The following is a 72,089-nucleotide window of genomic DNA, read 5'->3' on the forward strand; positions in this document are numbered from 1 at the left end:
ACGCTCATAGCGACGCTCATAGCGACGCCATCTGGGGTAAAAAAAATAACCGAGCGCGCCCAAAAACTCAGATCTCAGATCTGAGTTTTTCGGCGCCCTCAAGCAAAGAGCAGGTAACGCTCTCCCTCACTCTCTCTCTCTCTCTCTCTCTCTTTTTCTTTTACACACACACACACACACACACGCACGAGGAGAGGAAGGAGAGACAGGTATGCTCCTTCCCTCTCCTCTTTCTCATGTTCCCTTCCTTTCTTTCTCTCTCCCTCGCTCTCTCTCTCACACACACACACATACACACACACATATAGTGTTTTTGAGAGAGAGAGAGAGAGAGAGAGAGAGAGAGAGAGAGAGAGAGAGTGCAAAAACGCACACACATACATAAACAAAGAATGCACACACACATTGAGAGAGAAAAAGAGAGAGAGAGCATGCATAAACAAAAAACGCACGCATTGAGAGAGGAAAAGAGAGAGAGAACATGCATAAACAAAAAACGCACACATTGAGAGAGGAAAAGAGAAAGAAAACATGCATACGATCCAAAAAAACGCACACACATTGAAAGAGAAAGAAAGAGAAACTAAGGGAGCGTCGTAGGAAACTAATTAAAATTAAAAGACCTAAAGATCTAGCCGACGAGGAGTTGAACTGAAGACCTATTATTCAAGAGAGAAATGGCATAATCAATCTATCATACTTGGCATGGGTGATAGAAAGGTTATACCATTTATCTCTTTTTATTGGCACACACATCCACACACGCGCACACACACAGGAAGAAGAGAGTTATAACGTCGTAGGAAACTATTTTAAAAGACGTTAAAGATTAGGTTATATGTAGACTTACATTAAATTAGATTTAGGTTTATTTTTAACTAGATTTACATTTATTTAAGCTAGATTTAGATTTATGTTATATTAGATTAGATGCGGGTCTCCATAGACTGCGATGCCTGCATGAAGCGGGTGAAGAAAGCCCTCAATGGAATATAGGGTATTGCTGCCTTCTCTCATAGTGGGCTCCGTCGATCCAAAAGTACTGGTGAAATGTCTTCAGAAGATAGGGAAGAAGGTGGATCTTCAGGGCGGCAAGAGTCACTACATCCCCGACACAATGACCATCTAAACAACCTCTAGTCATTAGACTTACGTTAAATTAGATTTAGCTTTATTTTTAGTTAGATTTACGTTTATTTAGATTTACGCTTATTTACGTTAGATCGAGTCCACGCAAAAATTACTTACGGTTTAGGGTTTAGAGTTAGACGAACAGTGAAAAGATCTACTGTGAAAAGATGTTAAGATGAAGTGAAGTGCTACAGCTAGAGAAGAGGCAAAGGGATTTTGTCCACTACATGCAGTATCATGTAGACGTGGGTGTTTAGATTTCTTGTACCCACAAATATAGGTATTGACCAATAAAGACGAGATTATAACCCGGTGGTTCTGATCTCCGTGCACCTCTAGACCGAGGTGTGCGGGGATTGGACATGACTAGAGAATGTGAGGTAAAGAGAGAGAGAGAGAGAGAGAGAGAGAGAGAGAGAGAGAGAGATAAGACGAAGAATGCCAATAGAATATTAAATTTGTTGTCTAGGTTATAAGTTTTTTATCCTCATTATGAGTAGCGACGAAGATGTGGGACCGTCCAACCGAAACACCTATCTCTCAACGAGGGTCTTATGTCCTTGTAATCAATGCAAGCATGCTGTGCGACGGACAAGACGTGTTTCTTTGCAGCACGTTCGTGAATTTGGCGAGTTCGATCCATCTATTATAGATCGAGTTGTTGCCAATTATAACTCGTCGGACTCTGACGCTGGCCAACAAGCAGCAATCTTGCAACCCAATAGACGTATTCGCAGGCGCTTTGGTCAAGCAGCATATGTGAGGCCACAAGATGTAGCCTCTGACAGCTCGGGGGATGATCATGCAGAGCACATTCCCAACGAGGCAATGTTTGAGCCCGAGATTGATGAAATGATCGAGACGATCATGGATTCAGAAAGGCTTATCTATGATGATATGAAAAGTGAAGCCGATACATCATTGTATAATGGAGCACGTATGTCTAGATTGAAAGCACTCCTGGTTCTTCTCAACATGCAGGCAAAGTTTGGATGGAGTGACACTAGCGTCACAGCGCTTTTCAGGTGATCTATTACAATTAGTTTACTTTAATAGAACTCATGGTGTATAATGATCTGATAGATTTTTACACGACTGTATCATATTTTTATGTTGTGTAGATTGCTGAAAGAGCACATTCTACCAGCTGACAATGTGATGCCAGATTCCCGAGATGAAGCAAGAAAGATTTTGCGAAACTTGGGGATGGATTACAATTCTATCCACGCTTGTCCTAATGACTGCATTCTTTTCAGAGGGGAATACACAGACATGGAGAAGTGTCCGAAATGTGATTCCGAAAGATATCGAGTAGATCTCCACGGGACAAAAATTCCACAAAAGGTTTTGCGACATTTTCCTTTGCTTCCTCGCATCAAGCATTTCTTCGAATGTAAGTCCATGGCCGCCCTAGCATCATGGCATGAGGAGAATAAATCTTCGGATGGTGTGCTACGAATTCCTGCAGATTGCGCAGCCTGGAAACATATAGATGGAACATGGTCGGATTTTGCCAGGGAAGCTCGAAATTTGCGCTTAGGCCTGGCTATGGATGGCGTAAATCCATTTGGTCAAAGATCAACATCTTACAGTGTATGGCCCGTTGTCATCGTCAACTACAACATTCCCCCGTGGTTGACTACGAAGAAGGAGCACCTATGGCTAAGCTTGATTGTGCCAGGGCGATATAAAGTGGGGAATATGGATGTGTATCTTCGTCCACTATTGGAAGAGCTACAACAATTGTGGATTGGCATAGAGGTGGTGGATATGAGCCGACACACAGGACGACGGAATGCTTTGATCAGAGGTATTCTAATGTGGACCATGCATGACTATCCCGGGCTAACAGAATGCTCAGGTGATCTATTGACACTCCTCTCTCAGACACTGTAAATCTGGTTTTTCCCCATAGTTGATCTATTATCATGTGTATACATGCAGGGCTTCAAACAAGCGGATACAGAGCATGTGTCACATGTGGACCTAGACTGAATGCACGTAGGGCACCCTCACTGAAGAAGCAAATCTACGAAGGTCATCAAGCGTATCTTCCGGAGAATCATGTGTTACGCGACGGCTTTTTGGGAAGAGAGCCACCAAGGATGTCTGCACAAGCATGGTTAGAGCAGAAGGAGATGTGCGATGACGGATTGCCTCCAGGGATGAAGAGACTATCTCTATGGTACGAGTTACCATACTGGCCTCGACTCGTGATCAATCACTTGCTCGATCCAATGCACATATTCAAGAATGTGGGTAATCTACTATGGGACCATTTGACCGGCAAGAAAGATACTTTGGGAGCCAGAGTTGACCTTAGAAATGTGGATCGTATGGAGCAATATTGGCCGCAAACAGCGTCTGATGGATCGATAAAACTTCCTAAAGCACCATGGATTTTCACAGGAGCCCAAGAACGCAAAGTAAAAGAGGCCATTCGATCTTTGCGGACCCCCACTGGCGTAATGCACTCGCTCCGAACGTGTTTTACTAAAGAAGGAAAGCTTACCGGTTTGAAGTCACACGATTGGCATAAAATGTGTCAGGTACGTTCATAGTGGACTTTAATATCATTGCATAAAATGTGGACTTTAATATCATTGCTGCACATACTTTACAGTTTATTTTACCGGTTGCCATTGAGGGATGTTTGTCTCTCGACATCCGTAACACAATCTACAAACTTGCAAAGCTGGTGCAATGGATCTCACAAAAGGAGATCGACGTAGACTCCATACCATTCGCCAAACTAAATGCTGCGGAGCTTGTGTGCATGTTTGAGAAACATTTTCCTACTACAATGCTAACCATTCAGGTGCATCTTCTTATTCACATAGTTGATGAGGTGGAAATAGCTGGCACAGTTCATTCCAGATGGATGTTCTTCTTAGAGCGTTTCATGAAAACGCTTAAGGGATATGTGCGTCAAAAGGCACGTCCGGAGGGTAGCATGGCAGAAGGTTGGTTGGTATCAGAGTCCCTAGTGTACATTGGAGAGTGGCTAGACGGATTTGATAAATCCCGGGACACGCTATGGCGAACCATAGATGATGAGCGCATATCTGGGATTGTCATGTGCAATCTCGGTGTTGAGAAGAAGATGACGGAAGATCTAGAGGCTAAAATCAACCGATTTTGCATGCTTCACAATCCAGTGATGCAAAAGTGGATTTCACAATATGAGGATGCAAAGCAAGAGCGACAAAGGGCACGAATCGAGTGGAGACGGGGAAGACGACCACCGATGCACTATCCAGCGGTTCTGGAGAGCCTACCAACCTTCATGAGCTTAAGATGGTTGCACAACCAATTGAAAAGCGCACAACAATGCGGTGACGAAGTGACTGAAGAAGAGTGGGAGTACTCTCGGGGTTGCGCGACCAAGGTAAGTTTGCAATGTACGACTAGCAAGTGACTTTATTTATAAACGTTTGAACGGCCACTCATAATCTTTGTTCGTTGTAGTATAAGTCATACACAGCAGCATGGTGTAAAGGTCGACATTTTAGGGTGGAACGAATCGACAAAAAGCGTTTTACTCAAGATTGTGGAATCATGGCAAAATTTGAACAGTCTAGTCGACGACGTTCCTCTGATGCAGATCCCGTGGTGGCGGAACTCACTTACTTCGGCACGCTGCAAGAGATTTTGAGGATCGATTACAGAGGATTTTTTGTCGACTTGTTCGACGTGCAATGGTTCAAGATAATCATGGAGGGTCGAAACGCTACTGTGCGTAGAGGAGAGTCTGGTTTTCTTGAGGTGGATTCTACTAAGAAATGGACTGACCTAAGAGACACTTTCGTACTACCCGAGCATTGTGAACAAGTAAGTATATATATAAATAGTTAACATCCCCCTTTTACAAGTTATGTGCTTGAAAGCTCTCATGTAAGTTATGTGGCTTTGGCAGGTAGTATTTCATCCTACAAAGTCTACATCAAACTGGTGGTACGTCATAGAGTTAGCCCCTCGTAGTGCAAGGACGTATGAAGGCTACCATGTGCCAATCACAACGACATCAATGGAGGAGATCAGAGAAGATGCTCAATCAGAAGCCGCTGCGGTGGTGCCAGACGAGCATCAAGATGCTACTGCTCTATATGGGGTGCATGCAGAGGAGCTACAAAATGAAACAGAGGATATGTGTTTAAACGGAGAGCTCTATATAGATATAGGAAGTTATGCTGAGTTATGCGAGGATGAGAGAGAGATCTCTTAAAGCCACAAATATTGTATTTGAACAATTTTGCTCCGTGCTGTAAAAGCTCTAGCTCTCTAAGTAGCTTCCATGGTGTGTAACGCTCTTTTCTACTCGCGCTCACATCTTTTGATTGAAAATTCTGAGTTTTCGACTTGCCTCTTCTACCACTCGATTCATTGCGTCATTGTATTTATATGCGTCATTACGTCATTGTATTTAATGGTCTTTGCGTCATTGTCTACTCTATTCATTCAATATTAAGTTTAAATATTCGTGTGTTTAATGCAGGTATGGATGATGAGGAGTTTCTTTCTTCTTTGTCACCGCAGCAGAGACAGTGGTACGTGGAGCGTCATCGCTCTGGCGCATCATCGCGCGTTCCTACACCATCCGCATCTCCCTCTCTTTCGGAGCATTCGGCGCGCTCCGAAGCTTCGGCGTCGACGAGACGAGCGTCACACTCTTCTAGACACCGGCGCTCTAGTGGTGGCGGTGGCGGTTGTTGTGGGGATTCCGCCACCGATGCCTCCACACCGCCTCGTGTTCGACGAGGCTCTTTACCCTCCCCTTCTTTGCCCGCCCCCACACCAGCCACAGCATCGCCGTCTACGCCAGGTTTTGCACGGCTGACTGTTCCTAGAAGCTACACACCTCTACCTACTCCGCCAGGAGCCACCCCACTCGACACTCCTCGCTTCGGGGCCCAGACGCCGGTGGAGACACCTGACGTCCGTACCCCCATCGACACGCCGCTAGAGACCCCTGCCGGGACACCCAGGTTCACGCGTCACCGGCCAGAGGGCTTGCCTTACTCCGTCGACATCAGCGGCGGCATCATCATGGATGATGACGGCAAGAAGGTGATCTCGCGCATGCGTGGTCTTTGCTCTCAGCTGTTTAGACACTATATACTAAACAAATGGAGTGAAGTACCAAGTGATTTAAAAAACAGAGTCATCAGCATACTTCATGATGAGTTTCCCGTTCCAACACGGGATCAGCGCTTCAATGAAGACCTGATGAAGATTCGAATGCGCGAATACTGCAAACACAAGCGTTCCGAAGTGCAAAAAGCAATCAAGAATGGGTGGAATAGGCCAGATTGGCTGGCCAAAGAAGATTGGAAGAATGCGAAGAAAGCAGCGCGCGAGAATCCCGACAAGTGGAAGCAACAAAAGGATGCAGCCAGAGCGCGAGTAGAGGCAGGGAGCTCGCACCACTTGGGGAGCGGTGGATGGGCATCATTTGAGGCCGATTTTGTAAGTCTTTTCACATTGCTCTTTATGCATGTTCGATAGTTTAGGGTTTATGAGTTTTTTAGTTCTAACATAATGAAATCTTTGTATGTTTTGACAGTGGTCGATGACAGGACGTGATCCCACACCGTACGAGCGCGAGTACGCAGGCAGGAAGGGCTTAAACGCCCTGATGGACATTCTCAGTTCTCGCAGCGGCATGGTTAGTATTAGGGTTTACTCTTTTTTATTTTTTGTATTGTTTTATAAATGTCGTTATATGTTTATACTTACTGAAAACTGTCTTATTGTCTTTTTTTGCAGAATCCGACAGATACGCCGCTTGGACGCGATGAGACGTCTGATTAGACGACGTCAGTTTAGCCGTATCTAGATAGCATTAGTTTAGGGTTTCTCATAGCTTATGTATCATGAGACGGATTTTATACGTCTTTTTGAACCATGTATATTATTACATTTGTCACCGCAATTCCTTTTGCCAATCAATTCTTTATGCCTACGATGTTGTACAATTGTCATTATTACATTTGCCAATCAATTCAGTTTGTCTATGATGTGTACAATTGTCAATTTTGTAAACAATGCGTCTTGTGGGTGACTATTTTGGGTCTATTATTTACCTTTGCACTTTTTTTAAAAAGTGAATCAAGTACAATATGGTTGATGGGTGGCAGGCATTCAATGTCCTGCCACCAAAAAAATATTCTCTCAGGCGTCGCTATATGCGTCGCTATTTATGGCTCTGTAACGTCGCTATATGCGTCGCTATACTCTTCTGTGAGAGCGTCGCTATAAGCGTCGCTATAGGCGTCGCTATAAGCGTCGCTATATAGCGACGTCTATAGCGACGCCTATAGCGACGCCTATAGCGACGCTCTCGTAGCGACGCTTTTAGCGACGCTTATAGCGACGCCGGGGGTTATAAAAACCCAGTGTATTTCCGTCGCTAAGAGCGTCACAAGAACACATAACCTCTTGTAGTGGTGTGTATTCATTTTTTAGCATTGAAAAATCTATAAATAAGTACGTGCAAGAGGGAAATACTCACTCTTGCATGCGGGAGATTGCACCCAGCATCTGTGTGTTTCTTCTCTCCTCTCCTCTCTTCTCTCTTGTCATGCTGGCGTAGCACTCCGCTCTAGGCAAGGACTTCATTCACGTCTTCACGTGAAGTGTGAAGTGGTAATAACTCATGTTATTAACACTCCATGAGAGTGTTAATAGCATCAAATTCACAAGAACTTGCTAGATCTGGCTGTTCTTGTTAGCCCCCGGCGGTCCTTTGGTCTAGCCCGACGAGCGAGTTTTCATACCCGACGGGCTCGGCTATATCCTCCTCTTGCCCCCCATTTTTGGAGGTGGCTATATAAACAATGTCTCATACTTGTATCCATCTATTTTGGCACACTTGTTGGATTATTTGAGGTCTTGGTTTTCATTCAGGTAGCTTTGATTCCTATATTTTTTAACATCACGAATAGTTACAAAACTGACTTTCCCTTGGGTATCTATCCGCTTGGAAACAGGTTTGGTTAGGGACCATCCTTGTGGAGGGTATAGGTGGTGCAAGTGCTTGGGGCTCATTTCTATGGTTGGAATGGAACGCTCCTTATCACTACACCTACCTAGTGTTTGTTACATATAGTTATCTCCCTTGGGTGTCCATCCGCCTGGAAACAGGTTTGGGTAGGGAGTATCCTTGTGAGGGTTATAGGTGGTGAAAGTGCTTGGGGCTCATTTCTATGTCTATAATGGAATGCTCCTTATCACTACACATACGTATTGTTTGTTACGTATAGTTACCTCCCTTGGGTGTCTATCCATCTGGAAACAGTTTTGGGTAGGGAGCATCCTTGCGGAAGGTATAGGTGCTGCAAGTGCTTGGGGCTCATTCCTATGGTTGGAATGGAGCACTCCTTATCACTACACCTATGTATTGTTTGTCACGTTTAGTTACCTTTGCATGGGTGTCTATCCGTCTTGAAACAAGTTTGGATAGGGAGCATCCTAGTGAATGGTTAGATGGTGCAAGTGTGTGGGGCTCATTTCTATGGTTGGAATGGAGTGCTCTTAATCACTACATCAGCATACTTGTCTGCCCATTTCTATTGCTGAAATCAAATTTTCACTTCTTTTTGCTTTATGTTTATATGTATATTATTTTACTTTATTATACAATTGCTCAATTAAATATTTTTTTTAAAAACCTAATATTTTTACGATTGTATGAATGTATAGGTGGATCGTAAACTTGTCATGGATGCCAATGCTTGCTCTCAAAACATCAATGCAGCTACTTCTAGCCACCCATCGACTGGTGGTGAAGTATCAAACAATGGAGCTTCTAGTAAAGGGAAGCGCAAGGCCGTCGGTGGTAAGGTGCTAGGGCCTGAGTGGAAATTTGCTGAGAATGTAATATCATTTATAGATTGGCATTGCTAATTATGCGGCAAAGAAAAATCAGGAGGTGCACCTCGTATTAGGGAACACTTCCTTGGATCACGGAATGGAACAACTAATAGGCGTAATGGAGCCAGATGTAATGGTGTAGGTCATGAGAGTGCTACGAAACGCTTGAGGGAGTTGTTAGGAAGTGTAGCCAATGCAAAGAAACCTAAGTCATTATGCTTCAGAGCACCAAGGTAGTGCTACCTCAACACAAGGCGGACAAAAATAGTGGTGCACCCTCCATTCCGACCAACACACACACACACACACACACACACAAAGAGCTAGCACTCAACATGGATCGCCCGAGTACCAATTTGAAATGCATAGAATAAGACAAGTAAGTCTAGAGAAAATCTTTCGATCAACTGCTCTTGAAGAGGCACAATCTGCTGTTGCATATTAAGCTATCTATTTTACAAGTGGTTCTATGTTGATGGTCACACGAGAGTCATGGAAGCATGCATGGAAGAAGATCAGTGAGTATGGGGCTGGTTTTTTCCCTCCATCATATCATCAAATGCAGACATCATTCTTAGATAAATGCTTTGTAGACACCCAAAAAGAGGTTGATAGATTGATCTTGGAATCCCTCCATCATATCATCAAATGCAGACATCATTCTTAGATAAATGCTTTGTAGACACCCAAAAAGAGGTTGATAGATTGATCTTGGAATCAATTGATCAAATAGGATGCACTATAGTCAGTGATGGATGGTCAAATGTCCAATGCAAGCCGTTGATTAATGTGATGATATTCAATCCTCGAGGGGAGTGCTTTATTAAACCAGTTGACAGCTTGGGTGAATAAAGTCAGGGAGCTATATAGCCCATATGATCACAGAAGCAATTCATACAGTTGGCGTCCAAAACATAGTACAGGTGATAATGGACAACGCCTAAAATTGCAGAGCAGAGGGTCTTCTCTTGGAAGAGCACTTTCTCAGCTTGTACATGTTTGGTTGCAATGCACATAGCTTGAATCTTGTGTTGCAAGATTGGTATAAAAAAGACAACATTGATTGGTTCAAAATCATTATATGGATAATGCAAGGAAAGTGGTGAAGTTTATTTTGAAGAGACAACATGTGCTAGACATGTATCGACAACGTATGTCCACAATATTGAAGTTTCCATGTGAAACCAAATTTTTCATCAACTTCTACACTTCGGAGAGTCTTTTGCAATATAAAATGTTGTTTTGGAGACATTTTTTGTGCAAGATTCTATGAGTGGGGAAGTAGAGCAGCCAGTATGAGTAAAAACAAAGGTTCAATCCATGAAAGTACTTATTGATGATATACACTTTTGGTCTGATGTTGGGGACACATACTTGGTGATGAGGCCTATGATGTTATCTTTGTGTCAGTTTGATCTTAAGTTACCCAGTATAGAGAAGGTGCACATGGGTTGGTATAATGTTCAAAGAGCTTGAACTCTCCTTCAGAGCCAAAAAAAAAATTGATCAAACCCTGGAGAGCACCTTTTAATAAGGCTAAAAGGGATATTTTAAATAAGTATGTACATGCTCAATGGGTTAGTGCAGATAGCCCACTACATTTAGATGAGGAGGTGATTGAAGACTTGTATGATGTGGTGAGTAATTTCTACAGTAATCTAGATGATCAAACCCAAGTAGTCACCGACCTGACAAAGTAGAGGGTAAAGGATGGCCTTTTCAATTCGGAGTTTTTGCAAAACCTTGCATCGAAACAACCAGCATGGAGATGGGTGGCTCATGAATGGTGCTTTGGTGCCTACATTGCGTCAATTGGCCGTTAGGGTTCTTGCACAATGTGCTGCCAATTCAAGTTCCGAGAGAAACTAGAGTACGTACAAATATGTACACTTGATAATTTGTAATTGGCTTCTCAGTGACCAAGCCAAGAAATTGGTTTACCTATATTGCAATCACATGCTACTTAGCAATATTCAATCAGAAAGGTATGAAGAAGATAGACCACGGTGGACTATGTATATGAATGAAGATCACCAGGAGCAAGGGGAAGAGGTGACAGTCAAAAAACTTGAGTTCTATGAGCTTGGTGGATGTACTTTGCTTGAATTGAATGCAAACCTTGAGGTGGATGATTTTCCTCGTACTTGGCAACAAAGGGCATTGTGGAGCAACGATGTAAACACAGATAGCATTGTAGGTTAACACTTCATTGGGGTGTAGAACAATTGAATGTAATGCAAACCCTTTTTTGTGGCTTGTGGCTAGTGGACCAAGTGACATACCACAACTTTTATTTTATTGTCATTTAACACGGTAGTCTGAGCATTGTCATATAGAATTTAAAAAGTATCATAAATTTTGTTTGCAACTCCAATAGAAAAATTTATACACTTTGAATTAATAACATTACTTTATGCACCAAAGAAAACTATGAAGCCTTCACAGATCAATTTACCAACATTCAAAAAGTCACAACAAGTTTAACAAGGCTTCAATGTTCATTGCAAGGGATATACAAGGATCATAAGAGTCACTGCAATCCACTCCAGGCTAAGATGTTTACAATTTACAAAGATAAATTCAAATTATCCAAAATAGAGTCTCTCTCCCTTGTAGTTGCTGCCAATAAGTGTTGATAAGATTTCTCCATTTTGAACATGGAATACATAAGCTCATCAATTGGAGCCTTGCAAATGTGGCACGCTTTTTTATTTACCATGTTTTGCATGAGACATGGAAAATGACACATGTGGCCACAATCTATTCTATAGTGTCCACTCCAACTATGGAAAAGTGTCCGCAAACTGGGCAAGGGCCCACTTCATCCCAAGTGTGAGGTGGAGGTGGCCGTAATGTGTTAGGATGTTTGATCATTGTCATGATTGATTGTTGTTGAACCTGTTCCTCCATTTCACGGAGTTCACGCCTGAGCAGCTTGATATCTCTTTGTAACTCTTTGCTATTGGTTGAGTCCCCTTCCCCTGTACTCTGTGTGGAGGTACAAAGCTGTGTTTGCAATTCCTCCACAATGTCATGTGTTTGCATAGCGGATCCAACCAATGCATATCTTAGCTCCTCTCGTGATATTGTGATTGTCTCACTTCGGATATCCACTATGCTCTTATTGGGGGCTCTGCTGCTAAAATCCACTAGCTCATTTTGAAAAAATTGGATGTATAGAATCTTTGCAAACCATAAGGGACAATCTGTGTGTTCTAGTGCACTCCCTGTGCATGCAAGGTATATAACTTCGTCTGTTAAGAAATAAGACATAGCTAAATAGATATTTGAGTAGATTACTTAATGGAGAGAGATACATTTCACACACAAGAGATTATAGAGTAGAGAGAGAGAGTACACACGATATACGTGGCTCACCCAATGTGGGCTACGTCCACGGGAAAGCAGCCACTCAATGGCTTTAGCACTTCAAAAGAACTAGTAGTTTACAAAGGGATTAAACCCTTAATAGAGCTCCCGCCTTGCTTCACTCTCACCACCTCACACTCACCTTGTTGCATCAACTTCACACTATGAAATGTGTGTAGAAATGGCCTCCTTTTATAGGCCAAAAGGGCTACCCTCTCTTATGAGAGACAGCCATGTGTAGCCGCCCTTGTGCGAATAAGTCCAAATCGGACCCTCCAATCCGCCCATGTGTGGCCGCCCTTGAGAAGACAAGTCCGCTTTTGAATTCGTCCACCGGCCACCGGCCATTGACTTCCAACCACTGGCCATCGGCCATTGACTACCGGCCAACCGACCGGTTGTTTTCCGACCACTTTCCGGCCGCCGGCCGGCCATAATATTCCGGCGAAAAAAAAAGTCTCGGGGCCTCCGCCCCCGAGGCCTCTAAAGTTGCCCCTGATTCTTGTCCGTGAAAATTTTGGTTTCCGGTGAGTGATTTTTCTTCACGCACGATGGCTTCTCCTCATAATGGGGGCCTTACAAATGTGCGCTTTTACCACAAAAAATTACAAGGGTAAATCAGGCTCCATACTTAACATCGGCATGTGGGCGTATGTTTGGCACAATACACTTATCGAGCTTCCATCTTCCCTTACGGATAGAGAAGTCAGACACATTTGGCCATGCTTCCTTGACCATGTCTGTGGTGACGTCCTTGTTGATGTCTTTCCATTGCTTGCCATTTTTCGACACCCACTCACTGGTCCTTGCGGCAACTCTTGCCTCGTTATTTGGGTCAGTTGCATTTGCAAGTGTGCGCAAGCAATCGTATGCCTTTTTTAGATTTCTCACGCTCGTCCATACCTATCACAAGCACATTTACACTATCTCAATGTGGGATAGAAGTTAAGTTTGCATCACAATCTACAGATACAATTGCAAATCGACTAGTACAACTTTGTTTAAGTTATCACAACACACCACATTCTTTATTTATCACTTTGCACCATGAGTCCAACATTCCCAAAATACTTTATTTGAGATTAATACAGTGTCCAAATTTCAACTAAAACTATAACAACACACCACATTCCACAATGATCACTTTGCAATAGAAAATATACAATACACCACATTATATATTAATAGCTTTGCTCCATCATTATAAAAAGACCACTTTTGAAGACAGATTCACAAATTCAACAAAAAATATCATGACACACCACATTATGTATTAACCAATTTTCCCCATGACTTCATCATTATAAAATGGTAAAATTTAACTCAATGATCCATGAATATACAAAAAGTTCATTTACATATGTCAGATAATTTGAAAGAGACCACTGTTTACAAACGTGACCAAAGTAAACTAAAATCTAGGCATCATCTCACTAAGCGGATGCAAACACATCTCCGAGTTGAGCTCCACATATCTAAATTCTCACTCATATTCTACAATGTCTTTCTCTCCCTAGCATTAGTCTGATAATCTAACAGGACATAAAAGTGTCCTTTTAGGGTTTTGGGAAAATTTTCCAAAACCATAGTAGATCCACTCATTTTGAAAAATCCTTTCATGAGCTTATAGTACAAGGACTATTACATATGGCCAAAATGAGAAACTTGTAAATTTCTCATAACTTGGTCACAACAAGCCTCCAAAGTTGATGGACCAATGCATTTTGCCCAAAACAGTCATTTCTTACGGCTGATTGCATATAAATAAGAGTGGGGATTTTTGTAGGACATGAGATAAAATGCTCCATTAACTTCAATGGGTTGGTGATCAAAACATATGGTTTCTTTTTCCTCACTATTTTTTTGGGGCAAAAAAAAGGTACAAAAAGTTGCATTTTTGCCATTCTGCGGACCTATCATCAAAGTTTCTATAGTTACGCTCAATACTGATACTTTATACATGTTTTCTTAGTTTCCTTTGGGCCATTGGATTCAAAAGAAGCCATGGAGCATGTCAAAAAAGTAATGGATCTCTTACGAAGTGGAACCTTGGGGACAATGATGAAGTGCTAAATAATGCGAACATGAAAAAACTGGGTTTAGCATTATGACCTCTAGAATCCCAAAGAAACTAATAAATATCTAGCCAAATTTTTAGTTTATGATTAGATTTGGTTACTACTTACAAAATACACACAATTGGCCTAAGAAACTAGCAATATTGAGAAAGTTATACTTGCTACACTAAAATGTCTTGTATTCTTCAGCAATCAAAAAACTCAACCATCATCATATTCTATGCTATATAGCATATTAGGTCCTGCAAAACTCAAGGAAGATTATCTTTACGTTATACATGCCACTCACAGAATCAAAATTGCATTTGGATATTAAGAAAGCCACCAAAAAAATCATAAAAGTGCTAATTTTGGCCAAAAAACAGGATTATGCAATTCTTGTAAGTTGGTCATACTTTCAATTTTAACACGTAGTTCTCCCTAGAAGCATCAAAACATGTTGAGAAATATGAATTATTATCCTTTTGCAATCTAAACCTCACAAGCATGAAGTTTAAAGTGGTATAGCTGCAAAAATTGGAGAAAAAGTAAAAAAACAGGACCCGTTTTTTCACACAGCTCAGGTTCAAAAATGTTGTACAAGAGTAAGGTTAATGGTGAGATCAATATTCCAAAAAAAAAATCAAGTTTTTTTCAGCTCACAAGACATCTTTGTGGATATATAGCACCTAGAAATTCATTTTCATAGTCTTCAGATAATTCAAGCAAAATGGTCACTTAACATGACATAAAAGTGTCCATGGACATAAAAGTGTCGTGTTACCATTCTAGTACTAGGTGGTCGTTGTTGTAAGTAGTTTCTCCACATTATAGAGGCTATCATGCCGCAATTAGTTTGCTTTCACTTTTTTCATGGCACATTGTAATGCTTTGAAAAATCTTTGCACCAATCACATAGTTGCTCAATGCAGAAAGCAACTGCATAGGTGTTAGTGGCTTTCGAATTATATAGACAAGCAGCTTTTGGCATGCAAAGCTTGGGGGCCCTCCAAGGATGTAGGGCATGCTCTGTGGGGTCTTTGATGTTGGTTTCTCACTTCTCAATGCCCACTTACAATGCCAACCGCCAATCAATGACACCCACATGTGGCACACCCTCCTTAGTGAAGTCATTCATGATGTTCCATGGGTGCAAGTCACAGTGTATAATTCCTTTGCTGTGTGCATGTGCCATAGTCTTCACCAGAGCATCCATAAAAGAAGGCACCCAATTGAGCATATGCTTGCACATCTCTAATTCTTGGTCTGTGGCAGGGCATCTAGGATCTTCTTTTTGAGCCGTCAGTATGTTAGAAAATTTTCCTTTGGGTGGTGGAACACGTGCACTCTAATTAACATGTCACCCAAATCCATTCCATTGAAGCAAGGAAAAACAAGGGACCATGGCTCTTGGTGTGTTTGTGAAATGCATCTAACAATGCCACTGTGGAACAATTGCACGCTTGTCTCTAGAGGAAAAGATTAGCGGCTCTTTGTTTCATCTCCTTTGAAGTCTTTGACCACATACTGCACTTCTGGTGGCAACCAAGTGACTCCATCAATTGTGCTCTCCGACATAACTCTATAGCATCCTTTCCCAAGCTTTCGACCACGTTTGATAGCTTTGGGTGTGAGGTAAACACCAATGGCACACTGAGACATAAAGCGGGTGCGTAATAAATGCTCCATCCCAGCTTTTGTATCTGATCTTTCTACTACATCATCTTGAGAGGACGCTGCTGAATAAAAGATGGTTCTAGCTTTGTGGCTATGGACATCTTGAGAATAAATATTGTGCGCTCTTTTTTATTTTGACCTCTCTATACGCCATATATTAGTCCAATGTTGTAGCTTAGCTAGATCTGCATCTGTTGGTGCATCAACACCCAAGTCTCTTAAGCATTGTGCCATATTTCCCACAATACTATCTATTATCCTACGGATAGCCTTTGCTTCTACACCTAAGAAGTGTCCCTGAACTGCTTTAATTATCGTATCAAAGAAACGATCTCTCCGCATCTCTCTATTATGTGGATTCAATTTTGCAGGTTATGGGCGCCCTATTGGGTGCCATGGGACATGGGCCACCCAAGGGTTACGTCACACTACCAGGTGGCAATGCCATGCCATACAAAGCCACATGGCCATGTCAAAATGCCGATTGGCAGTAGAAAGCTGCAAAGGGAAGCTACAACAATACCAAACAACACACGAGACATATAATTTTTGGTGGTGGATCATTGACTTCTTTAGGTAAACCCAACGCAAATAATCTTGGCCACGACGATGGTCATAGACTTGAATTCCTGCAAGGCATGGATGGGGTCCCCGAGAACATGGACCGGCAAAGGTTATTGATCCGTGGCTTTCAACCCAATAGTGGATTCCAAGGAAGCACAGCTTTCGGTTATCCACCCTAGCTATCGACGTGAAGCCATGAACTTCACGACAATCCCTTCATATTTGACGGAGTTTTGTGATATAGTTGTTTTTTATGGAAGTAAAAGCATGCTTCAAGACCATGTCTGAAGGGGAGATGGTTCCACGGGATGTTTGTGAAGGTGTGCGTATAGCCAACAACAAGTGAAGACACAAGTGTTTAGCAGTCATCTGACATCACGGGACTATCATAAGCAAGCAAATACTTTGACGTACGGTTGATGACAAGTACGGGATTTTCGTAGAATCCATGCACGGCATGGTGGTGGAGAAGCAAGGTTGTATTGAGCTTGAATTTCTCCTCGGTACCACATTCGATTTTTGGGTTAGCAAGACTTGTCGGTAGGTGTACTTAATAAGGTACGCAGTTCATTTTTGTTTATGGAGCATCTGCTTGATAGCTATGATATGCAATAGACGTGCATACACTTTAGGCATGCACAGCACAAGCATGGCTTGTGAAAATTACTGTAAGCACCAAAATTTGGCATCAAGCATGTCTTGAGTACCAACCACCTTGCTCTTCCGCACAACTTTTTAGTGATTCAATTTGATGATATAGCATAGAAAATTTGCAAATTTTTTTAGTATCTCAAGGAGACATGCACAGCCTCTTTTTGGACTTGTTAAAGGCAACAAGTTGCTCGGCATGGCCGACTCCTTCTTACTATTTCTTGCAACTGACAGAGGATGCATCCCGCACACACTATTGAGTCACATCCGTTGGGTCGCACTACTCTCACATTAAGCTGTTTCCCATTTGGCATATGCTATGAGCATACACAATGGCAAAGGAATAGGCAAGGTGTTTGCAGGTGGATTCAATTTTGCAGGTTATGGCCTTATGTACCAGACAGGTGTATAAGACATACGAGGGCGTCTGTGTAGATATGGCTATGGGCCATTTTGCAATGATTTTTCCTCCCAACTTTCATGACAATTGGTTGCAGCAACAACGACCAGGTTAGCCAAGTTTAAGTTTTTTTTGTTTTTTCCTGTTTACACTTTACTTGGCAATTACTATCATTGTGCAAAGCAAAGTGCTTTGGAAATTTTATATGCAGCAAGGCTTCGGAGAACTAGCAAAATAGGGAATATCAACTCACCGAATCCCTACCAATCTAACTATGCAAGGCACTTATGGTTTTGGTTCTCATGGTGGCGGTTGAGGAAATCACTCTCTTCAAGGGCTTACCAGACGGGATGCAAGGCATGCTACTTAGGTGGATTCAATTCTACCGCCTCGTGAGTTACGCTTCCGCTATTACACTTGCAACTTTGTCACGGACAGACTAAAAAAGGGATTGTTTACAACAACACTAAACAGAACCTAAAATTTTGACTTATTTCACAGGCGAAGTGCCATATTAAGTCATTTTTGTAAAGTCACGACCTCATACATGGTAAGTGGGGCAAGCTGTGGCTTGTTTTTTCTCTTTCCTCTCTCGATGACAGCATTATACAGGAAGATTGTTGCATGGTTATAGGATAAGCTGCCAGTCAGGCATAAGATGTCTAAGAGCACACATTTTGGGCACACACACACTAGAAATTCAAGGAAAGTTCCTCAGCCCAGCATGCTCTTCTTTTCGTTCTCTATCTCTCTCTCTAAGAAAAAAATGAAACTCTTCTAAGAAGCTTTTGATACATGTTTTGCTCGTGAGTCAGCTTGAGCCAAGGTGCTCTAACTCACAACTAGCACGTGGCTAAGATGCTACTCAAATTAGTCTTCATCGGTTCGTCAATTGAACACTATTTTGCATAAGGCCTATGAGCCAAACAGGCTAAGAGCCGTTGTCAGGCCAAGGGTAAGACCCAACTATTGGCATTCTTTGGGTGATTGTTTTCAAGATCTTCCCAAAGAAGTACACATCGACGTTAATGGACAAGCAAGAGTCTGGTCATTACAGATGTTTAGGGTGTCATTTTTGCACTACATGTTTTCAGTGCGACATTCAAGTTGAGTTTTTGATAATCTTCAACTCACAGCAGCTGCTCTTTGCAAAAAAAGTATAGATGCAGCAATCAGTTGCGACAGCATGGCTGTCCATAAGAGCTCGACAGTTCCCTTGTGTGGGTCTCCTGCTCTCTCCATAGCACTACGGAGTGTCTATGAACATACTGTTTTGGGGTAAAACCCGGCGGGTAATTGCTACATCACCCCATAGGCATTAAGGATCACAGTTGATCTCTCCTAGTTATACTTTCAAGGAAATAATTCCGTAATCTACCACACGCGATAGCGGACGGATGCTCTTTTTAAGATTGATTCCAATCATTCTGTAAACGGTTGACTATGTTGGTTACCGTTATCTGCTAGTTGAGCAGTTTCTACAAAGAGTCTTACCAAGGGGTTTGCCAACATAGATTCTAATCCAAGGGCTTGGATTGCAAAGGCAAAACCTAGGGTTCCCAATGCAATGCTGTTTGTTTTTCAGGTAGGGGACGTGCTCCTCTCCATTTGAATACAGGTAAGTGTACATTACGTTCAAATCTCCAGGTACGCATCTATTGATTTGGTGTTATTCCATTTTTAGTATGCTTTGCTTGGTTTTTCAAGACGTCTAAGTACGTTGAATGTTGCAGGGCCATGCCAAGGGCATGTCGGCACAAAGTATTTTGGGCCAAGTGTCCAATCTATCTTTCTGTCTTATGTTGTTACGAACGTACTTGTAGGGTTCAATTTGGCACATGTTGTCACATGGGATCAAGGAGTTCGGTTTAGCTAGTGTGGAGCAAGCTAATGAGGGTCCCTCTCACTCTCGTCGCGGAGTGTTTTGCAGTTCCTCCACACACAAGTACATCTTGTACTTGATGGATGTCGCTTTTTCGGCCATCCTTATTTGAGACATATTCCACATGTGGTGAATATGAGTCTCTGGGACTGACACTGGCACCTAATTCTCAATGATGTGTCGCGACGAAGTCCCTACGTGTTGGTTGCATCCGTTTATGAGACCATTTGGAGCACACTGTATTGGGAACAATTTCAGTGGCCAGAAATTGTCGGGTACTCAGTACAGATTTGTTGCGATGACAAGTGCTGTGAAACCACTGTAACGGAGGGTCGTTTCTACATATAGCCAAGTAGGCTAAGTTACTGAGAATGTCTCATGATTGGTACCTAGGTGTGACTGATCTTTCACATTCTGTTATGGTCCAACTCTTGTTGAACGGCTTTCACTTACGTACCATGGAAAGTCTCGTCATGGAATTGCGGTTTGGATAAATTTGTGTTAAATGCATGCACACTAGGTGTTATGGGCCCTAGTGTTTAACACTGATTTATTTAGAGCGGCATGCCAATTCATGGACTTTTATTCTCTCTGCACCTTTTTGCACTGCATGTGCAATCTCTCCTGCAGATTTATTATGAGTTTACACCCTGCCATACAAGGCACGGGCTCAGGATGGTGTCTATGGTTGGATGGTCTAAAATCTAGGAGCTTACTCTAGTCCACCCGCTTTCAACCTAGTTGGTTGTCTTCACTCCATATAAAATATATGGTTGGATACTCAATGATTGAGTCCTAGTTTATCGACAGTCAGGGACGACTGCCTGTAAGTGGTTGGGGAACAACACCTCACTCGTACTGCTGCTATTCATCTCGTGTTGGATGGGCAACTTACAAATATTTCTTTTGCTAAAGGATCTGCTAAGATCATACGTTAGCACAACGCATTTCTGAATAGATGATTTTCTCCCTATTCTAGAATTTGCTTAAGTACGGTTTTCAACTTTGAACACCTGTTGTGGTGGGGTTGGAGATTGTTTCAATAGTTTCATACGTCAAGGACTTACCAGGTGTGCTGACAAAGTATGTTGGCAAGTAACCTTCATTAGGGATGAACATGTAGTTCTTTGTGTTCCAAACTATTCAGAATTCTAACAAGAGGACACTCCCTATCCATGAACTTTTTCAAGATACTCACGCGAGTAGGAAATCTGGCTCACAACTGCATGGAAAGTTACGCCAAGGTTTCCTTGCATTATTCCAGTACCTTCAGAAGATCTCAAAACTGGTTATGCCTTTGGACAACTCTTAGTTGTGGTTACTCCTTTACAGTACTCAAGTGAGTTATAAATGGAGTTACCATTTAGACCCAAGTGGTTGCAAAAGGACAACAATGTTGAAAATCAAGATGTTGCTCTTGGTTTCATTGAACCTCCTCATTGCACCAATTATCGGTTATCAGTATTCTTAAAAAGATAATACTACTGGTGTTTTCGAGGATCTTAAGGGGAGAGTAATGTCAGGACAAGGGTCCTACGGGGCAAGGCCCAACCTAGGGGGTCAGGGACCCAGGCTAAGGGCCTGGACTGGACTAGTGTGGACTTGGATCCGCTTAGGGCAAGAGCTCGGAGCTAGGCCTATATAAAGGGCGGTAGGGAGGAGGATCCTACGTCTTAGTCTCCTAGGTCTTACAAAATCAAGGGTATCACTTGATGAATCTAACAACACCTCCAGTCCAGTAGTAGGACTGATGCCGAAAGAAACATCGAACTAGCCTATCAGCAAGTATATCACTCATAAAACATAGAAAGCAGTCTACTAGCTTGTACAACGACACTTCCAATCCAATAATAGAACTGATGCCAAAAACAAGGTTAATAGAACTACCTATAAATTGAACGTAACCAACCATGTTCAACAACGACACTTCTGGTCCAAAATAGAACCAATGGTGAAGTGAACACAATCGACACGTTATAAAACAGTTCTGGCTGATTTAACGTTTCACAATGACAATTCTGGTCCAATATTAAGACCAATGCCAACGTGAAAAGTAAGATGAGCTTCCTTTTAAAACTACAAAAAATAATTTTTAAGAAAAGTATACCAACTTAAACACAAAATAGTAAAACAGCTTATGAAATTAAGATAAATTTATATAGTAGTTTTCTTTGTTCCTTGTGTGAGGACTCTTTGGTTGGATACTTGTGCAAGTCAGGACTCAAAAGTTAGAATTGTGAAGAAAATGGGGCCCCTAGGGGGCCTATTTATAGGTACCCTACGAGCTTGCTGGGCACGAAGCGGGACCGTCGGGGCCGCAGCCCTCCTGGTATTCTTTGTATCTCGCCAGGTCCCGACAGGCAACAGAGCTATCTCGACGGGCAAATCTCATCGAGCCTCCTGGTCCCTAGGTTTTGTGAATGTGAAGACTTGTGAATTCAAAATTTTGTTAATTTTAACAGTGTGATCACAAAAAAAAAACATGTTACCGCATGAATTTGAAATCCTTGGCTCTAGGAGGTGCGCCTGCACGTGCTATCTAGCTCTCTCACTCTATTTTTCTCTATGTTTCTGTCTATTCGTGCTGCGAGTCGTTAGGTATCTAGATTTGTTCATTTCATGGCTTGCAGTATATTGCTTTTGGTATTTTGTAGGGACGCCGCGCATCCATCTGCAGTAGTGGTGTCAGAGTAGTGGTGGCGCTCCAAAAAACTAAATATTTTGTTTACAGGCAGCTAAGTTTTTTTTAAAAAAATGCTTATAGGTGTTGTTATCTGCTTCAACTTGTAGTAATTAGTGTTGATTGCAAAAGTTAAAGAGAGTCCCTTCGTTTCTATAATAATATAGTGATTATCAGTATAATTATGTTAATTAATTATATTAATTGAATAGATTAAACTTAAGCTTATGGTGATACTCAATAACGATAAAGGAATAGCATGTGTTGCTAGATATGATGTCATGACAATCTAATCCCTTTCATGAAACATAGAATAAAAGTTGAGAGAAGTTCAAAAAATGAGTGAACGAGATCTTAATTAGAGGGATTTTGGTATAGTATTGTTAACACTAGGTTGGTAACCTAACAGGACATAAAACTGTCCTTTGCAAGGTCCAAGAAAAACTTAACAACTCCTAGAAGAGGTGTTTATTCACAAAACCCTTCATTGAGAGTATTCACAAGACCCATGTGCTTTAGGAAAAATTATAAGAATGTTGAAATGTGTAATCCAATGGAAGAACTAAGCCCTCACAAAGTAAGTGATTTTTTACAAACAACAAAAAACGGGAAGTCCATTAGTGCGTAGCTTAGTGCTCCTAAAAAAAAAAATTCTAGTCATTCGAACAATTTTACATGAATCTATAATAGTATAGATTTCAATTGGAAGAGTACCTATGACCTCAAAAAATCTATTAGAAGTCTCACATTTTACTTGAAATTAGCATGTTTTTAGACAGTTTGAGGTGTAAGTGCATTTACGGTTACACATGGCTAATTGATCATTCAATTTAGTATACGAAGCACTTTATGAGCACTATGACTCTTGCTAGGTATCACTGACACAAAAAAGTCACTTCTTTTCATCCTCCATTGATAATGACAAGGAGATTATGAATGAGAAGTTCTTCCCAGCTATAGAACACTGTAATACTAGTAAGTTATATTGTAGAGGAACAAATTTTCAAGCTTGAATCAAGGTCCTCCATGATAATTTTCCATGTGCACCATGAATAGGGATGACCAAAAAACATTATGCACATTAGAAATTAGAAACCATTTTATAACAATGTATTTTTTTCTAAAAATATAAAGCTTATTAGAGCCATTCTAGAAGGACAAAAGATAACATGTCAAAGCACTAACTTTACAACAAGAACAAATTCTTTCAACCTAATATGCATACCACATTGGTCATCATCACCACATTTGAAAAGACTTGCATATACTACTGCTCAATGAATATAAGTTACAATGACCATAGCCTCCCACAATGATAGATAGACCTAATGAGAAAAACCATACAACCATGTGAAAGAGATCCATATGTACATTGGCCAAAAGGATAGCCATAAACTATAAGCATTTGGACGTCTTTAAAATCACAAGTGCTATTCTAGCATAGTTATAACCATAACAAGGCAATAATGCCATCATAATCATATCATGGAACATGTTGCTATTCCATGTTTCAAGAGAAACATATTCGAAAACCCATTAGTGATACCATAAGATTCATGAGACAGGAGCTACCACATGTTCACAAGACCATAAGCCATCCACAACATCATGTCAAAAATACTTGGCAAGATGTAAAATGCTTGGCGCGATTAAAAACACCAAGAAGACTGAGAAGGATCACAAAATTTTGGTAAGATAGAGAAGACTAAGCAAACAGACTTGGTACCTAATAAAACCACTTTAGTGCGTACATAAATCATAAGACCACAAACCCTAGAAAGCATTTGGCAAAGGGCTCATGCACACCCTTCCGTACATAAACCACATCAAGTCCCTCCAGTGGAGTATTATCAACAAGCAGCACAAACCCTAACAAAGTTGGGCATGAACATTAACTTCATCAACTCGCTCCACCTAACCATCATACACAAGATCACAAACCTTGGCATACATAAACCACAAATACTTGCTCCAAATGAACATTACACACTCATGAACTTTGCGACGATGAGAGGAGGACAAGAAAAGAAAGAGCAAGCCATCTACAATGGGAGAGCAAGCATCTATTGTCGCCATATGTTTCCTTACCAAAACATAATCTTCCAAAATTTGTTCCTATAGTTGTTACCATAAACAAGTGTAAAAACACTCCGAGTGAACCCTGGCAAGAGAGAAGTGGACAACAAACCAACAAGATAAATCATGAGACCCTGGCGAGATAAATCATAAAACCTTGGCAAGAACTCATAAAACCCCTGGCGAGAAAGGAAAATCATAATTTCAAGAGGGAAACACTGGATCAGATGTAGGCTATTTTAGAACCGCTATTATAAGTGACAAAACGCAGACACAACCCATAACCTGGCAATTCACAACCCATAACCTGGAGACAAAAACCCTGGCGAGATTGAACCCTGGCGAGATTTCAAACCCTGGCCTGGCGAGACAACAAACCTTGGCTAGCCAAAACCCTGGCAAGATTGCAAATTGTAACAAGACAAAACCCTGGCGAGACACTACCATGAAGTATAAAACCATAACCATCAAAAAACAAGAATGGCCAAAACCCTGGCGAGACACTACCATGAAGTATAAAACCATAACCATCAAAAAACCATAACCTCACAACTTGTGCAATTGCCATAATCATAATTGGGCCCTTGCCATAACCATAAGCAACAAATAAAACCATAAACATAACCTAGCAAAAACCATAAACATAACTTGGCACAAGAACATCTCTATCCATAATTGCTACAAACACATATGCCATAAAAAGACCAAGATATAAAGATTTCCATATCCATAATTGAGCACTTGCCATAACCATAAAGTGGCCCATGACCAAAAAAACCACTTAAACTTGTCCTTGCCACAAGGCACGTCACCAAAACCATAACAAAAGGCACATTGTCTTCACCCAATCCCCAATCCCTGGAAACAACACAATCGGCTAGGTGGCAACCATATAGAAGTTCTTGACATAACCAAAGGCATCTGTCATAACCGAAACCATAGACAACCATAATGCCGCAACAAAAGATCGTGCCAAAATATCACATGAAACCATATTACCTGCCATAAGACCACAACCAAAGAAACAGACCATAAGCTCAAAATAAGGGCAGCCCATGTCAGACCAACAGCAAAGGGAAAAACCAACAGCAAATGTAAAAACCTACCATCATCAAAGGGAAAAACCAGTAGCCAGAAGGACCAGCAAAAGGGACCAGCCATCAGCAAAGAAAAACCAGAAAAACCAGCAGCCATCTGTCACCAGCAAAAAACCAGTAAACCAGCAAAAAGAACCAGCCATCGGGTAGAATCCATCAACCAAACCCTGCATGTCCTGCAAAAACAGAAGTTAGAGAGTATGAGAAACTAGGCCTAAGCCATGCAAGCATGACAACAGTCACTAGACCATGAAGAATGCTAAAAGACTTACATAAGATGGAGTCTCGTCGTCTAGTGACTCTCGAGCGACCATCAAAGAGAAAATCAACAACTACCCTTGCATGGTAGTCCTTGAAGCAAGGATCAGCACACATTACCTTCTTACACTTACCACATCCCCAAATAGTGCGGGACGGTTTCGAGCCCTGCACTTCTTTGTGCTCAGACAAAAGCTTCTTCCGTTTTGCTGAGCATACCACACAATACCTACTTGTTGTATCATGCAAACGAATGGGAAAATGGCCATTGTATGCATCCTCTATCACCGGTCGCTTACACACATACGGCCTAAAAGTATTATTTACCAGCTGCTCATGCATATGTAGCATAAACTCAAACCTGAATACATCCCTCTTGCCATAGAGGTCTTTCCAAATGATCCAACAATTTGTGAAGACGGAATCCATGAGACCCCAAAAACCTGCATGCCACCACTTAAAACCATGCATTGTACTTTGCAAGCTATAACCACTCCCAAGAACCATACTATCAAATGTGTCACAGCCAGCCTTACATGCATTGTATTGCACCGCAACATCAGGACATACAACCTCCCTCCTCTTTCCATCACTCATCAAGCGCTTTACCTCACCTTTATGCATTCCATAACAATTAGAAGCAAACAAAATTTCTTTCTTGTCCATCCATGTGCAAGCAAGGACACCTTGCTTCTTGCAATATGCAAACCGGCAAGCACCTCGTGCTTGCTTACCCAAATGTAGCATCTTTGCATGTGGGAAGTACTTTCTATTTGCTACATAAGTACCTGTATCACCTTGGCCTTCATGAAGAAAGTGCTCAAGAAGCTTAACGGAGGTAAAAAACCTGTCAAAAAACACATGATGACCCTTCCTTGGAAGGGATTTTACCAAATTTGCAACTGCATGAAAAGACAATTCTGGGCATGGCAATTTATCATAGATTTGAAATGCATGATTATACCCCGTTGATGAATCACATAGGTTCCATACCTGTATGCCAAACTTATGAGGCTTCTTTGGATTGTAAACCCTACATGGGTTCAATTTGCATTTAGAGGGAATTATGCGCTCATAAACAGTGACACACTTGCCTACATTGTAATGCTTTTGAAAAGTGTAATTCAGCCTCTCCTCCAAATCAATTAATTGCCACAACTTGTGCCCTCTACATCCACGAGGTGGACTTTGTGCATTGTCTCGTAAGTGGAGGAACCGTTTAATTTGCTGAAATGTGGTTTGGCTCATCTTCTCACCAAAGTTAGGAAACAAGAGTGAGCCTACCACATCATCCTTCCAATAGTGTTTCTTGGAAGGCATGTAGTGAAGTGCCATGCCCAATGCTATGCCCATGAAACGCATAAAAGAATGACGATCAATAGGAACCCACCTACGCATGGAGTCATGCAAGCTCCCACACCTTCTCCTCTCTTTTTCCGCATACGTGTTTGTTTCACTTACAATGTGATCAATGAGATCTAGTGGAAACAACATCAAAAACAAATGAAATTCACAAAACTCACGAGGTAAATGACCCAAATCGGGTCCATGGACTCCATTGAAGGGAGGGAGAGTCCTAAATGTTCCATGGGGCTCTTGCTCAAGGCCATCACCACTATGCCATTCCGGAGGAATAACATCAACAAAGTCATTATCCGCTTCGGGAGAGTCATCAAGTACCGGCCCTTCTGCCTCCAAGGCCTCATCATCACCACATTCAACCCCCTCACCCTCCGATGCATGCTCATCATTGCTTTCCTCGTCATCAACTACATCAAATGGGCTAGGTGAGGGACTAGCTCTACCTCCTGCATGTGGTAGTTTATGTCTACGAGGTCGGCCACCATTTCGGCCACTATATTTGCTAAATTCGGGTGATGGTCCTGAGGCATCATCACTTGTAAGCGTGCTACAGCCCTTGGGTCTACCTCGGTTTTGTGGTTTGGGTGGCCTTCCACGCTGCTTTGCAATCGGTGTGGCCTCCACCGGAGTGCTTTCAAAATCAGGACTGCTAAGAGGAGTATCCTCTTCAAGATGGTAGGAATGGCTTCCCTCCCTCAATGCATCCTCAGCAAGCTTCCTCCACATTTCAACCATAGGTGCATGACTAGATTGACCAATTTCATATGTGGAAGAAACAGGGGTACTTGCATGGCTTAGCTTGCTTATTTTCTGAGGAGAAGTGAGATTCAGGGAGCTTTGAACAAGGTACTCGCAGATGCCATTCCAATTTGCAGCATAGGACTTTGGATCCCCCTCAAACTGACATGCAAATTTTTGAGTTTTTGCATGGTACTTGTGTATCACCCCAAAGAAGAACACCTCAGCATGATTATCCCCAAATTCTTGTTGTGCCCAAGAAGCCCCAAACCAAGCCGTGGGTACTTGTAGCAGGGCACCTTCTTGGGCAGCGAGAAACTCGGAGGAGCGTCCAGCACGGTTGCAACCTACCTCTGCAGGTGAGTAGCGCCTTCGATTGAGCTCCATGGGCGCAGAAAAATTTGATCCCTGCACCCGTTCCTCGGCCTCTGGTTCTCGGATTTTTGGCTCTTCTCACGCTGCCCTACCCCAATTGCTTGAGTTGGGGCTTTCATTTGGAGCCCTTGGATCTAGGCAAGATCCTATGGGCCTCAATTCTCCCCGATATGGAGCCCCCATGCATGAATTTGAGCTTTTGGGGAGGCACGACACTCAATTGGAAGGTGGCTGTTGCATGCAATTTTCCATATTTGGATTTGATAGTTGCTTAATTACTCAAATTAGAAGGCATGCAACAATGTTGAAAAAAATTCCAAGTTTTTTTCAAGTTTGTCCTCACCTACCCCAATTGGTCAATCTATGTTATCCAACTTGAATTTCTAGAATTAATTTGTCGAACTTCTCCAGTTAAAAGGACATACAACTGTCCTAGGACATAAAACTGTCCGGTTACCAACCTAGTGTTAAGCTTCCATTACTTGTTACCTAATAATTAACCCACCAAAGAAGCAAAGGGGGATTAAGGAGGGGAAGAAGTTTTCTTCAAGGTGATAGCAGTTTTGTTTACACAAGAATGGGCCCATAACGACCTTTAAATAAATATATATATTGATAGATAAATAGGTACATTCAAACACCCTAATGACTGAATTTTTGACAAGCTTCGACCCAAGCAACTAGGAATTGTTGTCACGAACCAAGACGATAGCGCTTGTACCGGATGGCAGTAGTGTCGCCCCTCAGCTACAACCAAGCAACCACTAACAACCAGTTGCCTTGCCAACGAAAATAGATTTAGTAGCAACATGCAACAATAAGGGCCATGCAGTGAATTAGGGGCAACTTTTTGCATGCACCTTACGTTAATGCGCATTGCATGCATCAACACACCTACCCATTCCCATCATCTCACATCCTTATCGGTTGTTCACAGGCATCAACTAACGATTTCTGTCAACTCTAGCATGCATGGTGGACGTCAGCTTCAATAGTCATTAGTAACTAGCCAGTGTAGTACTCTCGACAGCGCCGTTATTTCTTTTCTTTTTTTCAAAATCCCCACTGAAAGCAAGCTGTCTACGTGTGTGCACCCAGCACGTCATATCTCTCTTCCTCCCTCACTTCATATTGATGCCATGCAGCGGCTATAGAGACCATGCCGCACCAACCCAACTTAGATATTGCCTGACATCCACACATTTTCTCTCTCCCTCTTGACCCTCTCTCTCTCACCAACCACCGGTTGGTCCTCGGTGGATGACTCGCCTTTGCTTTTGCGTGTGCTGCTCTGTGAAAAACGTCTGAGTTGCTCACACTTATAATTAATCACGATTAGTGTTTCAATTAGAACATGTTTAAGATCATTGACTTGCTCAAAGACACAGTTACCAATACTCGCAATTGTCTTGCTTCATTAGTTTGTTGGATGAAGTGTTACTTTGTTGGCATGAAGCCTATCATTATATAGAACATGAAGAGGCACATCATAAAGGTAATAAACCTTTCACATTTTAATTAGAACCTTAGTCTAAGACCTAAGTTAGTCTTATACTAGATTCCTACATGCTCCCTTAAGACAGCTAAGGTCTTAAAGTAACTTCTTGTAAAATGTCATAGATAATTTTAATCAAATATAACCTATCCTGGATCATAAGGTATATGTAAGATATGTATATTGCAAAATCTTCAATTTTCATTTTGAATTTCGGTTTGCTTGATTTAATAATTTTGATATGTTTGATTTTTGAAGTTATGGATTCTTTGATTTGATATTTAAATTGTTTAGGTTTAGTATTGACACGTGTGTGCCCTTGTAACTCACTATTCCCCATCAAGGGGATATATACTAGTGTCAAGCATATAATTAAATCTTAGTTGCTGGAATAGATGTCCTGCAGGACTTATGTTGAAAATGATGATAATGAAAAATGGAAGTATGTGTTGATGATATGGTAGGTGTATGAGATTTAGAGTAAGGTGATGCAACGTTAGCATATGGATATGATGCACTTAACTCAGGTGTATGTGTTTTGATTGATATGTTAACTCTGGTGTGAGTGGCAACAATGAAAGTCATGTGAAATGATGCATAATTATGTTTGTTATGTGTCATTATGTGTGTTAAGGAGATGCAAACACACAAACGTAGTCGGAACGAGAAGACATCACATATGTATGGGATACATCACATATGGGTGGTGTGATGGAGTGTATGTGGGGTATATTGAGTGAAGATGGGGTGTTATGTGAGATGAGCGGCAAATATGAACACATAGAAGTGGCTTCAGCATTGTCGGCACAATATGCGGCATCATCCTCAAAGTGAGGAACTTCGACACCGACGAGGCTCCAAGGTTCATCTGACTTGAGCAAGCCTTCCATGCATGCTCGTGGTGGTGAGGTAAAGAGGTCATTGAGAGGAGGTTCAGAAAATGGATTTGTTGAATGGATGGGTGTTTGATGGGGTTGTTTATAGGTATCGCATGACTGTAAATTATGGCCATCAACGCCTATGCATACGGTGGAATCATCTGCATAAGGAGCATGGGGTGATTTCACTCAGCACAAAAAAAGACAACAGCACCATGCGTAGAGGCAATAGTAGATAGGGCAGGCACCTATACAATGTGGCATAAATGAACTGCCAGAGGATAAGGGTTGTAGATGGAGTGGTGCGCCCTCAAGTGCCGAAAGAGAAGAGGTGGAGGAGGATGGCGTTAGAGCAGGTATCACAGAGAAGGAGCTGTTGATGGCGATGGATGAAAGGGTATGGATGAGGAAGCCGAGAGGCATGACGATGGAGTGGAAAGAGGTGAAATGGGATCTGCCATGGTGATGGGTGATGGCGTTGTATGCCCATTAATTGAGGTAGAATGAGGGTGTGAAGGGGCATGTTTAGAGAAGGGGTAGGTCTCGTGACCCTTGGAACCCGAAGCTTGCCCCGTCACATTTGGGTTAGAGGCTTCGTCCATGCATGCATTTTGCGCATGCAATAGTGCATTTTGCACTTGAGTAGTGCCGGTTATGTCGGCTATCGCATCATGTGCAAAATTTTGAGCGCCTCTATGATGGCCTCCACGTCTTGCGCGATTTTATCATTGCCGGTTATTTTTGCATGCACATTTTGTGCAAATTTGTTAACTTTTGTGGCCTTCGCGTCTTCTACAGTATCAAAATTATCGGTTTTTTCGAATTTCGAGGTGGTCGTATCACCTCGTCTTGCTTCACTAGATCGTATCCGCTCCAATAAAACTTTCTTCGCTCGTAGCCTGAAATAAAGCATCATTCTTGATGGGCGTCACCCACAGGGGTTCGTCCCGCTCTAATACCATGTGGAAAACATTAGAGTTGTTCACACTTATAATTAATCACAATTAGTGTTTCAATTAGAACATGTTTAAGATCATTGACTTGCTCAAAGACACAGTTACCAATACTCAATATTCGCAATTGTCTTGCTTCATTAGTTTGTTGGATGAAGTGTTACATTGTTGGCAATAAGCCTATCATTATATAGAACATGAAGAGACATAAGAGCTGTTGATAAGTTGGGACATAAGTTGGGGACACAAGAGTTGTTGATAAGTTAGGACTCTTCATAAAGGTAATAACCTCTCACATTTTAATTACAATCTTAGTCTAAGACCTTAGTTAGTCTTATACTAGATTCCTACACGCTCCTGCAACTAGGACTTCCCACCTCGTGCAACTCTCCCCACCCAGCTGATCCTCAGTGGTCGAACTCCTCACATTCGCTTTTGCACGCAGTTTGCTTTTCTCTCTTTTCTCTCTCTCTCTCTCTCTCTCTCTCTCTCCACACAGCCACCACAGCTTGTTCTTTATCAAACCCTCATCGTGTCTCTCGCGCATGTAGCTGCTGGCAGTTATCATCACTGTCCTCCTTCTGTAGCTAACCTTGCGGCCTTGTTTTTCACCATCGAAAAACTCCTGTAGATGCCACCTGCTCACAAACCCCACCCAATATCATGTAAATGCATTCCTTGCAGCTAGCGGCTCTCCTTAGTCCACCAAGGCCCTGCCTTCAAGATGCCAAAGAGCACACCCCACCCAGCCCCCCCTGACGGCCTTCCTCAGCCCATAACTTGGGCTTGCCTTCAAGCACCCAAAGGGCAAAGCGCAGTGACCCCCCCTTTGTGCAGCTCTTGTTCGTTGCTCCTTTCTCTAGTGAGCTCTCAGCCTTTGAGCACCTTACAGCCTGCATGCTCTCTCTCTCTCCCCCCCCCCCCCCCCCCCCCCGACTACATACAAGGCGGACATTGATGAATTAGCTCTTGAGCAACGTGTGCAATAGTACTGTCTCCGACAACGCACGCTGCCCATCATCCTCCGGTATTGACGACAGTGCTGATGATGATTTTAGACTTTTAGGTTTAGTTTCACACTATTATTTAACTATGTACGTCAGCCCCATATTCAATACATCGCTACTTGTCTCTCTGTCATATCTTTAGCGACCTCACAACTTGCTTTTTATTCATCTTGGACCATCAACGTACAAAAACCATGCATGATTATCTATGTAATCGCCAATTGAACCATCAACCAAGTCTACAATCTCAGAAATATGATGTGGCAATTGTTACTGCCTCAAAATCTTAATGCTTGATCATATTATACATTTTTTGCATAAGTAAAAAGATCATACTTGTCTTTGTGCTTTTGTCCACAACACCACCCATGTCTATGAGACCAAGACGCGTGATCAACATTATGGAAATAAATAGTGCTTATCGTACTCTAGTGCTTTGTTTTAACACTCATGTATGCAAGAGACCATATGGCACAATATCATGCTCCACTAGCCCCAACCTTCTCCAATCACAACACAAGCTTTCAGGCCCATCTATGTGAGAGACCATATAGAACAACATCAGGCTCCACTAGCATCAACCTTCTTGAATTGCAACACAAGCTTTCATACGCACAAATAGGATGTTCAAATTTGGAATGCACACACATTAAAGATGTTCAAAGCCAGCTGACCTTGCACAATTTTAGCACATCCAACATTCAATGGACTCCATGCACACCTGGTGAAGAGCATCGCCATTGCATACTTATCCATAGGAGCATCACTTATTACAATGTATATTATGCTACAACAACCCTCGTTATAAATCCTCCTCATGGTCCTTTTTTTTGTTTGTCAAATATGTATCAAAAAGTTCTAGGATGCACATATTGATCACACACTGCATTTGGTCAATATACTCCAAAACATGTTGGCCCTCACCACCAAATTTGCATATCTTGCAATCTCTGAAGAGTCTCTCAGCCTTCTTATGAGCATATCCTGCATCCAAAGCAAAAAGGAGAGGACATCACCAAATTAAAGGAGCTTGTCTAGGACACTTTGCATCTCACTATACTCGGCACAGCAACCCAAGAGAGAAGAATTTTTTTTTTTTGTGTCAAAGGCTCCAAGAGGCCCTCAACGAGTTTAAAGCAAATGGAGCAGAGTACAATAGGTTCAGGTTAGGGGTTGCGGAGCATGAGTTTGTACTAGGAGATGTTGTAGGCATGTTTGGCCATTGTGATGTGCTAGATGGGCTCCTTAGTTGCAGGCTTTTGAATAGATAAGTATGCCCTTGATAAATGTTGATGTAGGGGGTTCTTGGAGCATTATATTAAACTACTTTGTTCCTCGACACCACATAAATTTCACATGAGCAACTGCATCCTCACATTCATCCCATGTTTTGAAATGCTCTACAATGTTTTGATGTTGGCATGCTGACATTTGAGCACCATACATGTTTACTAGAGCACAAAACAACCCCATCATGGACTTCCTATGCTCCAATAGCCCCAGGGTCGAAACCTCAACGTGAGGTTTATCCCCCCTATGAGTAGCTCCAATCTCAGCACCTGCTTTGAGGATGTGAGATCGGCTTTCTCTCATCATTAAATTTCCCCCAGTCAGCCCACTCATTGCCTATCATGGCAACGACATCAATTAATAGATGATATAGGGGATTTCCTTGTTGCATCATATGGTCCAAGATTTTTCTATAGAATCCTCTTTGTGGTCAACCAGCTCTGCATTGTATACATATCTATTGATAGGAATCATGGTAGACAAAATCAACAACAACAAAGATAACAAAGAAGAAGAGACCTTGAATGCTTCAAGCCTTAATATTCTAGCAATGATGAGCATATGCAAACTCTGACCAATACACTTGTAGCAACTTACACCCAAATCAACCCTGCTTTTGACCTATCCTCATATTTATATATCACTTTATCGCAAGACCTCTGTCAATTTGTTATACCAATCGTACAAACCACCCTGCAAATTTAGATAACACCCCTATTATCTGCTCCTCTATACTTCAAGTTGTCTACTTTCATCAATTTTGTCCTTCATGGCTTTTAAAATGTTAATGCATTTGATGTATGGTCAAACTACTCTTAAATTTAACAAGAAACTGTTCTTAAATACTCTTTATGAGCAAGGCCATTTAAGTCCGATCGTCATCATCTGGACCTTTGCTCTGCTTCTTGGATTATTGATTTAAAAAGAATATAGAGTAGATTCTTTTCCATCTTCATCACCTTCTTCTTCGAAAAGAAAGAGGTCACCCTCTTCTTCATCCTCATCACCTTCCTCTTCTTTCGATGAAAGTAGCGGCTTATCCCCTAAAGAACCTAGAAGGAGACGGCATCAAAAGTCTTATGCCTCTTGGAAATGGTCTAGCAAGCTCAAGAATTTCAAGGAGGGAGGAAAGAACATCTTCTTTCTCACCTATGATGGCATGGTTGGTGCTACGGACAAAGTCTTCGCCTTCATACAACAATTTGATGCGTTCTTTGGAGATGAGGGCTTCAGGGATTCCTCTAAGATACAACATGTAGCTATGCATTTTTGAAAGTCCACCACACAATGGTGGGCTAGTCTACGAGCTAATGGAAAAGCTCCAAGGACGTGGAAAGCCCTAATAGATTTCATAATGAAGTAGTTCCTTGCAAGCGACACCAAAGTTAAAGTTCTTACAGAATGGCAAAGTTTGAAGATGTATCCCTACATGTTTTGGGATATGCATCTCAAAGCCACTATCTACAAAAAGATAGACTTTGGAGAACAAAAACAATAGTTTTGTGTTGGGCTATCCACAGACATGGCCAAATATGTTAATTATCAAAGGCCTAGGACCATCTTTGCGGTCATACATCATACTATGGTTGCTTCATGAGTTAATTTCCAACAAGCGGATAAGAGGAATTCTAAGCCCATGGAAACTAAAGACCAAATTGAGCCTAAAGATAAGAACAATGCTCCAAATTCTTCTACAGACAACTCTAGCAACAACAATAAAACAAGCTAAGGAGAAAGGAGTCTACAAAGGTAAGAATAGACTATCCCCTAAAGAGCTAGAGCATTGTCACAAAGACAACAAGTGCTTCAAGTGTGGTGTGCAAGGACATGGGTATCGCACTTGCCCTCAAAGAAATGCACGCAATGAGCCACCTAGAGCTTCTATGATTGAAACTTCAAAAGGGGATGCTCATTGCAAATGATCTCCCCTTTCCTATACTTGGGCAAAGGTGAGAGAGCATGATGCCTTTATCCTTTTTGACCTTGGCTCAACTCACAAATTTATATCAATGAATTCATCTACCAAGTTAGGCATACAAGCTTTTGAGATGGGAGACACTATCACTATCGATGGGGCTTTCAAGGAACAAAACGCCTCCCTTACTGCCTTGATTGGAAAATTGTCCAAAGCTACATCAACAAAGAGGACTTTTTCATCTCCCCTCTCCAGCATAAGGATGTTAACCTAGGCACACCATGGTGCCATCACATGGCTACCAGTATGAATTTCCCTAAAAGGATAATATACTTCATGTACAGGAAAAAGAACATGTACATAGATGCTAATGAGTCGAGTAATACCACACCCCTTGTAAATATGCCTACTTTTGATAAGACAATAAAAAACTCAATTTCCATGTACATGATTTTTGTTAAGGAAGCTCTAAATGATCCTAATGTTTTACTAGATAAAAATGGTCGCAATCAAGAGAATTTAGAGTTATCTAATTTCCTAAGTAAACTCCAAGATTTTTTTGTTGATGATATCCCTAGAGAGTTACCTCGAAAAAAATGGGATGATCATGGAATAGAGCTTCTACCAGGAAGCTCACCACCTAATAAGCCTCCTTGTTGAGCTTCACAAGCTCAACAAGAGGAGATCATGAGGCAAGTCCATGAACTGGTAGAGAAAGGGATGGTGAGGCCTAGCTCTTCACCATTTTGTTCACCAGTTCTCTTAGTCCAAAAGAAAGACGACCCATATCATATGTGTGTCGACTATAGAGCACTAGATAGAGTCACTATCAAAAATTATATTTCCCGTACCACGGGTAGAAGATCTATTTGATAAACTACAAGGGTCTACCTACTTCAGTAGGATTCACCTTAAAAGTGGATATCATTACAATACTCTCTAGGAAACCTAACCAAATCATTTAAAAAAGTAGATGTTATAGTCTCAACCACCTCCAACCTTTCTCAGCATCTCTCTGTAAAGACACAAGATACCACATGAGAAAATTCTTTAGTTTAAGGTGTGCCTCATAACATCTCTCTATAAGGAAACAAGATACCACATGCTTTTGAGGAAACTTAACCAATTCATTTAGAAAAGTAGATGTCATAGTCTCAACCACCTCCAACCTTTCTGAGCATCCCTAAAAACTCTATGCCCCTCCATCATGCACCTTGTTTTGCTTTCACCATCCATTTCACTCATAGTGGTAGTATTTAAAGGTTCCAACTTTTAGTATAGTATTAGATTTAAATTGAAAGTTATATGGTAAAAGAATGGTCAAATCCTCTTGTGTGACATAATCAGGTGGCATAGATGACTTCTTTATATTGGTTCTATGTGAAACAACATGATTGTAGAGCCACAACTAGTGTACAACTATCTTGTCATTGTAAAGTCTTTTGACCAAAAACATAAAGCAACCAATCCAACATAGCAACTTTGTAATTTATCCTACTCTACCACTTCCCCTTTTCTAAAAACAGGGGTCAAAACCAAATTCCAACTTCATATAAAGCTAGGGAAAACTCCAAAGAATGTTACACCCATGCTACAATATTATATTTCTCATATTCAATAGCACACTCAAAGGTCAAATTTTCAAGCTCCACATTTCTCCATTCTTGACAAGAACCTATAAAAACCGACCAAATTAGAGGATATTTAGATGATGTCATCGATCTGACTACTCTCAAATCTTTGTCAAAATGCCTTGACCGCTCAAAAAGGTTAACTAAGAAAGTGTAGTGCTCTTTGGCTAATATAATGCTAAAATTTCTCCTCATTCTATCAAAAATTATTTGGCTCTTATCCAGTAGCCCTTAGTATCTACAGGCATTGTGCACACTAAGAAAAGTAATTGCAATTGGGGAGGTGCCCTACTGTTGCATCCAACAAAAACAAATCATGGATTCCTCGGCAACCCCTTTGCTGGGCATATCCTCCTCCTACAAGAGGACTCCAAGAGAGGTTATCAAGAAGAAAACTTCACTTTGCCTCTGGTTAAAACAATCGAGAGATTCCTTACAACACAGGCAAACCCTGGACTCCACGCATTTCAAAAGGCAACATTTTGCATACAAAGTTCATCAAGAACTTCTTTTTCTTTCATAAGGGAAACACATTTGTAATACATATAGACGGAAGCATTACCAGCACAACATGTTTCTCAAACAGCCTCTAACTAGAAATCTCATTGTGAATTCTTTATCTGCATGAAGGTCTTGCATAAATCCATAGGCTTTCAAGGTGCAAGAATAGGTGTTTGTATTTGGACAAAGTTCTTCATTTGGTGCTTGATTAAAATAGCCCAAATTTTTGTTGCCACAACAATGTTGATCATATCCTTCAATCAACACATTAAATCCTCCTTGGTATGTCGTCGTTTACAACCAACGTGTTGGTTACAAGATACATGTCCATTAAGGACTTTTTGTGCTTTATGAGGACACCACATTAGGCATACGTACATATCAGCAAAAGCACGGCCAAAACCAAAATCTTTCTTCAATAGCCCTTAACAAGAAATCTAATAGAGAATTCTCTCATCCATGTCAATATTGGTATTGTATAAGAACAGAGACCTATAAGGTACAAGCATAGGTGATTGCATCTAGAGAGAGGGTAATGCCCTATAATCAATGTGTTCCAAGCTCGTTCCAAGAGATAACATTGCGGACAAAAAGCTCTTCAAGAACTTTTTTCACTTTCATAAGGACACTACATTTGATATATATATCGACCAAGCACAGCATGTTTCTCCAATAGTCCCTACCTAACATTCTCATTGTGAATTCTTTCACCCATATGAAGGTCTTTCATAAGGCCACACGCCTTTATGGTGTAAATTTATGCGATTGCATTTGGAGAAAGGCTCTCTCTTCACATCTAGATAAGATAGCCCATAGCTTTATTCCCACAACCAAAGCATTGCTACACTCAACGAGTTTCTCCAACAATCCCTCAAGGTGCTAGTGTTGGTGATTGCATCTGGAGAAATGATTTCTTTCCATCTGGTTAAAACAACCCAAAGCTTCTCTACCATAGCCATGTTCAGCATATCCGGCCATCATTGTGGCCCAAGAGGCAACATTTTGGATAGAAATCTTATCAAGAACCTTATGTGCCTTTGTAAAGGTACTACATTTGATATACATATCAACCAAAGCACTACCAAGCACAACATGTTCCTCCAACATGCCACAACCATATTGAGCATATTTTGCAATAAACGTGCTCCAAGAGAGATGACATCCTAGAGTGGATGTCACCAAGGACTTTTTATGCTTTTGTAAGGGCATCAAATTTGGCATTAATATTGATCAAAGAATCATCAAGCACAACATCTTGATGTGATAGACCCAGACATCTGGGACCCATGTGATGGTCTTGCATAAAGCCATAGCTCCTCAAGGTGCAAGAAAAGGTGGATACACTTGGAGAAAGGCCTTCCCTTTTCATCTAGTTATAGTAGCCTAGAGCTTTCTAGACCTTCATCCTTGCAAGAGACAACATCTTGGAGAGGATGCTTTTGGGAGGGCACCACATTTGGAATACATATTGCGCAAAGAATCACTGAGAAACTGCCTTTCATAATGCTCCTTTTTTAGTATAACTTAGCTACAATCAATAGCAAGTGTGTATATCCAGCAATTAGCGCATTCAATGTGTTGCCACTTTGCAAAGGAAACCCATCAAGAACTACGTCTGGTGCTTTCATGAGGGTACCATACACTGCAAAGAAATCCCATCAAGAACCACTGCATAATGTCCTTAAAAAATACACTGAAGGCCGGTTTTCTGTGAACCCTGTTGTGAACACTGTCAAGAACCTCTTGTGTTTTCATAAGGCTCCCTAAATATTTGTCTTCTTGAAGTAGCCAACTACCATGAAGATCACCCACTATTGTGGATCTCTCTAGCCGTCCACGTGCATGCGGACGACCACGTTGCTCTTGAGGGCAATATAGTGGAAGATTGTTTTCAAAGCATAGATAACCACAAATAGAAACTTGCAGTTTTTAAATCCAAACGCAACTAGGCAAATCTCTCTAAGAAAGCATTTAATACTCATATGAGCACCACATTTGATATACAAAGTGATCTCCTTTTTGAAGTAACCCGAGCTGCTGTGGAGGTATTTGATCATCCATGCGTGTGCAAGCAATATGTTGTTCTTACGAGCAAGCTGAATGAGTCTCAACATAAGTATATAGTAACTAACTGTAGTGGAGCTGATTGATCATCTGTGTGCGCGTGGACAATCAAGTTGCTCATGAGCGTACCGAAAAAAAAAAATTTGTTCATATGTAATTTGCATCATTGCTCGACACAAATATTTTTGGTGAGTTTTCTTTTTAGATCAAGCAAATACTTGTTTGAACAAAATTCCAAGGCACATTTCAGACTTTCTCAAACAACAAGGTGCCTATGTGCATTCTATAAAGGTGGGAAACTTTGATTCGCTAAAAAGAATGAGGGCAAGTTTCAAACCTACAACAAGTTTAAGCGGCCTCCTACCCCCAAAACATGAGACATTCATGCACTTTTTTAGCGCAGGTCATGTTGATGAATCGAACATTAACCCCACAGTTGCCAAGTCAATGAGGTAAGCAGAATACTCTTGGTGCTTTCATATAAGCATAAGCTTTGAGATCATGGTGATGGGTGTGGAAAGTATCTTGAAGGAAAGCATGCTTATAGAAACTGAGGGTGACGCCCTTTGCTACTCTCTCTTGGAGCTTGTTTGCAAGACACACCCAGCATGCTATGTGAATGAAGCTTAGGGTGACGCCCTTTGCTACTCTCTCTTGGAGCTTGTTTGCAAGACACACCCAGCATGCTATGTGAATGAAGCTTTGTGATGTTTTGAAAAGAGAATCTAGTCTATGCTAATTTGACTAGTTGTGACAAAAACAAAAGGGTGGGGGTAGGATCTCCCTGCTCACATGGAAGGAATCCCATATGCAAAATTAAAAAGGGGAGGGTAGGAGCTTGCACATCGTCCGTGTGCACGATAGAAAGGCTCCCGCCCCTCCCCCCTTTTTAAAAAAATTTGTTGCCAACATAATGGCCATCAGTGAGGACCACTGAAAATCTTGACTCAAATCCCAAACATGTGAAAAAAAATGGGACATGATGTAGTAAGGTTCCCGTTTCCTAAACCTTAAAGATTGTACAAAGCCTAATCAAACTGATATGATTATTGAAAAAGCAAATGTAGAATTGTTTTACCATGGCAAATATTGGTATTTTTGAAACCATAATCATGACTTTACTATGGTTAGAAATTTTCAAAACTGAATTTCGATAAAAACTGATACAGTTATGGCCACTGGAAGTTTATATTGTTAACTAAATTAACTAAATAAATTTTAAAGTCTTGGTAATCATTGATGCAAAAGAATTTTATCATAGAACTCTCTAGATATTTATAGATATTTACATATATTTTATAAACTAAGCCTGTAATAGGTCAAAAAATTAGCAAGATCAATTTGGTGTATCTGGGGGCTATGTGGAGCAGTAATACGCCTGCCAAGGCTGTATTTAGAAGTAGGTGGCACTAGGGGGAGGTTGGGGGCTACCTTGAAGTGCAAGGAACTGCCAAACAGAGCCTATGAGCCCTAAAAATTTATAAAAAGGTCCCCCTCTTCACAATTGAACTCAGACTCGGAGTCCTAGGAGATTTCTCTTGTGTATAAGAGAATACCTCTCAAATATTACTTAGAGAGAAAAAACTCTTTGTAATTAATCTAGGTAATTAGTTTAATTTTGGTTAATTAAGAAAAGAGCTTAAGTTTTGACTAATTTTTCTTAATTAAGCTATTGATTAAAAAGATTAAGTATTCTCTATTATTAACTACTCTCTAAATTATTGTTAGGCTGCTGATTGCTAATTTCTTAAGTTTGATCAGTAATCTAATTAATTAATTACTACATATTAAGCTAAAATTAATTAATTTTAGGTTGAATTATAAAGAAAAAAAAATTTAGCCTAAATAATTATAGTACAATTTTCAAAGCTTGGTTATGTTGTATAGAAGCCACGGAAATTTAGATCTTGATTTTTTGAGTAATCTACCTAATTAATTAGGTAGAAATTAATTGTTTTAATAGTAAAATGAAAGGAAGATTAGTTAACACACTTAGATAATTACACAATAGTTTATTAGAGCTAAGAAACCTTGTTAGGAAGCCAAGGTGATTAGGCCATGCACAAAAAATTAGTTTATCTAATTAATTAGGCTAAAATTGTTTGTTTTTAACCATAGATTGAAGGGAAAATTAGCTAAATCACTTAGAAAATTATATAGTAATTATAAGAGCTAGAAATCAATGTTAGAAAGTCGAGATAATTAGACCATGCATAGGAAATTACTTTATCTAGTTAATTAGGCTAAAATTATCTATTTTTAAGAATAAATCAAAGGGAAAATTAGCTAAATCACTTGATAATTATATAGTGATTATCAGAGCTAGAAATCACTATTAGGAGATTGGGAGATTAGACCATGCAGAAAAAATTAGTTTATGTAATTAATTATGCTAAAAGTGTCTGTTTTAAAGGATAAATTAAAGGAGGAAATTAGCTAGACTTACATAATTATATAGTGATTATCAAAGGTAGAAATCACTGTTAGAAACCCGAGATAGTTAGTTCATGCACAAAAATTTAGTTTAGCTAATTAATTAGGCTGATATTCTCTGATTTTGACTATAAATTGAGAAGGAAAATTAGCAAATTAATTTATATAGTTACATAGTAACTAGCAGAGATAGAAAATAGCATTAAAAGTCAAGATAATTATCTTACACAAAGATAATTATTTTACCTAATTACCTTAGCTAATATTGTTTGATTTTGACTATAAATTGAGAAGGGAAATTAGCAAATGAATGTATATAATTACATACAAATTATCAGAGATGAAAGACAACAATTAAAGTTGAGATAATTGACTGATTTTGACTATAAATTGAGAAGAGAAATTAACAAATTAATTTATGTAATTACATATTAATTACCAAAATACCATTACAAAGTTGGGATAATTATCTTAAGCACAAATAATTAGTTTAGTTAATTACCTTAGCTAATATTGTTTGATTTTGACTATAAATTGAGAAGGAAAATTAGCAAATTATCTATATAATTACACAATAATTACCAGAGATAGAAATTACAATAATTATCTTAAGTACAAATAATCAATTTTAGCTAATTACTTTAGTTAATATTATCAAAATCTAACTATAAATTGAGAAGCGAAATTAGCAAACCAATTTATAAGCTAGCAAGATAATTATCAGGGTTATAATACATCAAAATCCACCCAAGATGAATAGCCCACGAGCATATAAGTAATTCATAAATTACTAAAGCTAAATTAGGTTATTTTTGAAGAGAAATCAAATAAGAAAAAAAAAAGGTAGCTCCAATAATTATAAGATAATTATGGGAGCACAATAATACTACCAAGAAGTTAAGGAAAAATTATCTTAACCAGGTATTCATCAAAGATACTTTCTAAGTCCAAAAATCCCTATTTTTGGGTAAAAGAAAATAAGAGAGATTATTCAATTAATTCTCTAATTGATTAAGTATTCTTTTAGAAGGCTATCACTATGGCTCCGAAGAGGATCCGAAGAAATCCTCACTCCGATGAGGATGATACAACTCACAAGAGGACTAGGATGTCCCATGATCATGAGGTTGGGCCTAGGCATAGGCCTACGGTTGAGAGTCTTCAGGCGCCAGCGCATCAGTATATGGCCAATCTGTCCCAGGTGGTTTTTTCATTATTCAATTATATCTTTAAATAGTTTTTCTTTTATAATTGAACATTGCAGACGTAAAGAGGGAGTAAGGAATTAGGAAAAGTAAAACTCGCTTAAATGGAAGACATCTTCCAAGAAACCCACTTGCATTTGTTTGTAAATTAGGAAAGAATTATTTGGGTTAAAGCTGGTTAAATTAAGAAAGAATGATTGATCATCCTTAAGAAAGTTTGTCTCAAGACACCTCTGACTCCTTGGTATATTTTGATGAATAATGATGGCTTTTCAGCCACAGATAAGTCGGTTACCCCCATGAATGATGAGTTTCTACTCTGTGTCATGTCTTGATGTGTCTACATAGGTTAGGATAGCATTTTTATGCTAGGGGAGTCGCCTGGTTGTATGGGCAAGAGGTTAGTGTATGGGCACCCCGAACCTTGGGTGGGGGTTTATCCACCCCGGATTGTGAATAAGCAATGCGTGCCCTTTTTCCACCCTTAGGTGGTCTTGAGACAAGAAGAGTAACGGTCATGGTTATTATGGTCAATGTTTTGATTGACAGTACCCTGTCTTAAGTTTAAAGATGTATGTTTGCTAAAAGAATGGTTTCCAATGTTGTGTTTAATACTAGATTGAAGGAATCACTGTGATGAAAAGTTAAAAGAAACCATTATTTTAAATGTTAAAACAATGTCGTAGTAATTAGAAAAACAAAAGAATCATGTGTGAGTGTGGGGTGGTAAGTGGGGATTGAATAAGGTTGTCAATCATGGACGGGTGGACCTGATTAGTCGAGTAACTATCCATCCCTGCGTACTTGAAACGTTTAGAAAACTGCTACACTTGGAAAAGGAGTCCACCAGTGGTGGTTGTGCCCTCACATATGTTAGGGGGGGAAAAGTGTTGGTTGAGGATACCTTAGCCCAACTTGTGGAAGTTATAGGACCAAAATAATTTTTTGAATTTTAAAAAGGTCGTCTCGTTTCCGCTGCGAGACAGGACTAGGCCTTCTTCTAGGGCTATAGACCCAAGCCATTGTTAACGATAAAGGTCTATTCCTTGGATTTTTCCTAAGTTAGAGACTCTGGTTTCTATTAGGCCTAGAGACCTATCAAGGACCCCATCCCACTTTGGTGTCAGCGGGTTGGGGATCACACAAGTGATATCAGAGTGTGTGTTAATAAAAGTCTTGGAACTAGGAAAAAGTTTAAGGTGTTCGGTTGAAATAAGTGATCTTTGACAAATTCAATCAAAGGCACATTTAATGGAAAAGAGGGAGAGAAAGAAAGAAAGAGAATTATCCCCATCTTTGTAGGAAGATTTCCATCATGCCTACCGCAAATCCATGGATTTCAACATTAGGTTTATGAGAGCTTGCCTATCCCTACATTATTCAATGCTAAAAAACGTGATTAAATGGCTAGATAGGAGGTTTTCTCATCCCACTTGGAGGATTGGGTGGTCAGGATCAGGTGGAATTTTCTTCATTGATGCGAGAGAGTTAGAAGGTTTAGAACTAAATATGAAGAGACTCAAATGGGTCGAAGATCTTCAAGTGATTGAAGTATACTTTCTCATTGGGACGGAGAATCTAGAGGAAACCCTTGTAATAGATGATATCCAAGTATCACAAAATCAGTGGATGTTTGATCAAGTGTCTAAAGTAATCTACCCAGGTAGAATTAGGCCCATAGGTGTAGGCCCTAGTTTTAGTGAACCAAAAGATGTTGTATATTTTGATCCTATATCTGATCCACCCAAAGTCCACAAGATTCTAGTATAAGATTGTTGTCACCCTTGTACATAGTAGTATCTTCATGGATTGTATTAACTCTTGTACATACTATGGTTCTCATGATATGCTATAAGCAGTTTTGTTTATGGTTTGGCAATTGTCTTCATCCTATGTGAAAAAATTTTGAGTATGAGATAAGTTAAAAGCATAAGTAAGGGAGATTTCATCTGGTACTGAATTCCACTAATTCAATCTCAGGGAAATACTTGTGTAAATAGCCTTTACACTGTTCAAGAGAAAAAATTACTACTAAATCAAGTCCAAGTCCCTACCTTTAAGAAAGAGGGACCGAATTTAGAGTGAGATGCTGAAGCGTGGTTAGATGCTATAGACGACCATTTTAAAGCTGCAGGAATTGCTCACCAAATTTTTGTTTTAAAATTTTTGTACGTAACTTTTGAAGATGTAGGAAGTTAATTAATGAAAATTTATTAGGACTAGATTGCATCAATTCCTAGTTGATGTCCAGTCAAGGGAGTCCATTTCTACGAGAAGTTGACCACCACTTGAATTTGAACCAAGGGTAAAAGTTTTCAATAAAATTAGGGAAGTCTATCCATATAGGCACCTTTGAGGTCTTATCTCCACTTGGATTTGAGTTTAGAATTCCATTTGAAGAAGGAGAGAGGAGTATTTTTTATGAGACAATGGCCATGATTGATAACTTCAAGAGAGCATTGTTATCTACCTCAAAGAAAAAGAGGTAGTAAGTATCAAGGGTACTTAACCAGATGGGGGAGTGTCTTGTCTAGACTCATGAACCTGAGTATCATTGTCTAATTTGGAACTCCCAGTATCCTTATCTAAACTTTTCTTTACATTGTTGCAAAATTTTGGAAGTTACAAAGTCAGAGAGATTATTGTGACTTGAGACAATGGGAAATGTTTTCACATTTGAAACTATTGAAGGGTAATGAAGAGGAGGTTGACTAGTCACCGTAAGAAAGTTAAGGTGGGGGGGGGGGGGGGGGGGGGGGATTAGAGTTGTTGTGGTGGTGAGCATGTTGAGAAATTTTGAACTAAACCCTCAGTTAAACCTTGAATCATGGATGCTTGTGTCCGTTTCAAAACCCTCTAGCAAATTTAGCACAAAAAGGGATCCTTTTAAACAATTTTAAATACCTCTTTTGTAGCAATATTATCATTAATCAAAGTTGACAATGCTCACCCCAATATGCTGAAATTTTGGAGGTCGTTTTAAACGGTATGGCTCAATATCATTACTCCTAGTATTGTGTGGGCAGCATACCTTTCTCTAAACAATGATACATCTTATATGCATGGTGGGTTTCCATTTTAGTTATATCAAGTGCTATTGCTTTTTATGCACAATGGATTTATGTTTTAGACATCGCTACCAATTGCCTTAAAATACCTGTGGAAACCCATGCTAGTTTGGTTGGTTTATGTGAAAACTATACCATTGATCAAAGGGGAATTTGGCAGAAAACATTTGAATATGTCTTATGTAATGTGGTTATTTTTTGCTATGCAAATGAGGAATCTATGGTAAAGCTTTGTTTGGACAATACCTTAAAACTTTAAATTATGAGTATTGCATGGTGGCTACTTATTTTAGACATTGCTAAGAATTATTTAAAATACCATGTGGAAGCCCATGCTAGGGTGGCTGGTTTAGGGATTGAACAAAAATTTATTGGACAAAGGGGAATCTAGCAAAGAAATTTGGATGTGCCTAATGTACCTTTGGTAAGCTCTTGATATGTAGAGTAGTATTTTGCGGTATGACTTGGTTTGGAGACTATGCCTTCAAACTCTCAATCTATTTTCTGGTCTAGTCTCATTCAATAACTTAATATGGATAGCTTAACCATGTTGGAATACCAACCAAGAAACTATATAAAAAATCTCGAAAACCACAAAATGATTGCAAAATCACAACAAAAAGCTTGTAAAAAAATTCCCTATCCTATGCACATAGAGCTCTCACGAGAGTATGAGCCACTTTGCAAAAAAACAAACAAAACACAATTTCAAACGCTTCAAAGGAGAACTTAAAATCATAGGGCATGAAAAATGTGGACCTTTGGCTGGAGGACAGAATGTATCCCTAGCATCCCGTCACAAAATCCTCTCCATCTTTAAAAGGATATAACTTCATTGGTGAACCATGTCGGAGATAGACCCAATGGCTTGTATGGCTACACCAAGTAGCTGGCTGCAAGAAATGATGTTTTGTAACAACGATAGAGAGAGAGAGAGAGAGAGAGAGAGATTACATGCAAGAAAAATGTGCACTTACACCAAAAAGTCGTGCAATGTGTGCAGAAGGTTGAAGGCAGCAAGGAGACCATGAAGGATCTTACTTCCGGGGCATCCCAGTAGGAAACATGTAAGATAGCACAAGCAGACAAAATAAAAAATTTATAACTAGGTACATTTTCAAAGGGTTAATTCAAGAAGTGAAAATTTTCATACATAAGGGTTTTTTTTTTTCAAAAATGCATACATAAGGGGTACATATAATACTTGAAAATATACTGGTAAGGGATTATTGAAATACCTCTTGTTTGCACGTGTTATATGTAACTTTTACATAAAGGACTTAGAGAAAAAAAAAACATTGCTAGGTCTTTGCCAAAGATAAAGAAGACTACAAGATATTGAGGACTTTAAGGCTTGGCTTGAGAGGAATCAAGAAAAGAGTGCAAGACATCAAGTAATTGCATCCATCCTTACCAGTTTTATATTCCTTAAAACATATCTATTACATTTGATATGTTGGCCCAAATATTTGTTTCACCCTGACAAGGAAGTGGAGCACAACAAAACAACCTCCTTGGAGCCCTATGGTCTCGTACTAAGTTGCAAAAATGTTGTTGGCTTCTTGGATGACAAGCTCTATGGTAAGATTGTTGCCAAGCAGTTTAACAGTCTTTTGAAGGAGAACCAACTGCATGTATGGGATGTTCAAATCAATTTTGGATGAAGCTAGAATGTCCAATAAGGGATATGTTGTAGTTTACAAGTATGTAGCAACATTTGTAGCTTTCATTTTATTTGGAAAGGTTTTAGCATCTTATCTCCTCGTACTCAAGTCTGTGTAGAGATAGGTTAAAAATATTCGTATCAAGCACGCCCTACTTCCAACCACTATTGCCAATGGTGATTCGCTGAAAGCTCCTCCTCAATCACCACATCTGGTAATATTGGCAAGGTCTAAGAAGTCGCCTTGGCTTTTTGTGCAAAGCTTCTTTTCACCATGGCTTATGGCTCTTCCACCTTCAAGGAAGTTACTACAGAGTCCCCTACCTCAATCGCAGAGCTTGAGACAACACAAACACAGAGCTTGAGAAATAGCATGCGCAAAGCTTAAGACATTACAAATGCATGTGTGTGGTCGATGAGAGGTTTAGGATGTGGGGTATAGTTAAACCCACTTCTAATTCCAAATTTGAAACTTTTCCATGTGAATTTTCTCCACTTATGGCATAAACCTCTCCCAAAGATCCTCCTAAAGTTATCCTTCTTGTCTCACCCTCCTTGAAATGAGAGTTTCCACTAACATAAGGCTTCAAGAAAAATTTGTTAATAGCTTTGGGGAAAATACTTTCCTGAAGATCAGCTAGCAAATAGGTTGAAGGCGCAATTTCTTCAACAATCTAAAAAGAACCCAAATACTTGAGCTTCAACTTTCATGGCCTCTTTCTACCTATTGTTGTACATTAATACCCAATCTCCCTCTGTAAATGTTTTTTGTTTCAAATTTATATCCATCCATGCTTGCCTCCTCCTTTGGATTGCTTCATTAATGTAGGCAGCTTGAATTTTGAACTCTTCCAATTTTAGGAGTTATTACTGCCTAAAAAGTGAAGAATCATCCCCTGAAAATTTATATTGTAGTGCAACCCTTAACCTTGGCACAACAAACTCCATTGGCACAATGGATTCCAGTCCATACACCATCTTAAATGGTGTCATTCCTATACTAATCTTGACTGTTGTCTTGAATGTCCATAGTACAAAATCTAGTTGGGTGTCTTAGTCCTTCTTGTCTTATGAAACCATTCTTCTCAAAATTTTGATGAAGTTCTTCTTTGTGGACTCTGCTTGACCAGTTGTCATCTTCTCTGACTCTAGAACTCTTGGACATTTGTTCTTCAAACATATTCTCTACATGCCTAATGGCTTCAGATGCTTCGTTCTCCTCCTCTAATCTCTACACCTTGGTTATTTTTAGTGCTTTCTTTCAAGTTCAATTCATGTGAATGTTGTTTATTTTCTATTGTTTCTGCAATCTTTTGCACATCTACTTCAAAAATGGGGAGCATTGTTTCATTTCTCTGAAGAAAGTTCTCCTCATATTCATCAATAGATTCTATAATATTGATACCTTCTTCATACAAATGTCTGAATCCAAGTGGGATGGTCTTCTTTGTAACCATCTGTACCCTTACATTCTTTTTCCTCTGTGTAATCACAATGGTATGTGCACCCCATAATTGTTTCACCCTTGGTTGCCCTTAGACATCGTCTACCCAAAATCATTGGGTTAGAACATGTTGACTCTTCCATTCTCAAAATAACAAAATTCACCACAAAAGTTAATCATGCTACACTCGTTGTCTGATTTTTTAGAATCCCTAAAGGTTTCTCTCTTCTTTGGTTAGCCATTTGACCTGAAAAGGTGTTGGCTCCCATTTCATGAGATTTGGCTTCTTACAGAGTGATTCAAGGATAATATAATTGACTGCTAAATCTCCATTCACCCCAAGCCATCTGAAAGCTAAACCTTCCCAATGGAAATATTTATTGCAGATACTTTGTAAACCGCATCCACTGGAGCTACATCTCCACAATCAATACGAGCCAAATCATTTAGATTGCTTTCCCCCCTTTTTGTCCTTCCTTATCTTTAATATGGCTTGTCAATTTTTTTTAAAAAAAAGGCTAAAATTTGGGACTAATTTCAGTAGCTGGCCCACCTTTACTAAAATGGGTTCTTCCAACAATGCTTCAAAGAGATCATCTGATAGTCCTTTTCCAGGTTTCTCCTTGGAACTATTTTCCTTCTCTAAGGAGCTTGATTTCCCAGTTTTTGAAGGTCTCTTGCCTAGATTATTCCACATTGCCTACATTGTATCTATTGCCCATGGACTTACAGGTTCTTCAATATGCTGGTTTAACTGAATTTCTCTCAGTATCCCCATTCTGATCCTATCCTAGGCTTCCCAATCAATGGGTCCTTTACAAATATTCCCTTGCACTTCCTATTTTTTCTTTAGTTTCCTCTTTGATCTAGTAATGGCTAGGCTCTCCACCTCCGGAGAACCTTGCAAATTTGAACTGCAAAAAATAATAATAAATCTACAAACAGCACAACAAAAAACCAACCACATTCTATGAGCAAATGTCCCTTTTACATAAGACTCCAAGTGACAAACACAACTTCAAGGAATATGGTCAGTATTAAGAAAATCAGATTCTGAAACACAGTTCTAGCGCCCCTATTCGCTTGGTACTAACCTTGCAAATTTGAACTGCAAAAAAGAATGATAGGATATCTTTGCACTATGTAGAGATCTGCGTCGACAAAGCGAGGTAGAAGAGGACTTGGAAAGCGGGTAGGAGTCCTTGTCCTTTTACCGTTTGCCCACTTTGTGAAGGCTCGGTTGGGGCGGGAAAGCTTCAATATGGAATGGTGATCCAAGTTTCTCAAACACCTCATCGTTTACGTGTCGACGTGCTACCTTTACATGTGATGGCTTTGGAAACAATGATACTCTTTGTAATTTATTTTGAGACTTTTTTAGCTAATGCTTTTAAGAGATCCCTATATCTCATCTGCAAGATGCCACTCTCATCAAGTATTGCTTGCACTTCCATTGACTCCAGCTGATTCTCCTCTATGAAGGAGGTAAGGAGCCTCCCTTTCAATTTATCAAATTTTTCCCAAGTTATCATCTCTTCAACTGCATGTTTTGAAACTAGACGACTGTAATGCACATCAACATTGGAACCTACTCCAGCATTGGAACCTGCTCCGTTTGAGTTTGGATGTACCAAAGACCTGCAAAGAAAGCACCATGCGTCATGATCAGTAATAAGAAAGTGTAAAGCATATATTCATACAAAAGCAGAACCAAACTTTGAGTTACCTTAAAGCTCGTATTCGTTTTTTCAGGTCGCCACTACCAATCTTCATATTCTCTATATTGTTACATAGATCTTGTTTTCTTTTCCAACTCTCAACCACGGTGTCTTTCACACGCAAACTTGTGATCTTCTTCTCAAGGCTTTGAATTGTCTCTCTATTTGATGAAATCTTCTGAGCGCATGCTTCATTAAGTTTCTTCAGTTTCATGTTCTCTATTGCTAGGAGGTTTATTTGCTTTTCCATATTCAATCCTTGCATTTCCAAATGTTCAATGTATCCTAGTAGCATATCCTTGCCATCACCTATGAATGTAAAAGGTTAGTAATATCAACAAAGGGAGGTGGCACATTTTTTATAGGATCCTTTGGGTAAATAAACCCATCGGTACACAAATCCAAATGATATTCCTTGTTTGTTCTTCTAAGTTCTTTCTCCCGTGGGCCGTTGGGATAAGAAAGAATCCTTTCTACGTTTCTGCAATTGTGCATACTCTTGCAATACATCAACGTGAAGATGATGTGTGTTCTTTCTTTGGGTAAGTGTTGAAGATGAAGGGGTTGAGAAATGCAAGTTCAAATTAATGTTTTCATCAGAAAAGAAGTGTTGACCATTCCTATGACTAACAAAATATCTCAAGTTTGGGCATCAAAGGTTTGGAAGCTCACATTTGAAATCATTGTAGCCCCATGTTTAGAGTTGATAGAGTTTTTATAGCTTATGTTTTTGGAGGGAATGGCTATAAATTGGGGCTTTGAATCAATAGACATTTTGTTATTTAGATTCTGACAAGAGAATGAAGGACAAGAAAAGAAGATGGAAGCTACCTAACAATGCATGTCATTTTGGCTATTTGTTGGTGCAAAAAATCATCACCTAAAATATATAGTATATAACACATTTTCATTTTCTCTCTCTAAGATTATGTGGAACTTCCTACAGGGCCCAAAAATGATTCCAAAGTTCTCCCAATGGCTATATGCAAAGCATCATGGAAAATTGGCTTATGTTATTCTAATTGTGCAAGGCAAGTTGGAACACGCAAAGTTGCAAAACGTCTAGAAGGAGGAAATCTACACTACAGTAAACAAGACCTATCAACATTTTTTGCAAGGCCCGAGCCAAAGGGACTTCAGGGTGAGCCCTTGTCAAAAAAATGTGAGACCATCATACTATGTTTATGATAAGATATTTCAAATCTCTGGATGGACAAAGGAAACATCATAGCCAAAGCTCTCTCAATTTTAGTACAAGGGCTTGGCAAATGTCCTCCAAGTGTGCTTCATCTAGAGGGAGTGTATCATGACACACAACCATCACATGGCATTAAATTCCATCCAACACAGCTTTGCACATGACATACTTCACAAGCGTGTCAATTGGGACAATCATCCATCAAACATACCTTTTCACGGGACATACTTCACAAGCATCTCAATTGGGGCAATCGTCCACATAATGTAAAGGTGGGTTTGGGTGATGCTATAAATAAGAGGCCCAAGCACGCCGTGCAAAACACAACCACCTGCTAAAAAGAGGCCCACCGTGCTTCTGCCGAGGGAGCATGGAAAACAAGTTGTGATGGCCTCCCAAGGAGATACTTTGGCATGCCAAGGGCAAATCATGGAATCCTTGCAAGAGCACCCTATCTGGAGTCAAGCAAGAGTTGCATATCTTGAGGTAGTGATGATGTCTAGATACAACGCCAAGTACTACCCCCCTTTCCCCGGGGTTGTTGATGCATTGTTGAGATAGGTTCTATCAGAGGAATCCCAATATCCGAGCGAGTGCTTCCGAGCAAAGAAGAAACCGAGCGAATGAAAACTACTAGATCAATGGAGCACATTGTAATGTAGGTGCCCAAATCAACTCTAGTCTGAAATTCTTTCGTCAGTTTTAATGGGCACTTTATAATCTTTCCATCTCTATATTTATGCAAAAGGCACTAGGAACTCTATTTGGTGCTCTAATGTCCCGATTCAAATTTTCACCTCCATGTCATGAATCTTCCACGTATGCATGTTGCTTGTGTTCTATCTCCTCTTGTATATCCTTTGTTAGTTTAAAGTGACCAGCCAAAGGTGTAGAAACTCGTTTTGCATTTTGCATTGCAAACCTTTCTAGTACCTTCTTGATGTAGTCTTCTTGAGATAGCTTTATTGTCTTCTTCTTCCTGTCCCTTGATATTTTCATACCAAGTATCCTCTTTGCAGCACCTAAATCTTTCATCGAAAAAGATTTAGACAGCTCCTCTTTTAGGTCTTTGATGTCCTGCATGTTAGCACTTGCAATCAACATGTCCTGCATGTTAGCACTTGCAATCAACATGTCATCAGCATACAACATTAGAATGATGAATTTCCCATCTCCCAAATTCTTCGTGTAGACGCAGTGATCCGAGTTGCATCTTGTGAATCCATGATCCAACATCCATTGATCAAACTTCAAGTACCATTGTCTTGATGCTTGCTTTAAACCATACAAGCTCTTCTTTAATCTGCAAAACATTTTCTCCTTACCCTTTACTTCATACCCCTTTGGTTGAAGCATGTAGATTTCCTCCTCTAAGTCACCGTGAGGGAATGCCGTATTTACATCCATTTGCTCGAGATTTAGATCATGAGCAGCCACAAGGCCTAAGACAAGCCTAATTGAGTTCATTTTTACAACAGGAGAAAATATTTCATTGAAGTCAATACCTTTCTTTTGAGAAAAACCTTTTACCACAAGCCTAAACTTGTACCTTTTCTTCCCACCTTCTTCTTCCTTCACCTTGTACACCCATTTGTTTTGAAGTGCCCGCTTACCTTGAGGCAAATCAACCAATTCCCATGTTTGGTTGCGATGTAGTGAGTCCATCTCCACTTGCATGCTCTTCGTCCATTCTTCTTTGGATTCATGTTGCATTGCTTCTTCGTATGATTCCGGCTCTCCAGAATCTGAGATCAAGAGATGGTTGAAGGAAGGAACAAACCTTTCTGGAGGTCTACTTTCTCTTGTAGATCTTCGGGGAATAGGTTGAGGCTCCTCATTTGGTTGACGTTGTTGCACATTGTCACCGTTTGCAGTCCTTGAGCCTTCACCGTCCTCAAGCTCCATGTACTCATCACCTGTTTCTTTTGTTTGATTTCTTTCCAAGTAATCTTTGTACATATTTTGTTTGTTAAAAATTACATCCCTACTCCTTAAGATTTTACCGTCTTCAGGATTCCATAGGCGATACCCAAAGTCACCTTCTCCATAGCCAATGAAGAAACACTTTTTGTACTTTGCATATAGCTTTGATCTTAGGCTTCTATCTATGTGCATGAAAGACTCACACCCAAACAATTTGAGAAATGCATAATTCACCGGTTTACCTGTCCATGCCTATTCTGGAACTCCCCCATCCAATGCCGTTGAGGGTGACCGATTGATTAAGTACACAGACGTACTTACAGCTTTCGCCCAAAGCTCAAGCGGTAGGCCTGCATGTAGCCGCATGCTTCGTGCTCGCTCCATGATTGTCATGTTCATCCTTTCCGAAATCCCATTTTGTTGAGGTGTCCTTGGGGTTTTCCTTTGCCTCCGAATGCCATTGCTAGCACAAACGCTTTCAAAAGCTTGGCTGCAATATTCGCCTCTATTGTCGGATCTGAGGTATTTAACCTTGGTACCTGTTTCATTCTCCACAAAGGATTTCCACCTTTGAAATATTGAAAATACATCGGATTTATTCTTCATGACATAAACCCATGTTTTTCTAGTCGCATCGTCTATGAATGTTACATAGCACAATCAGCCACCAAGTGATGGTGTACTTGCAGGACCCCAAACATCAGAATGAACCAACTCAAGTTTTTTATTTTTTCTTTCATTTCCTAATTTTTGAAATTTTACCCTCTTTTGTTTACCATAAACACAATCTTCACAGAACTCTAAGTCCACTTCTTTCAACCCTGGTAGAAGCTTCTTTGTTTGAAGGATTTGCATTCCTTTGGCACTCATATGCCCAAGTCGGTAGTGCCACACCACACTGTCAACTTCTGTAGTTGCTGCACAAGCTGAAGGTTGCGTGCTAACAGTACACAAGTAAAGTGTACTGACTTTTTCTCCCTTGGCAACCACCAAAGATCCCTTTGAGATCTTCCACCGTTTGTTTCCGAATGCAATGTTGTGACCTTCATCGTCCAATTGTCCTGTAGAGATCAAATTTTTGCGAAGAGAAGGAACATGCCTAACATCTTTAAGATTTCATTCATTTCCGTTAGTAGTTTTGACAGAAACTGTACCTTTGCCGAAAATCTCACAAGCTTCATCATCTCCCAAGTATACATACCCACAATTACCTTTGGTGTAGTCTTGCATATGTTGCTTGTGTGGTGTCGCATGGAATGAAGCCCCGGAATCTACTATCAAGGAATTAGACACATTGTCTAATGAGAGAATTAGAGCATCGTGCTCTACTTTACCTGCCACATTGGCCTCCGATGTTGGCTTGTTGTCTTGAGACTTTGTCTCCTTCTTCTTCTTGGACCAGCAATCCTTCTTGACGTGGCCCTTCTTGCCGCAGTTCCAACATTCAAGAACTGACTTTGTGCGTGACTTGCTCCGCCTTGAGCGATCACGACCCTTTTGGTTTTTGAACCTTTCCTTAGGCCTTCCTCTTGTTTCCACTAACAGTGCAGCACTTGATGATTCTTTTGTGCTTCTCCTTCGTATTTCCTCACTTAGGAGAACACCCACAACATCATCAAACTTAAGAGTATTTGTACCAGAGATAGAATTACTTACAGCCATCACAAGGCTGTCCCAACTATCCAGTAGAGATGATAGTATAAGGAGAGCTCGCACTTCATCATCAAAATTGATGTTCACGGATCGAAGTTGACTTATGTTTGTGTTAAAGTCATTTAGGTATTCTGCAACTGAACCATTCTCTGCCATCTTTAGATTGAATAAGCGCTTCATAAGAAATACCTTATTGGATGCCGATGGTTTCTCGTAGAAGTCGTCAAGTGACTTCATTAAGCCCTCCGCGGTCTTTATCTCCAAAACATTGAAGGCCACCGTTGACACTAAGGTTAACCGGATTGTTCCCAGTGCCTTTCGATCAAGGACAATCCATGCTTCATCTGCCATCATTGCGGGCTTCTTTGCAAGATCGCTTAGTGGCAAATAGAGGTCCTTCTGGTAGAGATAGTCTTCAATCTGCATCTTCCAATGTTGGTGGTTTTTGCCGTTCAACTTCTCAATCTTGAGCTTCCCTTCCTCCGCCATAACTCCCACTCAATTCAAGGAATCCTTTCCTTGGGATAACTTAGCTACGAGCAAACCTTGCTCTGATACCAGTTGTTAGGAAATAAGACGTAGCTAAATAGATAATTGAGTAGATTACTTAATGGAGAGAGGCAAATTTACATACATGAGATTATAGAGTGAAGAGAGAGAGAGAGAGAGAGAGAGAGAGAGTACACACGATATACGTGGTTCACCCAATGTAGGCTACGTCCACGGGAAAGCAGCCACTCAATGGTTTTAGTACTTCAAAACAAGAAGTAGTTTACAAAGGGATTATACCCTTAATGGAGCTCCCACCTTGCTTCACTCTCACCACCTCACACTCACCTTGTTGCATCAACTTCACACTATATGAAATGTGTGTAGAAATGGCCTCCTTTTATAGGCCAAAAGGGCTGCCCTCTCTCATGAGAGGCAGCCATGTGTAGTTGTCCTTGTGTAGATAAGTTCAAATTGGACCCTCCAATCCGCCCATGTGTGGCCGTCCTTGAGAAGACAAGTCCGCTTTTGAATTCGACCACCGGCCACCGGCCAACCGACGGTTGTTTTCCGACCACTTTCCGGCCGACGTCCGGCCATAATATTCCGGCGAGGGAAAAAAAAGTCTCGGGGGCGGAAGCCCCCGAGGCCCCTAAAGTTGCCCCTGATTTTTTGCCGTGAAAATTTTGGTTTCCAGCAAGTGATTTTCCTGCACGCACGATGGCTTCTCCTCATAATGGGGGCCTTACAAATGTGCACTTTTACCACAGAAAATTACAAGGGTAAATCAGGATCCATACTTAACAACATGTGAGAATATACCAACTTTTAAAGGGAGCGGTGGTATTGTTTTCTCCAAAAAAGAAAGTGGAGAATCAACGAAAATTCTCTCTCTCTCTCTCTCTCTCTCTCTCTCTCTCTCTCTCTCTCTCTCTCTCTCTCTAATGGAAGGCTTTGCTGTAACAGCATCTAAGAACTGAAACTTTTTGTTTTTGTTGCCGACTTGAAGGCAATGTCATACAAAACTTGCAAGGGTGGAAAACCCACACTCGCCATGGAGAATGATGCAAAATCTCCAAGGAATTTTGATGCTAATCCAACCACATCGTCTACAACAACAGAAGCAATGATCATGGCTTACTTGATCTCATTACAAGAAACCGTCAACAAGCAAGGTGAAGAGTTGCGCGCACTTGCAATGGAGAATGACACTTTAAGAGTTCTCATTGTGGAGAATGAGCACCTCAAGAAGGTTCTTGAAATGCAAACAACACGCTTGAGCATATTGAGAATGAAGTTCAAGAATCTAAACGCTCTCTTGTTGACATGAATGTATTGAAAGAGTGCTTGCACAAAGTTGAGAGTGATCGTGTATTGAAAGAGGAAATGATAGATACAATACAACATTATGTATATGAGATGAGAAATTCATCCAAATCATGGGCTTATATATGTAATGATAATGTGGTTTCTACATCTCCTATCACCCAAGCCATTGTCCAAGCAAAGAATGTAGATAATGTTGACACTCAAGAATTGCAAGAACGACAAAAACGCTCAAAGAACATCGTCATTCATGGAATCAAGGAGGAAAGCATGGAAACACCCCAATCTCTTGCGATTGCTATTGAAGAGTTTTTGGCTACACACTTTGGAATGTCAGGAATGATGGCTTATGGTGCACATCAAGTTGGAAAACAAGAAGTCCCTTGCTCGGGAGAAAGACCTATTGTATGTACCATGGCTGATAAGGTAAAGAGAAAGAGCATCCTTGACAATAGTTGGATCTACCTCAAAGGAACGGGTTGTAATGTATATGAGGATCACACTCTTATGCAGCAAAATGTACATCGCAAATCATATGAGGAAAGAAGCAAGAAGGTTCTCAAGAAGAAAATCCACTTGGGGAAGATACAAGTCCACCCAACAAATAGGGACACATGACTATGAGACCAACTCACGCTTGCAAATAAGCTTTTGGAATTGTAACAGATATCCATGGAATGTGAGAATTGGCATTGATGAGTTTATCAATGACTTCGATGTGATACTTCTTGTCAAAACATGGGAGCATGATGCACAACAAATTCTTGGATTTGACAAATACGATGTGCATTCTTTGATGTGGGCCAAAAATGAAAAGCAACAAAGAGGCCAAGGAGGCGTAGCATGTATGACCAAAAAGGGTTTGACAAATACGATGTGCATTCTTTGATGTGGGCCAAAAATGAAAAGAAACAAAGAGGCCAAGGAGGCGTAGCATGTATGACCAAAAAGGGTTTGAAAGATGTTTCCATTGTCAAAGAAGATAAGTATAAATGCTACTTATGGCTGAAAATCAGCCCACCAAATGGTCAAGTCATGTTTGTGGTTTGTTGCTACATTCCTCACTATGACTCCAACTTTTATGCTCGTTTGGATATGGATAGAGATCAGCCCTTTGTTGAACTAGAGGAAGACATTGCTCATTACAAGGATCAAGGTGAAGTCATTGTTTTTGGAGACATGAATGCTCGCACAATTACGTTACAGCACATGCCGCATGTCTCAAGAATAATGGATGACTCATACATGTATAATCAAAGTTCTAATGATGCAAAATAACTGGATCACTATGGAAAGTCACTTCTACATATGTGCAATAGTACTGGAATGCTCATTGCAAATGGTGTATCTCTATGGTAAGGCACCAATGACTTTACATGTAGAATGCACAATGGTGATAGCATGATTGACTATATGTTGTTCTCGGAAGCCACTCTACAATGCATACAAAGATTTACACTTGGTGAATGGAATCCGGAATCGAATCATCATTGAGTGAAATTTGGACTCACAAAGGGGCCCTTTAAGGAGTTTGAATTTACCTCTCTCTACCAAAACGGACGCATGGATACATTTTCTCAAACAAACTCCAAAGTTGGCGGAGGTTTGACAGTTAGAATGTCCTCTTCAAGCTCTATCTACTGATATATAGCACGCCATGATATTCCTTATATTTTACAAGATTCTTCTTTTGATTCACCTATGATATGCCAACTTTGTCGAAATCTAAGCGACTCAAAAAAAGAATCTTTTAAAATACGAGGAATCTAATGGCATGCTATATATCAGTAGATAGAGCTTGAAGAGGACATTCTAACTGTCAAACCTCCGCCAACTTTGGAGTTTGTTTGTAAAATGAATCCATGCACCCATTTTGGTAGAGAGAGGTAAAGTCAAAATCCTTAAAGAGTCCCTTTGTGAGTCCAAATTTCAGCTAATGAGGATGTTATGTATTGACCTCAAGTGTGGTAAACAGCCCGAGCATATAGCCTCCAATCATGATGTGAATTATTTCTACCTACGTCTAGACTTCAAACGAGCACTTATATATGCTGATATGGTGGACCAAATGTTAAGCATGATAGAGCATAAAGAGAGCCCAACATTAGAATGCAAGTGGAAAGTTTTCAAAGAAGTAATTTTCTCTTGCGTGAAGGAATGCTTTTCGGTGAAACACATATCTTGCAAAAGGTCTAAGAAGGTTAGCACCAAGAAGAAATGGTTTGACATGGAATGTAGTCAAGCCCAAAAACACTTGCTAAGATTGGATGCAAGCAAAGACAAGGAATTTTACTTGGAACGTTCACACACATATAAAGCACTTGTTCAAAAGAAGAGCAGAAGGTGGCCGGGAAGGCAAAAAACAACTTCTTTTAGGGCAAGAGAAAGCACATGTATGTGGCAAGTTTTGGCAAAATCTAAAAGGCAAGCACGTTGAGAGCTGTGATGACTTGACTCTTGAGGATATGTATATGCATTGCAAGAACCTCTATGAGCAACAAAATGTTGATAAGATGGAATGTTCTAGCTCCCTTCCGTTTAAGTCTCCCTTCTTTACCATTGAAGATGTATGCCACTCGCTTGAGAAACTTGCTACTCGCAAGGCAGGGGACCTTCAAGGTGTCAAGGCTAAAATGATTAAAAGGACAAGCAAGAAAACACGATATTGGAAATGTGATATGTTACTAGCCGTTTTTCGACTCACCGTAATTGCCATAGTGAGTTAACCCACCCTACCAAAATCATCCAAACAATGTGGCTATCCCTACCATTTCACTGTATATAGGTGTGTGTAAGTTAGGGGACTTTCCCCATATCTTCTTAAAAACCCTCAATTAGCTAGTCACTGGGCTAGTTGAGCCAAAAAAATAAAACAATAAAAAAATAAAAATTATAAGTATATTATGGCCCATTTGTGTGTAAATATTTCATTGTATATAGGGCCTAAATAAAAGGGATTTTCATAATTATTTTGGTATTTATTTAAATATTTCTACCTATGGTGTATTATTTATGCTACGTACATTGACTCACCATTACCATATTTTTTCTTACCATTTTGCATACTCTTTATTCCATATAAAAATAATTTCATGCAAGCTTCTCTTATTTTTGGTGTAACTCCATCCCAACAAAAATCCAAAGAAACTAGTTCTATATTTTTTTCACTATTGTGATTTTTTCCTTCCTACATCTATTCTCTATTACTCTCATAAATTAGACCACCAAAAATATTCATCTTTTTATGGTAGACTTATAATGAGAGAGATTTATTTTGACCCCTTTATATTTTTTCCACCTATATTATTTATATTTGACATGTACATATTTTTTTAGACCCCTCAATATTTGATTTTCTTAGTTGTACTATTCACTTATATCATGATCTCAACAATATCTTCAATTATAGACCTACCAAATAAGGTCAAAGGTATGTGGCATGCATGCATGCACTATGGGGGGCTCACTCTTGGAGGTATTCAAAAGAATTATCCAAAGAAGGACCTCACAAGGACTTTGTGCAGTGGAAAAAAAATGTCGGTTTTGCTAATTTTTTAAAGATCACATGCTCCCCGACTTTGAAAAGGTGATACAAACAAAAGTTATAGCTTGTGGACTGAACTTTTACCTCAAATTTTTTCATATTTTTTTGAGCTACAAGCTGTGAGCTATGATTTTATTGGTGGACCCCAGTTTGCCCATGCTATGCAGCCACACTCCCTCTTCCACTTTATCATTTTCCTCTTTCACACACAGTTCTCCACTCATCATCCCCACCTCTCTCACCACTCCTCTCTGCACCCTACTCACCTCCTTCTCAACCTTGAAGAATAAGAGAAACTATGGTGAACTCATGTCTCCTACACACACTTCCATTCCAAAATTGACCACCTAGTGTCATTTTTCCTCATCCATATTATCCATATCTATCAAAAAACCACAAAATTCAGCCTCTTCTCTTGAAAGACAGCATCATGGTGATTGATTACTCATGTTCACTTACCTTGGCTCCCAAGGAAGGTCAAGAGTGGAGAAAAAACGTACCATCAAAGCTAGTGGACCATCAACAAGCATCAAAATTGACCCTACTCAAGACACTTGGAGCATCAACATTGTAAGAAATCCATAATTTCTTACCTATTGAGAGTTTTTTCTTCCTTATTTGTACCCTACATGGATACTCCCATTGTAAATATCCAATTCCATTTGTAAATCAATAAAAATACTAACTCTGCTAGTTTACTAACACTAACCTACTATGAAAAGTCCTATAACCTCCACTTCTCTCCTCTCTCTCTTCTTCATCTATCCCCACCAACTTCTTGATAATTCCAAGCAAAAGAAATTAGATAAGTGATGAAAATCTAACCCAACCATGGTTAGAGGAGTAACCCTAGCCCTCAAAATTGCTATAAAAAGAGGGTGTAGCTAGCACAAAAGGGGGGAGCCATAAGCAAGAGCACTATGCTATAGCTTGAGAAGCCAAACTCAACCTCTCCAGAAGGAGCTCTTGAGTGGAAGCTCATTGTCTTATGCATATGCATGTGTGTGTTTGTTGTTTTTTCCAACCCCAACCCAATTGAGCAGCACGGGAGCCTAGAAGGATGCATTTAGGCCACTCTTCTTGATGCCCGCCCCAGACCGCCTCAAATTGGTGCCCCCACTGAGGATGGCTTGTGTATTTTTGTGTAGGATCAACCTTTAGCATAGTCAAGTAGTTTGCATGAATCACGAAAATTTGTATGAAACTTTCATTTAGTATTGCAAGGCAAAAGTTACACATAATTGTTAGTACTAAGTTGCAATTTCAGCGAGTAATTCGTAGAATTTTGGGCCCTCTTAGGTTGGCCGAGATAAACGCTTCAGTAAATCCTTTTATTTTACCTCTCATTAGATACGACCTTAGTTTGGATGTCTATATTTTTGTTTTATTTTAAGCATTAGGTCATTCATAGACAATGGATAATGGCCTAGGAATAGAGGTTTTTCCCTTCCATTTCACTCCACACATTAGAATAAACATTGCAAATAGTAGAAAAATCCATTTTCAACAACGTATGGCCCGTTCATGTTTGGTGCCCAAAGAGTAGGAGAAATTCTCGCGTCACCAAACCCTATCATCCTGCCTCTTATTGATTATCATAGGTCATTTGATGTGAATATTTTTATTTTGTTGTAGAATAGATTGCAATTTAGAAAATATTATTGTGTAAATCTTTTTAAGAAAGAAAAACAAAAACATGTTGTCACTTTGAAACTAATTCAATGGAGAGCCAACGCCAAATGTCCGGATACCCTCTTTTCTTTGGAGAGCCTGGAGAGGATGCAAAATTATTTTTAGCAAATTTCAAGATGTCTTGTCGTATCAAGAGGATAGTAACTGATCAAAAACGTGTAGAGATGTTTGAGGTGGTCCTTAGGAAAGATGCTAGCACTTGGTTTGACTCGTTGCCTGAGGAAGTTAAAGGGAATTACATGGAAGTTGTGAATCATTTCAAGAGATACTTCTTTGATCCCCAAAACACTCAAAAACTATGGCAAGACATTGTTTCTCATAAGCAAAAAGACCTAGATGACTACTACTTGTACAAGCAAGAGTTTCTATGTCTTTGGGCTGTATGGGTGAGAAATGTTGCTAACCCTGGTGATGGTGCAGAGTTCCTAAAGAAGGAGAGGTTCATAGCCGGACTCTTTCCTGACCTTAAGATAAAAGTTGAGGCGGGTGCACCTGCTACCTTTGATGCAGCTGAAACTAGGGCTGCTGAGAAATATAGAAAACTCAAGTGCCTAAGGGGAGAGATTCCAATAGAAGGTCTTAGACTCAAAGGTAAGTCACAAGCATCAACATCTAGAGAGATTCCTGAGGTAACGGCAGAAGTGATTGAGAAGTTAAATGAATCTTTAAGCAGCTTGTCAATTCACCTTGCACAAGCTGTAGGTCCAAAGGGACAAGCAAAGAAGTCTGAAGAGCGAGATCCACGACCTAGGAGAGTCTTGCAATGCTGGGATTGCAGAGAGTCTGGACATGGGATGTATAATTGTCCTTGGCCCCATGGGGAGCCAGGGAGACCTAACTTGAATACCCAGTAATGAATGCAAGTGAAGGAACTGGTCAACAACCAAGGCTTCTACAAAGACCAAATGGACCAAGACCACCTCCACAAGGAGTGGAAGGAGTTCCACCTTTGCCAGACACAAATGTGCATGTGGTAGAGGTGAAAAATTCAAAAGAGGTTGGCATGGAAGAAAATGGCATTAAGCGTGGCCGTGAAAAAGGCAAGGAGAAAGAAGGAGTCACGTCACAAAGTGATCATGGACAAGAAAAGAAGGCAAAGGACACCAAGGAAACCAAGAGGACTCGACGTCGTATCAACCTCCAAGACTTCCCTCTTGGATATGGTATGGCCCCATACAACTTGTTGGAAGACATGAGAGGTAAGGGTCCTAATATCTCATGGCCTCAGTTTCTTGCATTATGCCCACAAGTTAGGAGGGATTTAACAAAGGCAGTTAGCACTAGGAGAAAGGTAAAAGAGAGAGTGCCTGTTGTAAAAATTTCACAAGCTGAAATGAATGAGGATATTACACCGGTGCTAGATTGTTACATCAAAGGAAGATTGGTTAGGAAAGGTCTAGTGGATGGGGGTGCACAAATTTGCATCATGACAGAGGGACTTATGCAAAGACTAGGCATGCACATCCATGAGACACCTAAAGTCAAAGTGAAAATGGCAAACAATAGCAAGGCTAGGTGCGTAGGCATTTGTAAAAATGTTTTTGTGGAGTCCTTTGGCATTAAGAAGGCAGTGGATTTCTATGGCATGTCTACCAAAGGAAATGGTTACCCATTTATCCTAGGGAGACCATGGCTAATGAAAATGCGAGCTTTACAGGATTGGGAGAGTGGAGAGCTAATTTGCAGGAATGACAATCATAAGAAGGTTGTCTTTGACATGAAGGAGCAACGCCAAGAGGAGTCCATGAAGAATCATCTCAAAGTGAGATGGAGGAAGGTTGGACCGATAGCACTTCAGAAGGAGAAAGTAGCGACAGCATTACTGAAGAGGAGTCTTCCATCAAAGTCATGGGGGTAAGGTTTAATCCAAACAACCAAGAGACCTCTTGCCCAGGTTTGGAAGAGGTAGGTTCCCAAGAGAACCAAAATGTGCAACATGAAGGAATGTTCGAAGGTATGTTGTTTACAACACTTACAAAGAACAAAAGAGAGGAGTTCAAATGTGTGATAAGGAAATTTCCTAGGCTTTTTGCGAAAGACTACACCAATGTGCGTGGAGTAGATGCTGTTCAACACAAAATTGAGTTGAAGCCAGAGGCCACACCTAAGGCTCAGAAGCTACGAAGGCTAGGAGTCATCAAGGAGCAGGCTTTACTCAAGGAGGTAAGAAAGCTTCTAGCAGCAGCAGGTTTCATTTATCCAGTGGAGAATTCATAGTGGGTCTCTCCCGTTGTTGTCACTCCTAAGAAAAACGACAAGTGGAGGGTGTGTGTGGATTACCATCCACTCAATGAGGCAACAAAAAGAGATCACTTTCCCCTCCCATTTCAGGATGAGATACTGAATGAGGTAGCTGGTCATGAGAAGTACAATGTGTGTGATGGCTACTCAGGTTACTTTCAGTTGTTATGCTTTTAGAGTTATGCCATTTGGCCTGACAAATGCTCCTGCAACTTTCCAACGTTTCATGAACATGGTGTTTCAAGCATTCTTTGGAAAGTCAATCAGGGTGTTCATTGATGATTTCTGCATTTATAGCTCAAAATCATTGCATCTACAAAGGGTAGAAGAAGGTTTAAAGAAGCTCTACGACATGGGAGGCCAACTCAACCCCGACAAGTGTCACATAGGTGAGGATGAAGTGATCTTGCTTGGTCACAAGGTTTCCTATAAAGGAATTGAGGTGGATCCTTCAAAGGCAAAGGCTCTTATTGAGCTCCCATCACCCAAGAATCTCAAAGAGGTCATCTCATTCATTCAAAAGGTGAAGTATATGTCACGCTTCATTCACTTAGCCTCGGAGTTACTTCACCCTTTGCAAAAGTTGACACAACAAGTAGAATTTGCATGGTCTGATGATCTTGAAGAGTATTTTTGTAATATTAAAGTCATTTTGTCAGAGGTACCAACACTCATGCCTCCTTGTTGGGAGTACACATTCTTTGTTAGCTCTAGTGTTGGAAAGGAAACGATTGGTGCAGTTTTATTACAACAAGATCCCCATAGTACCAGGATGCGACCCATCTACTTTGCTAATAGGGTCATGAATGCTTTAGAGAGAGGCTTCACGTAGGCAGAACTCATGATGCTTTCTCTCATGTTTACAATGAGAAAGTTTAGATCCTACTTGCTACCAAAACCTTTTGTAATTCTCACTGCAGAAAATTTGTTCCCTTGGGTGTCATCTCAAATGAATCTTAGTACTAGGATCTCGAAGTGGATTATGGAGTTTCAAGAGTTCCAATACTCTTTCAAGGTATAACATAGTGTGCGTGCACAATTGGCAAGGATTCTCACTTATAAGGTACATGAGAAGGAAATTAAGGTGCCTAAGGTAAAGACCCTACCATTGCCACCACCTAAAAGTATTCCTAATGCTTTTACCTTGTTCTTTGATGGAGCTTTTCGACGAGCCACAGGAAAAGCAAGGAGAGGGCTAGTGTTGCTCAACCCAAGTGGGGAGGTGGTCATGAAAGAGAAGGTCAATCTACCAGGTTCAACTAGCAACAATGAAGCACAATACGACACACTACTTCATGGTTTAAAGATATGCATTAGCCAAGGTATACAACGTCTCATGGTAAAAGGGGATGCACTTCTCAATGTGAAGCAAATTTTAGGCATTTAGGCATACAAGAATGAAAGCCTAAGGACAAAAGTTCATGCCATTCATAGATTGTTTAATCAATTTGAAGAAGTGCAACTATATCATATTCCTAGGAAACAGAATGAAGATGCTGATTTACTTGCACAGCAAGTAGTTACATGTGTTGAGAAAGAAGTGCAGGTCATCATGGTGGCAGCAACTGTCAAGCAACCGAGATACCAGGGATTGGAGTCATTGACTCCCATTGTTAGCTACATTTTGGAGGGTGAGTTTCCACAAGACTTCACGAAGGCTCAGAAGAGGAGAATCATGAAGAAGGCAAGCACATATCTCTTCCTAGAAGGATCCCTCTACCAAAGAGGGAAGGATCAAGTGTGCAGAAGAGTACCAACTATTGAGGAAATCCCAGCCATTCTAAAAGGTTTGCATGAGGAAGCGTGTGGTGGTCATTTTGCACAGAAACTCACTGCAAAAAAGATTTTGCTTGCCGGATATGTTTGGCCAAGCTTGCACATTGATGTTCAACATTGGTGTAAAAGCTGTCACAACTATCAGATTAATGGAAACAAGCATCTGTTACATGGTCCACGTCAGTTAGTCCTTGCAAATGGTCCATTTGAAAAATGGGACATTGATGCTATGGGTCCATTGCCTAGGACTAAAAATGGGAAATCGTATATCTTGGTGATCATAGACTACATGACGAGATGGGTAGAAGCTCAAAGTGTGGCAAGAGTAAATGAGAGGACAGTGAGAAAATTTGTCTACACTCACATTTGTTGTAGATTTGGCACACCTTTGGAGATTGTTTCTGATAATGGTCCAGGGTTTAGAAAAGGATTTCTCACAGAAGTCTGTGAAGAACTTCACATTCTACATCGTCATAGTACACCCTACTATCCCCAATCAAATGGTTTGGTAGAAAAAGCTAATGGTGTCATTTGTAGGAATCATTAGAAAGATGGTGAAAAACAAGACAAAGTTGTGGGATGACTTCTTGGATGGTGCCTTGTGGGCGTATCAAACCACATATAGGGAAGCCACGGAGTTCACACCATTTCACTTGGTCTATGATCAAGAGTCTTTACAACCAATTGAGCTCAACATTCCAACAATGCAACTTCATGGCAAAGCAGCACAAGATGATCAAGAAGCATGGATGGATCGACTTCTTACCTTAGCTGAGCTTGAGTAAAAAAGAAAAGCAGCATACGAGTACTACAAGAGAAAATCTACGCAGGCAAAGGAGAAGCTCGACAAGAAACTAAAGGAACAAGGCATCAATGAAGGAGATCTTGTGCTAAGGTATGACAATCGACTCGATAATCGTTTTGATGCCAAATTTGAAACTAGATGGCAGGGGCCATACATAGTTAAGAAGGCTTTCAATTAAAGTTACTATCAACTTATGGACTTGAATGGGAAAGAGCACTCTAGGAAGGTAAATGGTTATCGCTTGAAGCCCTATTGGAGTCGCCTTCTACCAAAGGATCTACCAAAGATCTGTCAAAGGGCAGCTGTCTCATGTAAGTATTGTTACATGAAGCATGAGTGTAACTCCAGCCAAAATTCTGAGGGGCCAAACAATGAAGATCTCGTCAAGGACTCTGAAGCACTTTCTTTGGAAAAGATGCTCTATGATGGTACATGAATATACCATCATCCTGGGGGAGGGCTAATGATAGTCGTTTTTCGACTCACCGTAATTGCCATAGTGAGTTAACCCACCCTACCAAAATCATCCAAACAATGTGGCTATCCCTACCATTTCACTGTATATAGGTGTGTGTGAGTGAGGGGACATTCCCCAAGAAGAAATGGTTTGACATGGAATGTAGTCAAGCCCAAAAACACTTGCTAAGATTGGATGCAAGCAAAGACAAGGAATTTTACTTGGAACGTTCACACACATATAAAGCACTTGTTCAAAAGAAGAGCAGAAGGTGTGAAGGCAAAAAACAACTTCTTTTAGCGCAAGAGAAAGCACATGTATGTGGTAAGTTTTGGCAAAATCTAAAATGCAAGCGCGTTGAGAGCTGTGATGACTTGACTCTTGAGGATATGTATATGCATTGCAAGAACCTCTATGAGCAACAAAATGTTGATAAGATGGAGTGTTCTAGCTCCCTTCCGTTTATGTCTCCCTTCTTTACCATTGAAGATGTATGCCACTCACTTGAGAAACTTGTTACTCGCAAGGCAGGGGACCTTCAAGGTGTCAAGGCTGAAATGATTAAATGGACAAGCAAGAAAACACGATATTGGAAATGTGATATGTTACTAGTCGTTTTTCGACTCACCGTAATTGCCATAGTGAGTTAACCCACCCTACCAAAATCATCCAAACAATGTGGCTATCCCTACCATTTCACTGTATATAGGTGTGTGTGAGTTAGGAGACTTTCCCCATATCTTCTTAAAAACCCTCAATTAGCTAGTCATTGGGCTAGTTGAGCCAAAAAAATAAAAATTATAAGTATATTATGGCCCATTTGTGTGTAAATATTTCATTGTATATAGGGCCTAAATAAAAGGATTTTTCATAATTATTTTGGTATTTATTTAAATATTTCTACCTATGGTGTGTTAGTTATGCTATGTACATTGACTCACCATTACCATATTTTTTCTTATCATTTTGCATACTCTTTATTCCATATAAAAATAATTTCATGCAAGATTCTCTTATTTTTGGTGTAACTCCATCCCAACAAAAATCCAAAAAAACTAGTTCTATAATTTTTTTACTATTGTGATTTTTTCCTTCCTACATCTATTCTCTATTACTCTCATAAATTAGACCACCAAAAATATTCATCTTTTTATGGTAGACTTATAATGAGAGAGATTTATGTTGACTCCTTTATATTTTTTCCACCTATATTATTTATATTTGACATGTACATATTTTTTTAGACCCCTCAATATTTGATTTTCTTAGTTGTACTATTCACTTATATCATGATCTCACAATATCTTCAATTATAGACCTACCAAATAAGGTCAAGGGTATGTGGCATGCATGCATGCACTATGGGGGGCTCACTCTTGGAGGTATTCAAAAGAATCATCCAAAGAAGGACCTCACAAGGACTTTGTCCAGTGGAAAAAAAAAGTCGGTTTTGCTAACTTTTTAAAGATCACATGCTCCCCGACTTTGAAAAGCTGATACAAAAAAAAGTGATAGCTCGTGGGTTGAACTTTCACCTCAAATTTTTTCATATTTTTTTGAGCTACGAGCTGTGAGCTATGATTTTATTGGTGGACCCCAGTTTACCCATGCTATGTAGCCACACTCCCTCTTCCACTTTATCATTTTCCTCTTTCACACACACTTCTCCACTCATCATCCCCACCTCTCTCACCACTCCTCTCTGCACCCTACTCACCTCCTTCTCAACCTTGAAGAATAAGAGAAACTATGGTGAACTCGTGTCTCCTACACACACTTCCATTCCAAAATTGATCACCTAGTCTCATTTTTCCTCATCCATATTACCCATATCTATCAAAAAACCACAAAATTCAGCCTCTTCTCTTGAAAGACATCATCATAGTGATTGATTACTCATGTTCACTTACCTTGGCTCCCAAGAAAGGTCAAGAGTGGAGAAAAAACGTATTGTCAAAGCTAGTGGACCGTCAACAAGCATCAAAATTGACCCTACTCAAGACACTTGGAGCATCAACATTGTAAGAAATCCATAATTTCTTACCTATTAAGATTTTTTTCTTCCTTATTTGTACCCTACATGGATACTCCCATTGTAAATATCCAATTCCATTTGTAAATCAATAAAAATACTAACTCTACTAGTTTACTAACACTAACCTACTATGAAAAGTCCTATCACCTCCACTTCTCTCCTCTCTCTCTTCTTCATCTATCCCCACCAACTTCTTGATAATTCCAAGCAAAAGAAAGTAGATAAGTGCTGAAAATCTAACCCAACCATGGTTAGAGGAGTAACCCTAGCCCTCAAAATCTCTATAAAAAGAGGGTGTAGCTAGCGCAAAAGGGGGGAGCCATAAGCAAGAGCACTATGCTATAGCTTGAGAAGCCAAGCTCAACCTCTCCAGAAGGAGCTCTTGAGTGGAAGCTCATTGTCTTATGCATATGCATGTGTTGTATTAGGGGTGATTAGCAAGGGAACTCTATGCCATTGTAAGAGAGAGTGATCATTCAATTGAGAGTAAGAAATCTATCATTTCTCCTACTACTGTAAGCCCAACATTTGCTGAATCAAGGAGGGTGGATTTGGACTAAGCTTGGATACTTTGTCTCTCTTCCAACGTAAAGTAATGGACAACAATGATGTGTAAGTGTCTTGGTGTTTTTTAAGTTCCTGATAGCTTGTCTCTGGGTGTTGTCATCAAGTCAGCCATAAATTCCACATACTGTAAGAAGGCAACAGGGTGGAGAGGACTCCCCTGGCCTTAAGACAGTGATTGGGGTGGCTTTTCTTGTGATGTGTTGTGGTGTAATTTACTCAAGCTATGTTTAACAAATACTAATCTCACTTTGATTGGTCGTGATAGATTTGTAAGAAGGTATTAATGCAACAAGCATCCCCTCCCCCTTGTCTCTCTTTCTTATATATATAATTGTGTTTGCTTGATCACGGCCGATACATTTCAAATCAAGCCGAGCACTCTCTCTCTCTCTCTCTCTCTCTCTCTCTCTCTCTCTCTCTCTCTCTCTCTCTCTCTCTCTCTCTCTCTCTCTACGTGTCCTAGTTCGCATCCAAAACTAGGTGGTGCCCCAAATTTGTGTAGGGTTAGGTTGCGGGTTTGTGTGTGTGTTTGTTGTTTTTTGCAACCCCAACCCAATTGAGCAGCACGGGAGCCTAGAAGGGTGCTTAGAGGCCACTCTTCTTGTTGCCCGTCCCGGACCGCCTCAATGTTTAAACTTGCACTTCAACATGGCATTCCTTTATGATGGGAGTGCAAATTGGATCAAACCTTTGCAGAAAGGAGGAGATATAAACAATGTGAACATGTATCGCACTATAATGGTTGGTTCTTTGATGGCAAAGTTATTTGGATGTATCATGGAGATGAAGATAAGTGAATGGGCTGAAATCAATGGCAAACGTGCGCTTGGCCAAGCAGATTTTTGAAAGCATCATAGCACTATTGATCACCTTGTCACTTTTCGAGTTCTTATGGAAGCACAATTGAAAGGAAAAAAGTTGTATTTTTG

At 40.2% G+C, this 72,089-nt stretch overlaps 1 protein-coding gene and 1 long non-coding RNA gene across 2 annotated transcripts; both read right to left on the bottom strand.

The window, feature by feature from the left end:
- Positions 1 to 25,126: 25,126 nt before the first annotated feature.
- LOC147426631 (uncharacterized) lies at positions 25,127 to 25,595 on the bottom strand. Its single transcript, XR_015186246.1, has 2 exons — positions 25,466 to 25,595; positions 25,127 to 25,358 (listed from the first exon to the last, which is right to left on the bottom strand). It is a non-coding gene; the product is annotated as an uncharacterized LOC147426631 (long non-coding RNA).
- A 4,084-nt stretch (positions 25,596 to 29,679) lies between these two features.
- Positions 29,680 to 31,032, bottom strand: LOC147426632 (uncharacterized). The gene is made up of 2 exons (XM_086498711.1): positions 30,811 to 31,032; positions 29,680 to 30,723 (listed from the first exon to the last, which is right to left on the bottom strand). The coding sequence occupies exons 1-2, from the start codon at positions 30,983 to 30,985 to the stop codon at positions 30,314 to 30,316; spliced, it is 585 nt and encodes a 194-aa protein (XP_086354837.1). The 5' UTR covers positions 30,986 to 31,032; the 3' UTR covers positions 29,680 to 30,313.
- Positions 31,033 to 72,089: the final 41,057 nt, after the last annotated feature.

The sequence above is a fragment of the Adiantum capillus-veneris genome, chromosome 24 (genome assembly GCF_014529385.1).
Source record: "Adiantum capillus-veneris isolate H3 chromosome 24, ASM1452938v2, whole genome shotgun sequence".
NCBI lineage: Eukaryota > Viridiplantae > Streptophyta > Polypodiopsida > Polypodiales > Pteridaceae > Adiantum > Adiantum capillus-veneris.

Bases quoted from the DNA above. Each gene is read 5' to 3' on its own strand.
- LOC147426632 (XM_086498711.1), bottom strand. From the start codon at position 30,985: ATGCCTCTCGGCTTCCTCATCCATACCCTTTCATCCATCGCCATCAAC. The intron at 30,724-30,810 runs GTGCCTGCCCTA...CTCCTTATGCAG, and splicing joins ATTTATGCCACATTGTATAG to ATGATTCCACCGTATGCATA.